Genomic DNA, 72,089 nt, shown 5'->3' on the forward strand with positions numbered 1-72,089 from the left:
TTATTCTTCTTTCAACATGTTGAGGTGATGGGTCAAAGGAAATGATTGTGACATATGGTGTCTCTGACTGCGCTTCCATCTTGTATGTCCGTGGGAGGGTCAGGATGTTCATGGTTTGGATCACTGCTGATGTTTGGTTCAGAAGGACAGTGTTCTCCTCTAATTATGGCAATGTTGTGAAGAATCACACATGCCACAATAATGTCACATGCCCTTTCTGGGGTGACCCTGAGTCTTTGCAGGCACTGGAACCGGGCCTTAAGCATTCCGATAGTCATTTCAATTCTGGCTCTTGTCCTGCAATTAGCCAGATTATATCGCTGCTGTGGGCCCGGTTCAGGGTCAGGGTAAGGGGTGAGCAAATAGGGTAAACATGGATACCCCCTATCACCAAGCAAGTAGCCAGTGAACTCTCCTAAGACAGAAGGATACACTTCAGTTCAAATGTCCCTGAAGCAATTGGTCTTTATATATTTTAAAGTATTCTCAACTCACCATGTCCAAATTTTGTGCTCAGTGTACATTCACGGAATATTTGTGAGTCATGGACAGAGCCTGGCCACTTGGCTTCCACATTTGTGATAATGTTGGCAGCATCACATATGATCATCACATATGATCTTCACAGTGCAGAGAACACGAATTAGCATCCATTACTATAATGAAATAATTTGTTAGTTTGAAATGCTACAGGGAACTATGTACCTGTACATTGATGCTGTGGAAAGACTTCCTGTTCACATAGTCTCCTTCATTTACTGAAGGAGCAATGATTGGAATGTGAGTGCCATCTATACACGCCTGGGAACCCTGAAAATAAATGTAAAATTTAAGTAGTAGTCCAAGTATCACCACATCATACATTACGTTTTGGTCACCCTGATACCTGCAATTTTGTGGAATCCCTCTTTGATAAATCTTGTGGGTCTGTGACCGGGGAACACCACAAACGAGTACAGGAGACGTTTCAGTGCAACTGTAACATTCCTGACTGCCCGACAGACGGTAGCCTTGGAAGCGTGCTCAGCGTCATCAATATTATACAGAAAGCTCCTGTTTGCAAAAAACCGAAGTGCAATACAAATAATATGTAATGAACTGAGAGCATGTCCGCGATGTGTCACATGCGTAATATATGGCCTGAGGATGTTATTAAAATAAATTATAGATTGTGCTGAAAAACGGTAACGTTCGCACAGAAAATCATCAGGAAATGATAAGATGTCCAAACGCGCTCTGATCACTCTCTCCCGGTGGAGAGCTCTGCGGAGAATTTGGGCTTCACGATCTACTGGCTCTTCAAGGAAGGAGCACGCCATGTCCGACACTTCCTACTGTCAGGTTTCCGACAAAGGGGCGGAGACAGTCAGGGTTAGTTGTAGTAAACCTGCTAGGGGGCAGGTTAGCTTCACGGCGTGTGTCGTCATAGTGACTCACTCAGGCTTCAGCTGAACTCGCTTTGTGAAACCGAAAACCCAGAGTTTTCGTTAACTCAGGGTATACTTACTCAGTTTTTCCACTAAACCGGCTTCCTGAAACAGGGCCCTGTATGGAGAAAAAAAAAAACAGAAGAGAAAGCAAACAACAAAGAGCAACATAATAAAAAAAAACAATAAACTAGCTAGCAGTAGATAACAGTAGATACTAAATATTAACACTAGCATCCCCCAGGCTTCTACCTTTCTACCTATAAAACCCGAGAGCAGCCAAATGGCTGGTAGGCTTTTAGCTAGGCTTTAGCTTCAGCCAAGTGGAAGCTAAATTGGCTAGTCATTCATATGTAAATTGGGTCGTTATCTGGGAATTCTGGAGGGAGGGGAGTGGGGGTGTGTGATTGAGGGCGTGGGGGAGCTGCTAAAAGCTGTGCACTTCCTTTTGTGTTTCATCTTGATGCATTCTCAATCATCCAGGGAAATAAATCTCCAAAAGTCACCAACTTGGAGTGTTTCAGTTTGCCATCTTAGGGAGAAATCAACACACATGGGTGTATGTCCTTTGTTGCTGAGATTTATTGATAAAAACAGTACAAAAAACCAACCATTTGTACACATATTTACAAATGGCCTGCTGAGTGGTGCATGGAGCATGTTCATTGGTTCATGGACCTCCCTGAACTAATGGCATTTATTGCAATTGTCATCTTGCGGGGGATTAACAGGGTTCCATCTCTAAATGACTGCTGGTGGGCAAACCTGGGAAACCCACAGATAATTGGAACTATGGCACGAATCATGTTATAAAACACGGCGACTGGCCAGCGCCGTGTTCCTCTGCGGACAGTGTACTCCCGAACCATCTGGTCCATCACATCCACGCCACACTTTGTTTTGTTGTAAAGGGAGACAGTGTTTGGCTTCCTTTTGGTGGTGTTATCAGTCTGAACCACGCTGTGCATGCTGCTAAGAATATAGACTGTCTTCTTCCGTTTGGCCGCATATGCCGTCAGCGGAAAGAAAATGCAGAGAAGACTCACCACTCAGCAGGCCTTGGAAATGATCCTGACGGAAGTCGACCCTTGTGACTCGGATGGAGAAGACCTAGAAGTTCAGCCGGATTCGGACTCAGAGCTGTCTGATCAGTCTTGCGGTTAGTTTCATTTCATGTTATTTCCTTTTTCATTTCAAACAAGTAAGTGGATGTAGTTAGTAAGTAAGATATTTCAGACATTATTCTGATACAGAGGAGGAGATACTGGAATTATAATTAGTATCTATGCATGCATTTGTGATTTTGTTTGACCTTCCCATTTTGCTCACAATTTGAATTTGTTCACACTGCAGATGAGGAGACTGCTTCTCCACCGAAAAAGAGAGCTTGTTTGGGGACTGAGACAGCGAAAGATAGCACAGTGTGGCGTGAAGAACATGTGGGGACCTGTCTCCCTTTCACCCCAATAGAAGCGTATGCTGCAGATGGAGAGCCAACGGCTAAGGCCAGGAGAAGTATCTCGAGTCGCCTTCAGAGCTTCCTGTGTTTCATCACTCTTGACATGCTTCGTAGCATTCAAGAATGGACTATTCAACATGCACAGCAAACGGAGCATGTTCATTGGTTCATGGACCTCCCTGAACTAATAGCATTTATTGCAATTGTGATCTTGTGGGGGGTTTACAGTGTTCCATCTGTAAATGACTGCTGGTCAGCAAACCTGGGAAACCCACAGATAATTGGAACTATGGCACGAAACCGCTTCCAAAACATCATGCAACACCTACGCTTTGATGACAAGTCCACCCGCTGTGATCGAGCAAAGACTGACAAGTTTGCTGCAATTTCCAGTGTGTGGGGATCATTTGTCACCAACTGCATCACGTGCTACAACCCTGGTCTACATATCACCGTTGATGAACAGCTTTTCCCATCAAAGACTCGGTGCTGTTTCCTGCAGTATATTGCAAGTAAACCTGACAAGTTTGGGATCAAGTTTTGGGTGGCTTGCGACCTAAAATCCAAGTACATTTGCAATGTCTTCCCATATCTTGGCAAGGACCCCAATCGTCCCACTGGGGAGAGACTTTCTGAAAATGTAGTAATGAGGCTGATGGAACCATTCCTAGACAAGGGCAGAAATGTTACCAAGGACAATTTTTTCACATCGCTTTCACTTGCACAAAAACTTCTTAGATGGAAAACCACCATCCTCGGCACAGTCAACAGGATTCGCAGGGAAATTCCTCAATCCACTAGACAGACAGATCGCAATGAATTCACCACTCAGGTATGTTACAGGTCTTTTGTGGTTCTATGTTTATGTGTTTCATTGTGTGTAAAAGGGCTATGGAAATAACAATTTATCTTATTTCTTAGGTGTTTTCAACCTCTGCTGCCACACTGACGGCGTATGCGGCCAAACGGAAGAAGACAGTCTATATTCTTAGCAGCATGCACAGCGTGGTTCAGACTGATAACACCACCAAAAGGAAGCCAAACACTGTCTCCCTTTACAACAAAACAAAGTGTGGCGTGGATGTGATGGACCAGATGGTTCGGGAGTACACTGTCCGCAGAGGAACACGGCGCTGGCCAGTCGCCGTGTTTTATAACATGATTCGTGCCATAGTTCCAATTATCTGTGGGTTTCCCAGGTTTGCCCACCAGCAGTCATTTAGAGATGGAACCCTGTTAATCCCCCGCAAGATGACAATTGCAATAAATGCCATTAGTTCAGGGAGGTCCATGAACCAATGAACATGCTCCATGCACCACTCAGCAGGCCATTTGTAAATATGTGTACAAATGGTTGGTTTTTTGTACTGTTTTTATCAATAAATCTCAGCAACAAAGGACATACACCCATGTGTGTTGATTTCTCCCTAAGATGGCAAACTGAAACACTCCAAGTTGGTGACTTTTGGAGATTTATTTCCCTGGATGATTGAGAATGCATCAAGATGAAACACAAAAGGAAGTGCACAGCTTTTAGCAGCTCCCCCACGCCCTCAATCACACACCCCCACTCCCCTCCCTCCAGAATTCCCAGATAACGACCCAATTTACATATGAATGACTAGCCAATTTAGCTTCCACTTGGCTGAAGCTAAAGCCTAGCTAAAAGCCATTTGGCTGCTCTCCGGGTTTTAAAGGTAGAAAAAGCCAAATGGCGATCCGTGGGGGTTTAAACGATATTGTGCAGCACGCAAGATCGACAGTGCACAATATGCTTTGAGGCAGCAACCAAGAAAGGTGTAGTCCGCGTCTGTGAACACCCGTGTGTACACCTGTGTGGATCAGCATGCTTGTATTCAAAAGTTTTCTCCATGTAACGATCTGCTAGGGAGTGTGGGGAGCCACAGCCCCGTCCCCCAGGGCATGAAGCAGGTATGGAGGAGATCCAGGCCCCAGATATCCAGAGGCCCCAGAGTACGAGGACCCGAGGAGGACCACCAAAAGGGGGGGAACCGTGCCACCCTCCTGGGAAGAGCTGAGTAGAACCCCAAACGAGAGGTCACCCAGCAGCTACGGAGCAGAGGCCAGAGGGGGTGCAGTGGCTCGCCCGCGGGCTCTGCCGGCAGCCAGCTGTGCCAGAGAGGACCGAGCTTCAGGCCCAGAGGCTAGAGGCCTGAGGGCACCCCAACCCCTGGAAGGGGCCCAGCCGGGCCACAGGCGCCAGGTCCCGCCAATCGGCCACCAGGAGTGAGCTGGTACATACATGAGCACCCAGCCCCAGTCGACAAGGACCATCAACACACCAACGTCTGAGGGCATCAGCCACCGGCAGGGAGTGTGGTAGATAGATATAGTTTTATTTCAAACATGCCAATATAATTGAAATAACAAAAGAAAAAAAGAGAACAAAAAAAAAAAAACTTAAAAATCAAGTTTTCATGTATATATCTTTGTCTACAGAATGCGTGTGCTCAAAAAGGAGGTGAGGGGAGATAGGCCTCCGTACTTTGGAGGGCCTGAGATGTACCCAGAGAGGTTGAGTCTAAGACCCAACCTGACATATAGACACAGACGAACAGGCGCACGTGGACACAAACGTGGATCCCCACCCCATATACACAACCAAATACTCGGCACTCACCCAACGTGTAGACAGACACAAATAGACACTGCACAGACAGTCACACTCCCCAAACATACTCCATATCCCAGGTCTAGGTACCCCCGCCCCCAGAGGGGCAAGCCGCGCCTAGACCCAGGAGATGTAACCCTTCTTCTTGGGGTGGTTGCAGCTAATAGCTAACGAATGTCAGTCTAACTAGTGAAAGAAACAGATAACTCAGAGGAAAGTAAAAATGTGTTTAATGGGATCACTTTTGTGCTGCCCTTAACTGCAAAAATGAGTTTTATGTTAAGAAACTAAAGATATACTGTCCACTTTCACTGTCTGTCTCTTTAGCAGTAGTGGCTCTATGTTGTTTGCCTATCTGCACTTAAATGGGAAAATGTTTGGGTTTGTAAAGCACTTCATGAATGAGGACTGTGTGACCCTGTTTGAGTCAGGTGACAGGTTGATCTGGAGTCAGAAACTCTGATCCAGCTGCACGGAGTGGCACTGACGTGATCAGCACTATTTTATTCATTAAAATCCAAACAGTTTACTACTTACACAACTACACCACAAACATAGCTGAGGCTCTTCCTGAACCACGACTGGGAATCGCATCAGCAGAGTGTCTGCAGCAAATAGATCAAAATGTGCTTTGGACAAAAGAAAAGAAAAGTGGAGGCTCTGAGGAAGACATGGCACAGTTTTTGGAGACCTTCTTTTTCCCCCTCACATCATCTCACTGACTGGAATACTTCATATTAAACGTGAGGAAAAGCAAAGCCCAAATGTAATTGAGGTAACTGTAACATGGAGATTTTTTTTTTCCTGCGGACACGTTGATGGATGTTAAGATTTCAAATAGTCTTTGGTAAAAAAACTGTTTTTGGTGTGATACACGTGTACTAACCTGTTATGTAGTAAACTGTTTGGTTGTGTTGGTAAAAAGAACACTTTATTCCATAGAAGAGTGCTGATTGCATCATGTGAACAGCTGCTTTGTTAGCTGATTGAACTGCTCGGCACATCGGCTTAGTGACGACAAGCTGGAGTCTAGCTTGTTGGTCCGGTGCATCAAACAGGCTGAAAAAAGGCACAAATATTGGAGAATACCAAGATAAAAACCTTTGCTAACCCCTAAGAACACAAAGGTTTGTTATTGTTATATAAAAAACATATTTAGTTTCCAGACTAAACCTGTTTTTAACAACAGGTTAACAGTAAGAAGTTAACTTGTCAACAAGCTTGGAAAAAGCAAGGTGGGATTAAATACTTTATTTTGATCCTCCTTTAGAGTTATTAGATCCACAACTATATGACCTGTTTTCACATCATAATGGCAGAATTGCTTTTCCCACAGATAAACAGACATCAGGCATAAATAATGTTCAATTAGACATCAGCTGGCAGTCTGTATGTAACAATACCTTTTCATGCACCACAAAAAATCAACAAAATTTACTTCAAGGTCTTGGACACAAAACAAATCCCACTTATAAACTGTAATGAGCTTTAGTAACATTAATACTTGTTTATTCTGTCCCAGCAAAATCGAAAGCTGCCTCTGGCTTTGGACCGGGTCCTGAAGGAGACCTGCCCAGCATCCTTAGCAGCCCCCCTCTGTACTTCAAGATTACTTATCCTGAATGACCATACCAAACGCCTCCAAAGGTTTAACTTAATAACTTTATTGATCTTTAAATAAACAAATAGATGAAACAGGGTCACTAGGTTGACTTGCCTTGTAAGTGTAAACCTCTACACCAGGGGTCGGCAACCTTTCTGTTGGCGAGTGCCATCTAAAATTTCCTCAGAAGTCAGTGTGCCATATGATTGCATTAGCAATAAATTTAAAAACACTATATATTAACAGTTACACAATATATAGAACCACTTTATAGAATCATATTTGTTCGCAGATGTTGGCAGCTATCAGCGAATAGTTATCAGCTATTTTGAAACCAAAAAAATACTTTTTATCCAGAACAGCAAATGAACTGTACAACAGAAAATGCAAATGCTATTTATGGTCTCCTCAAAACAATAAGAAAAATAAACTGAGCCAATATGGCATGTTTGTTAATACACATGTTAATCTGATCTCTGGTCCAGAATTCAGACGGCTACCTGAGGACACTCTTCATGTGAGTAAAAACCTGCTCACACAGACATGTAGAGCCAAGTACTGTCAATAAGGCCTCTGCAATGTTCTGAAGACAGTTAAACTTGTCAGGTAGTGATGTCCAGCAGGTGAAAATGCAGCTCCATGAACACGCACAGCTGTGGATTCCAGCTGCTTCGATGTTGCATTAACTGGTATGAACTCAGCCAGTTAATGTGAGACAAATCCAGCTGCTCATTAAAGCTTTCTGGTTTGATCAGAAAATAAACATTGGTCCATACGCCTGAAAGTCCTGAAAACACATTGTGAATTCTGTCTCGAGTCTACGGATGTATCCGTGTATTTCCACGGTGCTGATTGCTGTGCTGAGCGGAAAGCTCCTGAAGCATTTGAAGAGTCGGAAAGCTAACAACGTCCCTCTCACCAGTAGGTTAAATTATTTTTAGCCAATTACAAGTTGAATCTGGTAGTTGGGGTTGTTAGCTAAGATACCGTCATTAAGAAACTGCACAACTAATGTGTCTATGCGAGCTGATTTGCAATGTGCACTGCTGGTGTGGCCATGTTTATTTATTTATTTTTTAATGCACCTTCTCAGATTAATTCACTGCGTGTCGTGCCCAGGGCTGGACTGGGACAAAAAAATCTGCATTTTGACTGGAGACCGGCCCACCAGGTATTAAAGCCATAAAGCCTTTGAATGAAAACAAATGCTGTTGTGACAGTGATGTACAGTCTTGTTGGTATATGTATGATTTCTATACATTTTACATCAGATAAAAACTTTGGTTGTAAGCTTCAGATAATTATTTAATAACAGCCAGACATTTTAAATGAGAATAAGGAAGAAAAGTATATCTTTGTGCCCCCCTTTCCCTGTTAATGCCCTACCTGGCCCCCTGGCAAAACTTTGCTAGACCCGCCCCTACACAGTTACTCGCTGTCAGCTACGTAGAAAAAGGATCCTGGTGTTATTTGTCTGCCAGAAACAGTTCATAACTTCCCTTCAACTCATTCATGTCACCTAAAAGGTAAACCTGTTTCTCCATCACCTGTTCAGCTCTGATGATTCAGTAAGGACATCTCCTGGTTTCATCTTCATGTTTCCCTCTCACCACATATCCAAACCGACATCATGACCAGCAGTTTTACAGCTGTGGCTCCAGCAAACATCAGCTGATACTAGAAATTAATATTAAATCAATTCTAACAACAGCTGATCAAGCTTAAACGTGCTGCTGTTGTTTAGCGCAACATCTGCTGGTTTCCGCTTTCTGGCGCAAAGTGGGCGATAAACAAACAAGAGAGAACAGCCGATCAGCTGATCATTGATCAGTTTCATGATTGAAGTAGGAACAGGAGAGAGAGGGGAGAGAATGAGAGAAGAAGAGGCAGCTGTGCAGCGTAACTGTGATTTGCACAGAAGTCCAATAACAAAACACCACTCGGGTTCAGATCGGAGGGCCGTGACTGGGAGGAACGGCCAGTCACGGAGGAACCTTGTTGTGGTGTTGAGTGGATTGTTTCAGTAAGATTAAAATAACTTTGGATTTCTCTCTTTTCAGCAGTCCAACCATCTGAGCTTCTCACCTTGTGATTGAACAGAGAAAACATGAATCAGGTGCTGACAGTGTTTTTGTGAACATTAATTCCATTTTCATCCTTAGTAAATATCCTCCTTAGTCTTCTTTATAGACAAGGGTAAGTTTAAATGTACACTTTACTTTTTCCTCAGAGAATTGGGTGTAAATTTACTTCTATTTTTTTAATTTAAGGTAATTAACACTGAAGTAATAGTCCTTTGCGTAGGTCTGTTGTCTGCTGGCTTTAAAATTTCACGAAGAAATTGCCTTCATAAACCTAAACATGAGAAAACCAAGACTAGAGACACATTACATCCATGGACCATGAGGTGAGAATAACAGATGACCGGACAGAGGTTAAACTAGCCTAAAACGCAACTAAATCCTGACTAATATGAGCAACACAAGAACTTAACATATTTCCAATATAAGAAATCAAACATTCAGAATAAACTCAAAGTGCTGGGTCACATAGCTGGGCCCTGACAATAGTCTGCTGTGTGCCTTTCTCCTTCTTTCCTCAGTTTCCCTGTCTCCTGTTTGCCTCGTCCTCTCTGTTTCAGCTGATGTTTATCTTATTATTGCTTCGGGCCTCTGGGCTTGTGTGATCAACAGGTTATTTCTACTGCACTGCACTATCTACACTGAGCTATACTGTGGGGAAAAAAACCCAAAAACCCAAACTGCCCTACATATCTGCTTCATTTCTTTAAAGGAATGGCCATGTATGCTTTGCTGTCACCATAGTCTGTATCATTTTCCATAAGGTGCATTTACTAATATCAGCTTTTAGGCCTGAAAGGCCTGTGTACATAATTCAAGGGCTACATTTCAGAGCAGTAATCCCTACAGTTGTAGGGAAACATTTGTCCAACAATGTGGACTGTGCACAAAAGACTCACATAGCAACATGATTCAGCCATTGGTGTTTGACTCCACATTTTGAAACCCCAGCATTAGCATTTTGGCTGTAGCCATGTTGGTGTTTAGACAGTGATATCAGTCAGTGCTGGCAAGCTTGATGATCAATACGGTGGCCCTGAGAGGCCAAACGGACTGCAACTTCAGAAAACACTTGCAAAAAGAAAAATGCTGCAAAAAGAAAAACGCTGCAAAAGCACACAAAGCACAACGGAAATAGGAAAAAAGACAACGGAAATGTTTCTGGGGAGACAATAACCGGATGGACCAGTTGCACGAACCAAAACATGCTAACAAGAGCACTGGGACTGGGAGACACTTCAAAGAAGTGGAGCGGCCAAAGAGTAAACTTTCAAAAGTAAGTTCTAACAGTGGCGTGTCCAGCGGGGTGGCCTGGGGGTACACAGGCCACCCCCCCCAACCAGACTGGCCACCCCAGGTGCCACACCAAAGGCAAAACAATAAAATTCAATCAAATATCAAATGTCCGATTATGTTTTCACGGTGAAGCTCAGATATCCGAGTGTACGTGAATGCAGCATCTGCTTCTGCGCTATGCAGTGTTGCCAACTTAGCAACTTTGTCGCTATATTTAGCGAGTTTTCAGACCCCTTAGCGACTTTTTCTCTAAAAAAAGTCGCTAAAAAAAGACGTGAAAGCGCATATCGCTTTTACTCTCAACCAGCAGCGGGTGCTGTAACGCAGTCAGTTCTTCTTTTACTCTTTTACTCTTATACTGTTTTGTGGATCACAAGGTTTAAAACTACTTATAAACACACACGCACACAAAGTAACTCCACCAGAGCGCCTATTTCGGGTCACTTTTGCCGGTCCAAGCCCGGGTAAAGGAGCAGGGTTGGAATTGTGACATTAAAAAAAACAATAATTGCTAAAAGAAATTTAATTTGTAGTTCTAAATAAACTCTAAATGCATTTAGGACGTTTTTTACTCACTTTATGTCTCTTTCACGATGTTATTTCTCTCTCCAACAACAGAGGTTATAGTTACATTAGCATGACCAATTATGCAAATTAGGTGATGATGTCATTTAGCGACTTCTAGCGACTTTTAGGACAACCAATAGCGATTTTCCTTACTGAGGAGTTTGCAACACTGGCTATGTGCATCACGTTAGCAAAGGTAGGCGAGCCAAGCACGAAAGACGGCACTCAGGAAACAATTTTTCGGTGAAAGAAAATGAGGACAGAATAAATGTCCCGGTAAGTAATATTAAGTTTGTTGAGTTTAGTAAACTTCGGTGAAATTAGAATACCAAAGAAAAAATAACACTTAAAGAATTATTGCATCCGTTGAATATTTCAGACAGTATGCTACTGAGGGCAGCTAACATAAGAATTATGAGTTATAAGATATAATCTAAGTCGTAACATTGCTGTATGGAGATATAAACCAAGTTTAGGTGGAGTTTATTTTAGTTGTGCTGACTTTTTACCCTCAGTTGCAATAACTCGTACTGCGTTCTAGCCAGCTTGACGGAGTTTTTATACAGCTGGGTGGGTGCTATGATGTTACTGATAGTGAACTTTATTTTATTCATAAGGTTAGTTATTGAGCTGAGAAAGAACAAGTTTGTCCCGTACTTTCGCTATAATGAAAAAAAGACACAAAGCTGGAGTTATTCTGTCGTTACGCTGCACAGCTGCCTCTTCTTCTCTCATTCTCTCCCCTGCCTCTCCTGTTGCTACTTCAGTCATGAAACTGATCAATGATCAGCTGATCGGCTCTCTTGTTTGTTTATCGCCCACTTTGCGCCAGAAAGCGGAAACCAGCAGATGTTGTGCTAAACAACAGCAGCACGTTTAAGCTAGATCAGCTGTTGTTAGAATTGATTTACTATTACTTTCTAGTATCAGCTGTTGTTTGCTGGAGCCACAGCTGTAAAACTGCTGGTCATGATATCGGTTTGGATATGTGGTGAGAGGGAAACATGAAGATGAAACCAGGAGATGTCCTTACTGAATCATCAGAGCTGAACAGGTGATGGAGAAACAGGTTTACCTTTTAGGTGACATGAATGAGTTGAAGGGAAGTTATGAACTGTTTCTGGCAGACAAATAACACCAGGATCCTTTTTCTACGTAGCTGACAGCTGGTAACTGTGCAGGGGCGGATCTAGCAAAGTTTTGCCAGGGGGCCAGGTAGGGCATTAACAGGGAAAGGGGGGCACAAAGATATACTTTTCTTCCTTATTCTCATTTAAAATGTCTGGCTGTTATTAAATAATTATCTGAAGCTTACAACCAAAGTTTTTATCTGATGTAAAATGTATAGAAATCATACATATACCAACAAGACTGTACATCAATGTCACAACAGCATTTGTTTTCATTCAAAGGCTTTATGGCTTTAATACCTGGTGGGCCGGTCTCCAGTCAAAATGCCCGATTTTCTGTCCCAGTCCAGCCCTGCAGATTAATACTGGCAGTGTCACCATGCCAGCTGACTGTATTTCATCATCAGCCAGTGTTGTTCTTAAACAATATTACCAAAGTTTACCATAAGGCAGCATATACAGTGGGGCAAAAAAGTATTTAGTCAGCCACCGATTGTGCAAGTTCCCCCACTTAAAATGATGACAGAGGTCAGTAATTTGCACCAGAGGTACACTTCAACTGTGAGAGACAGAATGCGCTTTACTAACATCCTCCCCTCACCAACCACCTCCACAGACTCCAGAGGACATCCCAGCACGGAGCTAGACCTCCGCACCAGTTTGTCAATCCTGCTCCTGTCCCTGTCTGTGCATCCATGGTGTTCTTGGGATGCAACTCAGTATTCTTCTTCCTCCAAACACGACGAGTTGAGTTTATACCAAAAAGTTCTACTTTGGTTTCATCTGACCACATGACATTCTCCCAATCCTCTGCTGTATCATCCATGTGCTCTCTGGCAAACTTCAGACGGGCCTGGACATGCACTGGCTTCAGCAGCGGAACACGTCTGGCACTGCGGGATTTGATTCCCTGCCGTTGTAGTGTGTTACTGATGGTGACCTTTGTTACTTTGGTCCCAGCTCTCTGCAGGTCATTCACCAGGTCCCCCCGTGTGGTTCTGGGATCTTTGCTCACCGTTCTCATGATCATTTTGACCCCACGGGATGAGATCTTGCGTGGAGCCCCAGATCGAGGGAGATTATCAGTGGTCTTGTATGTCTTCCATTTTCTGATGATTGCTCCCACAGTTGATTTTTTCACACCAAGCTGCTTGCCTATTGTAGATTCACTCTTCCCAGTCTGGTGCAGGTCTACAATACTTTTCCTGGTGTCCTTCGAAAGCTCTTTGGTCTTGGCCATGGCGGAGTTTGGAGTCTGACTGTTTGAGGCTGTGGACAGGTGTCTTTTATACAGATGATGAGTTCAAACAGGTGCCATTCATACAGGTAACGAGTGGGGGACAGAAAAGCTTCTTACAGAAGACGTTACAGGTCTGTGAGAGCCAGAGATTTTCCTTGTTTGAGGTGACCAAATACTTATTTTCCACCCTGATTTACGAATAAATTCTTTACAAATCCTACCATGTGGATTCATGGATTTTTTTTTTCACATTCTGTCTCTCACAGTTGAAGTGTACCTCTGGTGCAAATTACTGACCTCTGTCATCATTTTAAGTGGGGGAACTTGCACAATCGGTGGCTGACTAAATACTTTTTTGCCCCATTGTAAAGTATTTACTTGCTTTCAGGTTTTATTCAAATGTTAGTCTTTTCAGTTGTTTCCCCACTTTTTTCCTGTTTCAAAATCAAACACCAGTTTGTGAGAAGATTATCTTTTTTTTTACATTGGAATTGGCTAATTTGTCTCTCTCAAATTATGAATTAAAATACATTAAACATCCCCACAAGCTCATAGTCTGTCATTTGTGCTCTTCAGGAGGTCATTCCATCTTGGGTGTTTGTTGAACTTTATTACTAAGACTAATCATCACAATATAAGAAACATGGTTATACATTGGTCATAAATTACTGGAAAAATTATACTCCATTTATACGTTTTAAACAAAAATGTTTGAAAACTGTAAACTTTGTGACAACTTAAATGTTTGGCTGATGTTGCTGCTGTAAACAAAAGACACTCATTACTTACACTAACACTTCTTTTGTTGATCTGTTCCAGTTTTACAGCTGTGGCTGCACTTGTAGGAAACACCCTCCTTCAAAACTGATAAAGATGGTTTGGTCCAAAAGGAAGATGTGTCTGGTCATCATTATACAAACAGCTGTCAAACGGTAAAGCTCTGCAAGTCAAAGAAGCTACATTTATGAGGCCCAATATTATGCAAAATAAGCCTCAAATGTTTCAGAACTTTCTATTTAACAGACTTCAAAGAAGTGAACACAATATCCAGAATGTATGCAACAAAACATAAAGCAAAAAAAACAAATGAAACTCATTTTAGCTCAACTTAGCAGTGACCAAGAATTTTATTTGGCTTAAATTCTCCTACAGTGAATACTTCTGACAATTTTTATCTCCTCCTGCTGTTTATTCCAGGATCCTTTTTCTTTTTCTGTGAATATGACAACAGATGTTTGTAAAATTATGAGAGTGAATGGCACTATAGTTTTTTATACATGTACAAAGAGAAATAACACAAGGAGGGTAATGGCTGTTGGGGAGATCGTGGCTCAAGAGTTGGCAGTTCGTCTTGTAATCGGAAGGTTGCTGGCTCTGACAGTCTTGGTTGTTGTGTCCTTGGGCAAGACGCTTCACCCGTTGCCTACTGGTGGTGGTCAGAGGGCCCGGTGGCGCCAGTGTCCGGCAGCCTCGCCTCTGTCAGTGCGCCCCAGGGTGGCTGTGGCTACCATGTAGCTGCCATCGTGAATGTGTGGATGACTGAATGTAGAGTAAAGCGCTATACAAATACAGGCCATTTACCATTTAATAACTGAATACATAAAATAGTGAAGTACACAGCCTCCACAGCAAATAAAGTATAAGGCATAGTTGGTATGCAGCGCTCAACTTTTATAGGCATTTGTCAGGTCCATTCATAAAGAGCACATCACATCATCGCAGTAAGTAAAGTGTTTCTTCGCTGGAGCTAGACTGAAATGATAAATTATGACCTGGTCATGGTCCCCTGTCCTCCTGCTATCTCTATTCTCCTCTTACCAGTCTAAGTCCGTGTATGTGTATGAGTGTATGGCTCAGTACGTACTCTGCTTATTTCCTCTCAGAGTGGGCGTGGCTTCCTGAGACTGGTGCACCTGTTTCACATTAACACTTTAACTCTAATGTGCACTCTTAGAAATAAATGCCAGCATATTTAACTGGAATGAAAATGTTTACCATTCTGTGCAATAAATCATGTTAATGACTAACAATCGTCTTTTGACCTTTTTACAACAGTCATGTGTTCTGTGTTCATGATAGATTTTAAATGACTGTTTTCTAATGTTTCTGCTGTAGTTCTCATAGGGATCGTTTTCCTGGGAAGACTATGGATAATGGAATGCCCAGTTTCGAGTTGATGACCACTCGTGTCATGTGGACACACAGGGTGAACCCTGCGTTAACTTAACAAGTCGATGCGACCAGTTATCCTGACTGCCACGTTAGGGTAAGCAAATCCAGATACCAGATACCCTTATACTACAAAGTAAGTCTGTGTTTGCAGCTGAGAAGATCTGGAGAAGTTTGCTTACCGTTTGACCTGTAGACAACTCAAGGCAAGTAACCCTAAGACAGTGAAGATAAAGAGAACAACTGAGCTAAACATTAAAGGTCAACATTTACATGTGTCTAAAAGGGTATTTCAGAATTTTTAGCCGAGACAGCACATTACATTTCTCTTTATCAGTCATGTGAACGTTGAACTCCAGCTGAGTTAAACTGGACTGAACTACATCAAACCCAAAACGGAGAAGTGTAACAGAGGAAGTATAATAGATAACTGTCATCTGCATAAAAACAACAAAGCATTTAATAAATTATAACAAAGATTATTTATAAATATGATGATGAGCAAGAGTCCTAAAAAAGCAACACAGTAATTTAGCAGTCCATTACCTTATGTAATTTAAATCTAATTTACTACTTGAACCAAGGCAGTTATTGAGTTGTGTTGTTTTTAAACCCTGAGTGGTGTTGGGGGAAAAATCTGTATTTTTGTCATCAATAAAAAATTTACAATACTTTCACTTTCTTACTGAATTCAGAAACAAAACAGAAGAGAACAGAAATACTGCGAACCAGAAGAAACCGAAAAAGAAAGAATAAGAAAGGAAGGAACAGGAAACATGGTAGAATACAATTACTAATAATAAACATAAACAAATAAAAAATAACAATAAACAAACAAACATATAAGCCACAAAATGTAAGCAATTACATTTAAATACAAATAAAATATTTATTGTGTACAGTAAGTATCTGAGGGGAGAAAGTATCCAGAACTTCATTGTTGTTTCTTCAAATGTAACAAATACATAATGCCACACTGTTAAACGTCTGTCATAAGAACAAAACACAAATATTTTAGAAATCTGTCAAAAACATCTTTGAAAGAACAAATTACTAAATTTACTGAACTGAAATTATATTTTTATTCACAAATTGAAGGCAACACACTGGCCTTTACTGAGAAGTCAGAAATTAATCATTCAACATTCAACAAGTAAAGCAATATTTTCTGGTCAGAAATGAAAGTAATCGAATGTAATTTAATATCTCAATCAAAAAATGATAATGTGCTAAAAATGTTTTTTGCCGATTATTACATTTGAAAATTCATAGATTGGTAAATGATAATAATAATAATAATTTTAAATTGTTCCAGGAAAAAAACTGAAAACTGAGGTGCGTTTCCGTTCTTTGTTTAAAGCATCTCCTGTCTACTCTGTTGCACTAAATCTGCAAACCTTAACAAAAGACGCTCACGTCTACCAATTAAAAGCACATTAGCCTAATCACCCAGTACAAAAAGAAAGAACCATCCATTATTGCTCACTTTGTAAATTTTATCGGTGCATTTCACCAGAGAGATGGCTCCGCTCCACTGCAAGGGCACCCGAAAGTCATTAACATTAATGGAGATGGTTGGAAATGTGTTGACAAATCAAATGAGGTGTGCAATTACCAGCAACCAATCCTTTTTTTTGATATGTGGTTTATAAAAAGTGTCTGCATGTATCAGGACATGAAATTACTGGATGCGAATTGCACTGTTTCTTCATCATTTAATCAGTGTGCTTGACACCTGTGATGCCTTAATATGCAGAGTGCCCACTGTATGTGTTGGTCATTCTGGCCACACACAGCTACACAATCGGGAGATCCTTTTAATATTTGTAATAAAACTTGATTGTCATCTCCCTCTTGGCAAGAAGTGTAGCATAATTTACTTTTTAATATGTCACGGTTTATGTCCAACTTGGCTCATCTTGGATTCCATTCAGGTCTTTTAATCTAATGTTATCTGATGTACGGTCGCAGTTTTTTAAACTGAAATTGTGTCGTGTATTAAATATACATGGATATAATCTAAATAAACAATTCTTTCTTCAGGAGAATGTTGTGACTTTGCTCTTTTATCAAAACAGAAAGGTTAACAGTATAACCACTGATTGCCACCCGATCAACACCTGTTAAGAGCAATGCAAATTTGTGAAACAAAAATGAGCAAACCCACTGTGAAAGTGGGAGGAGGTGAGTGTTTTGGACTTGTGAGGGAACTCCTCTTAAACTGTCGCAGACTACGTGTGATCCTCGACCTCTAGTGCCTAATATACTGAACATTATTTACCATCAAATTCTGAGCCTTCCATGGGTGAAGATATTCTTACTGTGCCACATGTGTAAATGTGCACATGTGAATTTATACTTTGCTTTGATGCAGGCTGTGAAAGTCTGACACACTAACAAAGTCACTGTAATAGTCATCAAACATGGTGTGCATGTCTCTGATATAGAGGTGAAATAAAGGAATGACATGGAAATCACACTGCTGAGAAAAGACCTGTAGAGATGTTTTACTTACATACTGATCTATGTTTTGAATTGTGATCACCATTTTTAGAAGTATCCAAATTCATGGGCTGCATCCTCAGTCAGGTTGACCGGAAGTAAACGGCTGTGAAATTGGACGGTCTAGCCTTCAGATTTGCGTCATCGCTTTCTCGGTGGAGTTAAATAAACTTGGCCGTCTGCTCCTTGCTATCTAAAATATAACAGGACACTGGAGTTATATCTCGACCACCTCACATTTCTGTTTAATCAGTTTTCTGTTTGACGTTTACTCAGCTGTGTAAAAACTAATCTCTTGCTAATCTTACTAAACTAATCTAATAACTTTGATCTCAGCCAAACTGATTTACTCAGGAACAAATAAAACACTGAAAAAGGACAAACAATAACATTTTTAGGTTGTCTAAGTGACTTATATATTACGTTTAACCTGAGTAGTAAAAGTTGGCGGAGATCTGAAAAGGATGTGCCAGGAGTTTGCCATTCTCAGCGGCTCTAGTCACCCTCGAGCTCCCGGCTAGCTATCGAGCTGGTGGGTAACAGACGTCTCCAATAACGTTGGACGTCTTGATAAACCGAGCAGATATTTGAAGTTTACACACCTACTTTCTTGCCTGAAAATATGTTAAAAGTTTATTTTGTGACCCAGAAAGATTAATAAGAGTAATATTAAAACTTAGTAGCGGCCGCCATTGTTGAAAACTGGAATTGGCTGGGCTGTGCTATGAATTCTGGGATATGGTGGGCCACGAAGGACACACCTGACCCATACTTCAAATTCGGGGAAAAGGAGGACACATTTGTCGGCTGCATTCAGCAGAGAGTCTTCAAATTTGGCCAGCCTTCGGCGCATCGCTATGACTTAATAGGCCTACAAATGCGTCCTCAGGAGGATGCAGCCCATGAATTTGGACACGACCATTATTCATGGTGTCTGACATCCAGTCTTGGGTGTAACGCGTTACTTAGTAATGCTGTAATTAAATTACTTTTCCACTGAAAAAGTAGAGTTACTGATTACTGTTCAGTTTTAGGTATTTTAATTACAGTTACTTACAATGTACTTGCGTTACATTGTAAAATAATTAAACTCGCTGAATATCATTATTTAATTTCAATAATTTATTTTCTAAAGGTAAAAGTAAACTCTGCCGCTTTAACATCGCTGTAGTGCAGCTGCACGTCATTTCGCGCCAGTTTGCTGCACAGTCATATTCTAAAGCGGAAGCTGTCGGACTCTGTTGAAGCGAGTGGCTGTTTTATGAAATGGACATATTCCCGTCTCTTCACTTTTCTGAAACAAGCAGACAAGAACATTACAGCAATATGTAAAAACTATCGGCTGCTGTTAATAGCACAAGTAATCTACTGAAGCGCCTGACACGAGAGCATAGACGAACACTTCTAAGTGATCCTTGTTCATCATCCATGGATAACACCACAGCAACTCCTGTTAAGTAGCAAAAACTGATTTTACTTCAGCAGCACAGAAAGTGTCTGAAGGTGAGCTTAAAAAATGATTGCAGACTACATTGTGGAAGAGATGCCACTACTGCGTACTGTAGAGTCTTCGTCTTTAAAAAAATATTTATTATTTAAAGAGTTTAATTTCTATTGTTTGTCCACTCAAGGTTTATAGGGATTTTAAGAAGTTATTGAGTAATTAAGTTACTTTTCAGACACAGTAATTAGATAAGTATTTTAAATACAATATTGATTAAGTAATTAGTAATTAATTACTTTTTTAAAGTAACTTACCCACCATTGCTGACATCTAATGGCTGTATGATTGATGCTTACACAAATAGCATTAAAGCTCTGATCTTATGTAAATACCTGTTGTATCTTATTTGCCTGTTGTTCCCATTAACTGTTTTTACACACACATATAACAGCTTACAAAAGCAAAGAACGACTGAGTCAGATGGAAGATGTATATGCACACAGTGTGTATCTGTGTCACTACAAAGTTAGACAATAACAATATCATCGGCAGACAGAGAAACACTTAGCCAAGCTGAAACCTGCACAAGAACGCTTACAGGAACTCGACCCTGTGAAGAAACTGAATACTCTCACCTCCCTGACAAGAACAACAAAGACTTACCTGAAATGTGACCTGAGGCTCAGTCAGTGCACACTCACCTGTCTAACTGGGCTTTGTCTTATGGAAGAATAAGTCTTGAAATCCTTTGCTTGATCAAGAGCAGAACACATTTCTTGAATAGTTACTGTAGCTGCAGGTGTAACTGCCCTGAAACTGGTCACCAAAGATCATTGGACTTTGGCTAAAGACAGGAGTCGCAGGGAAAACTGTGACACAAACATACAGATGATCCCAGCCACTAACCAGAACAGCACTGCTGTTGTAACACTGTTACAGTCTGATTAATATTCAACTCTACACTGGTCGAAGTAAGAACACAAATGTTTAGCTCAGCTGAGTCTTTTTCACTTTTCTTTGTTCCTTTGCTTTTATTAACTTGGGCCTTTATTCATCATTGGAAAGTCTTGTTCCTATAACCATGGTGACAATCTGGATAAACACGATAACAATACTTTTTAAATCACCTGGGATGTGTGTCTGCTTTACTTAAAAGTATTTGGTAATAAACAAGGCAGAGCGCTAACAAACCACTGGAAGAAATGCACAGAATATAGATGATATGAGCACTGTAAGGTAAATGTAAGGGCTCTGATCCAGGGTTCAAAGTGAAAAGAACATCTCTGAGCTTCTTTACTGAGCCAAGCACAGATTCTGACAGACTGACCCCCGCGGTCTTTCACTACTCAGGTTAAACATACTACTCGCTACTCAGATAACTTAAAAATGTAATTGTTTGACTTTTTTCAGTGTTTTATTTGTTTTTGAGTAAATTGGTTTGGCTGAGATCAAAGTTATTAGATTAGATTAAATAAAACTTTATTAATCCCTCGGGAGGGTTCCTCCGGGGTTTTCACAAAGCTGCATAAACGTCAAACAGAAAGTGATTAAACAGAAGTGTGAGACGGTTGAGAATTTACACCAGTGTCCTGTTATATTTTAGATAGCGAGGAGCAGAGTTTATTAGCTGAGTTTATTAAACTCCACCGAGACAGCAGTGACGCAAATCTGAAGACTAGACCGTCCCATTTTACAGCCTCACACTTCCGGCCTTCTCGGTCTTCCAAGGACCCGGCCCACGTAGACCGCGAAGGCCGGTTCAATTCAATTCAATTTTATTTATATAGCGCCAAATCACAACATAAGTCGCCTCAAGGCGCTTCATAGATACAGAGAAAAACCCAACAATCATATGACCCCCTATGAGCAAGCACTTTGGCAACAGTGGGAAGGAAAAACTCCCTTTTAACAGGAAGAAACCTCCAGCAGAACCAGGCTCAGGGAGGGGCGGCCATCTGCTGCGACCGGTTGGGGTGAGAGAAGGAAGACAGGATAAAAGACATGCTGTGGAAGAGAGACAGAGATTAATAACAGATATGATTCAATGCAGAGAGGTCTGTTAATACATAGTGAGTGAGAAAGGTGACTGGAAAGGAAAAACTCAATGCATCATGGGAATCCCCCGGCAGCCTATGTCTATTGCAGCATAACTAAGGGAGGATTCAGGGTCACCTGGTCCAGCCCTAACTATATGCTTTAGCAAAAAGGAAAGTTTTAAGCCCAATCTTAAAAGTAGAGATAGTGTCTGTCTCCCGAATCCAAACTGGAAGCTGGTTCCACAGAAGAGGGGCCTGAAAACTGAAGGCTCTCCCTCCCATTCTACTTTTAAATACTCTAGGAACAACAAGTAGGCCTGCAGAGCGAGAGCGAAGTGCTCTAATAGGGTGATATGGTACTACAAGGTCATTAAGATAAGATGGGGCCTGATTATTTAAGACCTTGTATGTGAGGAGCAGGATTTTGAATTCAATTCTGGATTTAACAGGAAGCCAATGAAGGGAAGCCAAAACAGGAGAAATATGCTCTCTCTTTCTAGTCCCTGTCAGTACTCTTGCTGCAGCATTTTGGATTAGCTGAAGGCTTTTCAGGGAGTTTTTTGGACATCCTGATAATAATGAATTACAGTAGTCCAGCCTGGAAGTAATAAATGCATGAACTAGTTTTTCAGCGTCACTCCTCCGAAGGATGCGGCCTAGACTTTGGGACAGAGCTTATGTGTTTTCCTCTGTCTGTTGTTGTGTTGTACATGCTCTCTGCTGTGTGTTTCTCTTGTGGTCCTGTCTAATTCCTAGCTCTCAGTTCCAGGTCTGTCTTCTTGTTGTCTAGGTTGAGTTTGCAGTTTCCCAGTGTTTCAGTTGTGAGTTTCCATGTTCATGGTTTTGGTTTGTTTTTTGTGAGTTGATTTTATGGAGAACTTTGCAGCAATGAAACTGCTGTTTTCAGTTATAGTCATGTGTTGTGAGTCCTGCGTTTGGGTCCTTACATCCTGCCTGCCACAGCGCAAACAGAGACACAGTGGTAGAAGTATCACTCTGAGAGGAAACACACAAAGATTGGAAACTGCATTTGTAGAGAAAATTGCCAAACATTTAAGAGAATTTTATAATTTCACTGAATATTTTGTACATGCAGTTTTTCTGTCCTGTTAAACATTAAAATGAAATTGAATTGTTAAGTACTTCCAAGTAAGTGCCCTGGTGTGTTATGTAACAGGACCGGTTTCTAGAAGAACTATGGAAGGGGACATCTGTTTGAATTTAAGTTGATGATGTTCTTTAGTAACCGTGGTCAAATTCCATTTTATAGGTATACTGACCACGAGTTGGAAAGCCGCCATGATGGCTCATGTAATGTACTCTACATACTACAGACTGTTGATGGTTGAATCCACAGAGCTGGTGTCCCATAAACCCCAGAATAGCGGCCGGTCCACAAAGAAAGCAAATCTCCTGGAGCTCACAACAGAAATTATGATTTGTAAAGTGAGTCATTTCTTCATGCTGCACTGCTACACCAGATCTTGGAGATCATCCACCTGCCCACTTTAACCCCTAAATGGGACAAAGGTTAACCTTGCACCTCTCCTTACATTTTCTGCAGTTCATATGTGAAAACTGCGTTTAGAATGAAAACAACACCTTTAAAGATTTAAAGTTTCTGAAAACAGTTCTATTAAAAAGTTTTATTGAAAAAAGTCATACTTCAAAAACCATGTTCTATAAAAATCTTATGCATTGTAACTTTTGATTCAGTTATATTCAAGTAATAGAAAATTTTTCATCTTTGTGTCTCTGTATTCTTCTTTTAGAGAAATCTGAAAATTTGTGATTGTAGCTTAGCAGGCAAGATATGAATGAGTATTCATGATGACAAATGTTTGGTCAACAGTAAGAAACATTTGCACTGTCCATTGTAAAAATGTATATATTCATAAACACCTGCTTCACACAGAGTGCCCTCTGCTGCTGAGAAGCTGAAGTGATACTGTGTGGTAAATTGTGACTGCTTGGGGAGTGAACTATTTGGGACAAGGGCCCTCCAGAAGTCCTGGCATGCTTTAACCTACCTCGGCGCTTTGCAACATGCTGATGATGCACTGCCCATCAGCAAATAAGCCCTAAAGAAGGCCACTCTAAAAAGTAATTCAGAGGCTTAGTAAATATCACTATAAATATAAGTTAGATGAGCCTGATAAAATCTATGAATATCCTTTTAGTAATTATTTGAGTTTGATAAATTGAAATAAATGTCTAAAATGTTAACGTATGTGTTTGTGTTAAATTAAGGTATTTATTTACATTTATCTCAGACAAGAAATTCAGTATGTGGTTCACAGAATACCTTCTTTGCATGTACTTAATATTTTTGTTTAAATTTGAATCAAAATATGTGAGAAATAGGTATCTATACTGATCAGTATCTCGTACTAAAATCATTAATTATTCAAATCAATATTATTTACTACAACTGAAAAGTGTAAGTAAAACACGATAACGTAAAGTAATTGAGTACCATGAGCCTTTTGCATTGTTTTGTTCATTTTGTTTTTCAAATACTCTGAACGTTTGTGTTTGCTCTCCTGGTTTGACATTTATCCTTCAAGTATGTGAGGCTTTGAGCTAAAAGGGAAAAGGCTCTTGTCTTTTTAGTGCTTCTTTATTGCGAGTTATTGCCATGTTTATGAAAATTAAATTTTCATTTGGAAAAATGTTAACATGTGGTCATTTTTCATACATGTTGTTAGGTTTTGTATTGTTGATTGTCATTTATGCTTAGAAATATTTAACCATATATGCTTAGAGGTGTATAATCAATTGTGTAGTGATAGGACTGTGATCTTTAGCAGGCTGCAAAGGCTTGGTGTGTATTCCACACTGGAATGCACACCTACATCCTAGGAGCATGGAGAGGTCGTACCATGTTTTATTGTTTTATGGTAGCATTAACGTAGCTACGTCTGTTCTAGTCTAAGTGCTTTTTGTTTAGATGAACTGTTGGATTTTCCAGACCAGCAGGTTAAGGAAGTCACACACACACACACACACACACACACAGGCAAGGTACTCTTTGTTTGTATGTAGACGTCATATGTTAATGAACCTATGCATATTCATGTAACCTCAATAAAAGAACAGTGTTACGGGAGAACGAACGAGAGCAACTGGGGTCAAGCGAAGGAACGGCGCCTGTCCGGTCTCTCCCGTGCACGAGAAACATGAAGAACTTTGCCTACTTGTGTCTTCTTTTGCAGTGTAATTATATTGTCTTCAACGTTCCAGCGGATGGGTTCAAGCTACAAACCTATCACATGTATTATGAAACACACAACTACATATTAGTTTGTTTGGTTTTGTAGACTTAAACTACCAGTGAAATACAATAACATTCATGTTTGAATGTTAGGGGGCGATCGTGGCTCAAGAGTTGGCAGTTTGTCTTGTAATCGGAAGGTTGCTGGTTCAAGCCCCGGCACCAACAGTCTTGGTTGCTACTGGTTGCCTACTGGTGGTGGTCAGAGAGCCAGTCAGTGCGCCCCAGGGTGGCTGTGACTGCAATGTAGCTGCCATCACCAGTGTGTGGATGACTGAATGTAGTGTAAAGTGCTTTGGGGTCCATAGGGACTAAGTAAAGCACTATACAAATACAGGCCATTTACCATATTTAATATTAAGTACAATTTTGATTATATTGCATTCAGTTTACAATATTAAGAAAATGGAACAAAATTTTGGATTAACTGACCATCTACAGGGTGGGCCATTTATATGGATACACCGTAATAAAATGGGAATGGTTGGTAATATTAAAGTCCTGTTTGTGGCACATTAGTATATGTGAGGGGGCAAACTCCTCAAGATGGGTGGTGACCATGGTGGCCATTTAGAAGTCGGCCATCCTGATTACAACTTTTGTTTTTTCAATAGGAAGAGGGCCATGTGACACATTAAACTTATTGGTAATGTCACAAGAAAAACAATGGTGTGCTTGGTTTCAAAGGTAACTTTATTCTTTCATGAGTTATTTACACATTTCTGACCACTTATAAAATGTGTTCAATGTGCTGCCCATTGTGTTGGATTGTCAATGCAACCCTCTTCTCCCACTCTTCACACACTGATAGCAACACCGCAGGAGAAATGCCAGCACAGGCATCCAGTATCTGTAGTTTCAGGTGCTGCACGTCTCATATCTTCACACCATAGACAATTGCCTTCTAAGGGGGTCAGATCGGGAGAACTTGGGGGCCATTCAACTGGCCCACGATGACCAATCCACTTTCCAGGAGACTGCTACCAATAAGTTTGATGTGTCACATGGCCCTCTTCCTATTGAAAAAACAAAGGTTGTATCCAAGATGGCCGACTTCTAAATGGCCACCATGGTCACCACCCATCTTGAGGAGTTTGCCCCCTCACATATACTAATGTGCCACAAACAGGACTTTAATATCACCAACCATTCCCACACTGTAATCCCTAACAGTTGTTCTAGCTCATAACTAATAAGCTCATAACACTCAAATGTCGTTTTGTAGTTGAGCAAACTATAAAGTATTGAGCTCTGTTGGCTTTTATGCAGCTTTAATTGAATAGGGCTCAATATTTTTTAGCTAAATTTTTTGGAACGCTCAAAAAGTTTAAGAAGCATATATTAGTGACGTTCTGGTGGGTGGAGTCTTGTCGCTCCCTCAGGAAAGCTTAGTCAGCCATCTTGAATTTACCTTGATACGGGGAAGTTTTGGCCAGCCCGTGTGGATTAAGAGTCCCCAACTTCAACCCACCACGACCACCACCTTATTTTTTTTCATCAACTGCCCTAAATTTGGTAAGTCTAACGTGTTTTTGTTTTGTTTAAATTTAATTTCGATAAACATTCTTTTTTATTTTTTACTGGAAATATATTCGTACTTTGTGCACAGTGAATGTTTGTTATAAATGAATTCGAATCCAAGTAATTGTAATTTTAGAAGTTTTCTAATGTGACAAATACGTAATGTTATTTCAAATTAGAATGATGTAACGTTTTGGCGGTTTTCCGTGGGGGACAACATTTCCCATAATGCATTGTATTCTTGCCCGGGAAGTTGACGGTGGCAGTTCTAGCTCCATGCATTTGAACTTTCTACTAAAACTTTCCACTGGTTGTCGTATTCGCCGGTAATGTACGTGCGTATTGTGAGTATACTTATTTCAATAAGTGTCCGTGTTACACAGTCAGTAGTTTACGCTGTTGAGCTGTGTGTGTGTGCTAGCATGAAGCGAACAATAATAAACAACATGAGTGTGTTATCATGATGGTAATTAGACACGTTTGTATTTTTTCGTAGTCTCAAATGTGTGGTTGTGAGATAATCTCGAAATCCTTTTAACAGTTTAGAGGGGTATTCCACTAAGCGAGCTCTACAAGTCAAGGCTTGCGGAAAAATGCATCGCCTGATTCAGCCTAACATTATACACTGGTCGAACTCGGTGCTACGAACGAAGTTCAGCTAAATTGTTCGCGCTAATTCGACAAGGCTCAACCAGCCAGACTGAGGCGCCTCCTTGACACCTTTAAGCCAGACCCTATCGAGCTTTGCTAGATAAATTGAAATGAAATGAAAATAAAGAGCCGCGTTCTGCTCCCAGGCTAAGAAAGAATCATTGATGCAGACTGTGCGGATCACAAATACTCCCTAACCTGTAAGGCTGGGGTGTCCAAACTTTTTTCACTGAGGGCTACTTACTAGAAATTAGGTAAATAACCTTAACTTTAGTGTATTAAAGTGTATTAAAGATCACAAAATCACTTAAAAGTGGTCGAATATGTTATATTGTTGAATATAATTAAAGACAAAACTGCTTTCATCACAGCTTTCCATAAATGGATCTTTATTGATTCATTCAGAAAAAGCTTTGGTAGCTTATTTTCAGAACAGCAGCCTCAGATTTCTTCTTAGACAGAAGATTTACAGCACAGAGAAAAAACAATAAAAGGGAAAATAGGACGGGTAAATTTCAAGTTTGTTATTTAAGTTATTAAGCTTAGCAACACACCTATCAACATTAGTTTGAAACGGTTAACATTAACAGACTGAACTGGACTTAATAACAGGAGTGCATATAATCTTAGTAAATTATTGTGGTGAGTATCAGCTGCGCTGGGTATGTAAATCGGGCCATCCAGCTGCGGTGCTGATTCGACGTCACTCGTGCCAAAAATCCGGACAAATGTCACTTGATCAAGGAGCAGATCTGCATCAGATGAGATCAGCTGACTACTTGTGTGTGTGTGCTTTGCAAGAAATGTTTTTGAACATTAATAAGTCGTCTTTGTGCACATATTGTTTACAGATATCAGACTGCAAAGAGCGCTACAGAGAGTCAACATTTCACCAGTTGTCAGTAGGTGAGTTTTATAATTTGTGTCCCAATTTAAATAAAAAATAAATACAAAGAAACTAGAGAATTTTGCCTTGAATTATTCAAAATTTTTAGATTTTTTTTGGGTTACCCTTCTAGATTGACAGGTTTAGCCCGTTACACAAAAAGTTTGGACACCCCTGATCTATAACAATGACAATCAGAACATGGCTATCCAACACTTTGTTTTTACTCTGCATTTGTGTAAATACTATTCTAATAGATATTGTGTGTTCATCTAGGAACAGCATGATGTAAATACAAGACGGGCCCTCGTCCTTCGTGCACTTCCTGTGTACCTGCGTGAAGATGCCTCCACGTTATTCAGGACTTGTGATGTAAGTGTACTGGCCTCAGCATCAACCATATGACATTGCTCAGAACTCAAGGAGAACCAGGGTGTACAGTGGGGCAAAAAAGTATTTAGTCAGCCACCGATTGTGCAAGTTCCCCCACTTAAAATGATGACAGAGGTCAGTAATTTGCACCAGAGGTACACTTCAACTGTGAGAGACAGAATGTGAAAAAAAATCCATGAATTCACATGGTAGGATTTGTAAAGAATTTATTCGTAAATTAGGGTGGAAAATAAGTATTTGGTCACCTCAAACAAGGAAAATCTCTGGCTCACACAGACCTGTAACGTCTTCTGTAAGAAGCTTTTCTGTCCCCCACTCGTTACCTGTATGAATGGCACCTGTTTGAACTCATCATCTGTATAAAAGAGACCTGTCCACAGCCTCAAACAGTCAGACTCCAAACTCCGCCATGGCCAAGACCAAAGAGCTTTCGAAGGACACCAGGAAAAGTATTGTAGACCTGCACCAGACTGGGAAGAGTGAATCTACAATAGGCAAGCAGCTTGGTGTGCAAAAATCAACTGTGGGAGCAATCATCAGAAAATGGAAGACATACAAGACCACTGATAATCTCCCTCGATCTGGGGCTCCACGCAAGATCTCATCCCGTGGGATCAAAATGATCATGAGAACGGGGAGCAAAGATCCCAGAACCACACAGGGGGACCTGGTGAATGACCTGCAGAGAGCTGGGACCAAAGTAACAAAGGTCACCATCAGTAACACACTACAACGGCAGGGAATCAAATCCCGCAGTGCCAGACGTGTTCCGCTGCTGAAGCCAGTGCATGTCCAGGCCCGTCTGAAGTTTGCCAGAGAGCACATGGATGATACAGCAGAGGATTGGGAGACTGTCATGTGGTCAGATGAAACCAAAGTAGAACTTTTGGGTATAAACTCAACTCGTCGTGTTTGGAGGAAGAAGAATACTGAGTTGCATCCCAAGAACACCATACCTACTGTGAAGCATGGGGGTGGAAACATCATGTTATGGGGCTGTTTTTCTGCCAAGGGGACAGGACGACTGATCCTTGTTAAGGACAGAATGAATGGGGCCATGTATCGTGAGATTTTGAGCCAAAACCTCCTTCCATCAGTGAGAACTTTGAAGATGAAACGAGGCTGGGTCTTCCAACATGACAATGATCCAAAACACACCGCCCGGGCAACAAAGGAGTGGCTCCGTAAGAAGCATTTGAAAGTCCTGGAGTGGCCTAGCCAGTCTCCAGACCTGAACCCCATAGAAAATCTGTGGCGGGAGTTGAAAGTCCGTGTTGCTCGGCGACAGCCCCAAAACATCACTGCTCTCGAGAAGATCTGCATGGAGGAATGGGCCAAAATACCAGCTACTGTGTGTGCAAACCTGGTAAAGACCTATAGTAAACGTTTGACCTCTGTTATTGCCAACAAAGGTTATGTTACAAAGTATTGAGTTGTATTTTTGTTATTGACCAAATACTTATTTTCCACCCTGATTTACGAATAAATTCTTTACAAATCCTACCATGTGGATTCATGGATTTTTTTTTCACATTCTGTCTCTCACAGTTAAAGTGTACCTCTGGTGCAAATTACTGACCTCTGTCATCATTTTAGGTGGGGGAACTTGCACAATCGGTGGCTGACTAAATACTTTTTTGCCCCACTGTATATCAGGAAGGATGTTCAACACAGTCCTCATCTGACTTGTTTTCTCCCATATAGCAACTATTGTTGAATAAGATTGCAAGAAGATTGTTACGCATAAACCAGAAAACATGAAAATAGTTGAAAGATTATTATACAAAAAAAATCTGCAGATAAAAACTATCTCCCTTTTTAAAATTCAAGTGTTCTATTTTTTTGGAGGTGCCATGTTGTGGTCAGAGAAATGTTTGGTAAATAACAAAAACAAATATCTTGGCATATATTTATTATTGAAAACATTTATTTACACATATGTTTTGAAACCAAACCCAAATTAAGATTATTGTAATGCATCATGATGTATCGCAATATCAAATTAAATCGTTGACATTATAATCCTAAAAGAAACGTGCGACTTATGAAGATTCACACCTCTAATCAATAGCATGATTTGTGTCCTTGTGGGGCTGAACTCATTCTTGTATTATTTTTGTTTTGCAGTCAGCAGATGGTCCAGACCTCACTGACACTCCTGTGGCTCTGCTGACAGTTGTCACGGATGACACTACTGATTCGGCCCTCTTCAGTCCCGAAAGCATCTGCATTGTCGTTGAGGATGAAATACTTGTGAATGGTTCCACAAATCTGGCTGAGTCATTTCTCCTGCTCTTTGGGTACATCTATGCATTAGACCTACAATACCCAAAGAAACTTGAGCTTACATTCACATTTATCCAAAAGGTTGTGATGTGCCTTGAGGACAACAAACCACTGAAAGGGTGTCTACTGATGCTGAAGAATGATTTGTTCAATGAGTGAATCACTCAGAATGGACTACTTGTTAAGCTGAGTATTGAGGAAGCTTTTTTGTTTGTTTTTTTCCTAATCATTTGCCTCTTCTACCTCACATTTAAGATGAATGACTGTTCAGTTCACTATTCATGTTTAATGTTCTGTTGCCTAATACGTAAATGCACTGCCTTGATGTTTGTTCCCTATAAGTACAGCAGTGGAAACCAGTACTGTTTTTTTTATGTATTTTTAAAAAAGAAAGTGAGCTGCAGCTGTCAAGGTACAGTAAGTGTTAAATGCATCAATGTTCTAATAGCTGCAATTGCTGTTAATACTGAAAATGTTATTGAATTTTAGAATTGAGATGGAGACCCTTGGAGTCTTTTTCTCTTGTTTTATTTATGAAGCACTTTTTTATGAGTGAGCTCTGTTGTTTGTGCCTTTTTAAAAGCACATTGTGTTTAATAAAAAGTTGTTAAATTGTTAGTGTTGTTACTTTCATGTTTTCTAACACTTTTAGCTGATTATAATTTACTGGGTAAACAGTTTAGAATTATTTGTAAGTGTATTTCCCACAGTATTTTAAAAAATATTGAAGATTTTAAGTGTTATTTCCCATATTATAAGTTAGAAAATATGAAAAAGTTTGAGTTTATTTCCCACATCGTATGAGTTGCAATATGTAAAATATTTTGAGTGTATTTCCCACCTTAATTAAGTTGAAAAAATTGAACATTTTGAGTTTATTACTCCCTAATTATAAGTTGAGGAATATCAACATTTATGAGTTAACATTGAGGTAATTTAAGGCAACTGCAACTATAATTTTTATTGTAGTTAAACTTAAAACTTTTAAAAACATCACTAAAAAATTGTTGTGTAATCTGTTACACAACAATTTTTGAGTTCTGTGAACTTATTAGGTTTTACAGTGCATGTTATTATGGTGTATCCATATAAATGGCCCACCCTGTATATTTCAGTTACACTGACCAAGCATGTCAGTGTTATTTACTCAATTTTTTCACGTTTGTGTAACAACTACAATTATTAATTTCAACTTAATATGTTTAAGCTTTAGTTATTCAATTGATCAAGTATATTGAACAGATTTGACTGGTTTCCAATCTACTAAATATTTTTAAGTGTAAAAGTGTTGCCTCAAAATTTTTAAGTAAACGTCAGTTTTAGTTTTTAGAACAGCTACTGGTTTTTATTCCACCACCTTATACGCCATGCACATCTTAACCCCAAGCAATTTTAACAATCCACAATAAAATAAAAAAAATGCTGTCATCAAATTCTGCCCCTGATTGGAAGAGTCACTCATGAAAGAGTTTTTATTTTATACTTTACTAAAAAAAAACTAAATATATCTCATGAGCAGAGGTAATTGGTTCCCAACCCAGAGGACATAATCTTCAGGGTTGTGAGATGATCAACAAGGAAGCAGAGAATCAATATCTTTGCTGCACAAAATCCTTTTTATGTTTCATTCCTCGAGGATTTGCTTTTTTTCACTGTGTTCTCCTTCAGTGCATTCTTTCCACCGAGGAGTGTCGAACATCTCCACATAATAAGCAGGTTGTCAATTTTTGCAACTTTAGCATCAAAATCGGAAAGCTCTTTTATTTGTTAGGTGTTATGTACCCCTGCATGAATATCAAAATGATATGATCAATAGTAGCTCAGTGTCCTGACATGTGCTGCAGGTCAATCATGCTGATTGAAGAAACGTTGTCATCTAAACAAAAGGCAAAGCCAAGAAAACCTGTTTGAGTCCCAGAGTTCAAACCTAAATACTGTATTTGCTGTCTTTCTACAAGACTCTTAGCTCAGTGTAATGCCCTGTCAGGAAGTAAAAGTCGATTTTATAGGTGTCATTGTGCTGGATTAGGCCCCAGTCACCCCCACCCTGCCTTTCCTTCTGCATTGCAGTAGCAGCTGTAGCAGCATGTCAGGCTGGTCCTCATAATGAATCCATTTAGGGCCGGAGTGATTAGGTCTGCCTTCTGCTCTGTTCTGCACTACTGTCAAACCAGCGTCAAAGTCATTTTCTCAATTAATAACTCCAATATTAGACCCTGTGTGTGTGTGTGTGTGTGTGTGTGCGCATCAGAAATGGTGTGCGCTCTGCCTGAAGCCTGCACAGCATAAGAGGAATGTAAGCTGCATTACTTTTTGGTTTCTTTCACTTTCACTACTGTTTGTAGCTTTGGGTGTTTCTCTGGATTTAAATTGAAGGTTTTTTGTTGGTGATATTTTTTCTGATTCGCTTCATTTTCACAATTTGTTCACAGTTACTGTGGACTGCAACAGTACTCTGCATTTATAAACGAAGAAGGTCGAAGGTTCCCAGGTTTGAAAAATATTTTATGTTTAATGGGATTTATTTCTGAAGGCTCAGTTCTTCAGTAAAGGCGAGTGTAATTAAATTTATGACCCTGTTCATTTAATCTCACATATTATTATTATTATTAGAGTAAGTAGTCAAATTAGTACATCCATCTAATTTTATTTGAGCAGACTTAATGCTTGGAGCGGCCTGAATCACAGTAGAAGGATAACAAATACAACTCTGACAGCTCATTGATGCTCATGTTGCATATTTTAGGGTTTAAGACTTTTTAGCAAGACTCGGGCGCCCAGGGAGGAAAAGCACTTCAATTACAATGCCTAAGAAATACAGCAAGCTGTCCATACCTGAGGCCTTGGAAACTGCCAAGCAAAGACTCACAGCCTTGGCCAGCCGCTTGAGGAGGTACACCAGAGAGATAGAAGGCAGGAGAATAAACCAGCTGTTCTCCACAGAACCAGCAAAGGTGTACTCTCAGTGGCAAGGGAACAATAAGAGAACAGCACCACCAAGGCTGGAGACGGAGCAATACTGGAAGAGCATATGGGAGAAGGACGCAACCCATAACGGCAATGCTCAGTGGCTAGAGGATCGGAGGGCAGACCACAGCGACCTCCCTGAACAGGGTCCAGTAACCATCACAGTGGCAGATATCCAAGAAAGGGTCTCCAGTATGAAGAGTTGGACAGCACCAGGGCCCGACATGGTTCACGCCTACTGGCTGAAGAAGCTGACTGCACTCCACGAGCGTCTGGCAGCACAAATGAACCAGCTGCTAGTTAACGAGAGACACCCGGAATGGCTAACCGAAGGTCGAACGGTCCTGATCCCCAAGGACCCCAAGAAGGGACCGGTCCCCTCCAACTACCGACCAATAACCTGCCTCAGTACTACATGGAAGCTCCTGTCAGGCATCATATCGGCTAAGATGAACAGGCACATGGGTCAATACATGAGCGGGACACAGAAAGGAATTGGCAAGAATACCAGAGGCGCAAAACACCAGCTACTGGTAGACAGAACAGTCAGTCGAGACTGCAAGACCAGACTGACCAACCTGTGCACTGCCTGGATTGATTACAAGAAGGCCTATGACCCAAAGGCCCAATGCCCCACAGCTGGATACTGGAATGCCTAGAATTGTACAAGATCAATGGGACCCTAAGAGCCTTCATCAGGAACTCAATGGGGATGTGGCGTACAACACTAGAGGCCAACTCCAAGCCCATAGCACAAGTCACCATCAAGTGCGGGATCTACCAAGGAGATGCTCTGTCCCCACTGCTGTTCTGCATAGGCCTGAACCCCCTCAGTGAGATCATTGACAAGACTGGCTACGGATACTGGCTATGGAACGGAGCAGTTGTCAGCCACCTCCTGTACATGGATGACATCAAGCTGTATGCCAAGAGTGAACGAGACATCGATTCACTGATCCACACTGCCAGGCTATACAGCAATGACATTGGAATGTCGTTCGGACTGGAGAAGTGTAGTCGGATGGTAACAAAGAGAGGGAAGGCAGTCAGAACTGAGGGGATTGAACTACCAGAAGGCAACATTGCAGACATAGAGGACAGTTACAAGTACCTGGGGATCCCGCAGGCGAATGGGAGGAACCATGAAGAGGCTGCTAGGAAAGCTGTAACCACCAAGTATCTGCAGAGGGTCAGGCAAGTCCTGAGGAGTCAGCTGAATGGTAAGAACAAGATCCGGGCCATCAACACCTACGCCCTGCCCGTGATCAGGTACCCTGCTGGGGTAATAGGCTGGCCAAAGGAGGAGATAGAAGCCACTGACATAAAGACAAGAAAACTCCTTACCATGCATGGAGGGTTTCACCCCAAGTCCAGCACCCTGAGGCTGTACGCTAAGCGGAAGGAAGGGGGCCGGGGACTGGTGAGTGTCAGCACCACAGTCCAGGATGAGACAACGAACATCCAAGAATACATTGGGAAGATGGCCCCAACTGACCGAGTGCTCAGTGAATACCTCAGGTAGCAGAAACCCAAGAAAGAGGAGGGAGACGAGGAACCATCATGGAAGGACAGGCCCCTGCACGGTATGTACCACTGGCAGATAGAGGAGGTGGCTGATATCCAGAAATCCTACCAGTGGCTGGACAAAGCTGGACTGAAAGACAGCACAGAGGCACTAATCATGGCAGCACAGGAACAAGCTCTGAGTACAAGATCCATAGAGGCTGGGGTCTATCACACCAGGCAAGACCCCAGGTGCAGGCTGTGTAAAGATGCCCCAGAGACAATCCAGCACATAACAGCAGGGTGCAAGATGCTAGCAGGCAAGGCATACATGGCACGCCATAACCAAGTGGCCGGCATAGTGTACAGGAACATCTGTGCCGAGTATAACCTGGAAGTCCCGAGGTCAAAATGGGAGATGCCCCCAAGGGTGGTGGAGAATGACCGAGCTAAGATCCTGTGGGACTTCCAGATACAGACGGACAAAATGATGGTGGCTAACCAACCGGACATAGTGGTGGTAGACAAACAGAAGAAGACGGCCGTAGTGAACGATGTAGCGGTTCCGAATGACAGCAATATCAGGAAGAAGGAACACGAGAAGCTGGAGAAATACCAAGGGCTCAGAGAAGAGCTCGAGAGGATGTGGAGGGTGAAGGTAACGGTGGTCCCCGTGGTAATCGGAGCACTAGGTGCGGTGACTCCCAAGCTAGGCGAGTGGCTCCAGCAGATCCCGGGAACAACATCGGAGATCTCTGTCCAGAAGAGCGCAGTCCTGGGAACAGCTAAGATACTGCGCAGGACCCTCAAGCTCCCAGGCCTCTAGTAGAGGACCCGAGCTTGAAGGATAAACCGCCCGCAGGGGCGTGCTGGGTGTTGTTGTTGTTGTTGTTGTGTATATATATATGTGTATATGTGTGTATGTGTATGTGTATATGTGTATATGTATATGTGTATGTGTAGAGAGAGAGAGAGATTCAGCTACTCTTAAAAAAAAAGATACATTAAAGTACCTGAGTTATTAAGTTCTTTATTTTAATATGTTCTCCTCTATAAATAACTTATTTAAATTTAATGATTATTTATTAATAATAATGATAATAACTGAGCAGGATCCTCTTTCATTATTATTATTATTCTGTTTAAAGATTTGTATTTCAGTGTTCATTTGTCTTCCTTATTACCAGATTGTGCATTTGAATGAGGTCCAATGAGAATTGTTCTCCGCAGAGAGAAGCCTTTGTATTTAGAGCATGACATGCATATGTATCCATCAGTGTACTGACTGTAATGCTAGCATCTCCCAAGGTCATTATGCTCTGTTGTTTGACTGTTCTTTGCTTCTCAGGTTTCCCTAAAATATGTCATATGTGGAATGATATGTGGGAAACATGCTATTAAAGAACACAAGTTATCTGGACAGCATAACAAAACAGGGCAAGGATGTTGTATCCAACAAATCTGAAGCTTCACAAAAAGTTTCAAAATATCTTCTCAGTCCAGTCCTAAGAATACTTCTTATAGATAAGATAAGATAAGATAAGATAACTCTTTATTGTCATTGCACAGTCATACATAGTACAGTAGTACAATGAAATTGGAAAAACTGTCCTACGTCGGCACTACATATAACACAACACGACACGATATGACACATCACAACGTAACAAACAACACAACACAGTATATTAACTTAGTATAAAAAAGAAGAATAAGTGTATGTGTATTGCACACTGTTATTATTGCATATTAATTATTATTGCACCTTGTTATAAATATAAATATTATTGTTATCGTTTTAAACATTGTTACCTCCCCCTAAAAAGTCCAGGGAGGTATCCAGTCAGGTCAGCTATTTACATTGATCAGGGCTATTGCCCTGTTGTAAAAGCTGTCCTTGAGTCTATTTGTTCGGGACCTCAGCAGCCTGAACCTCCTGCCAGACGGCAGCAGCTTAAACACCCGGTGTCCTGGGTGTGTGCAGTCCCGTAGGATGCTGCGTGCCCTCTTGAGACAGCGAGTGCTGTACAGGTCCTTCAGGGAGGGAAGAGGATGTCCAATGATTTTTTGGGCCATGTTGATGACCCTCTGGAGTGCCTTTCTGTGTGCTGTGGTGCAGCTGGAGAACCACACACCGATGCAATATGTCAGCACACTTTCAATGGAGCAGCGGTAGAAGACGGTCAGCAGCTCCTTCTTCAGGTCCATTTTTCTGAGGATTCTCAGAAAGTGGAGACGCTGTTGGGCCTTCTTTAAGACCGCAGAGGTGTTAGAGCTCCATTGGAGGTCTGTGTCTATGTGCACACCCAGAAACTTGAAACTGGAGACCCTTTCCACGCACTCCCCGTTGATGCTGACAGGCTGCAGCTCGGACTTCCTCCTTCTGAAGTCAACTACCAGTTCTTTTGTTTTGGTGGTATTGAGGTCCAGGTTGTTGTCTGCACACCAATCTGACAGCCTCTGAACTTCAGCTCTGTATGCAGTCTCATCTCCCCCTGAGATGAGCCCCACCACAGTGGTATCATCTGCAAACTTGATGACTGTGTTGTCTGGGTGGGAACTAACACAGTCATGTGTGTACAGAGTGTACAGTAGGGGACTCAGTACACAGCCTTGTGGAGAGCCGGTGTTGAGGCTGAGGGCTGAGGAAAGATGAGGCCCCACTCTAACTCTCTGTACACGGTCTGAGAGGAAGTCTCTGATCCAGCGGCAGGTGGTGGAAGGAAGTCCAATTTCCAGCAGTTTATCTATTAGTCTGTCCGGGAGTATCGTATTGAAAGCAGAGCTAAAGTCAACAAAGAGCAGCCTGGCGTAACGGCCCTGCACTTCCAGGTGAGAGATGGTGGTGTGGAGCGTTGTAGCAATGGCATCTTCAGTTGATCTGTTAGCTCTGTATGCAAACTGGAGCGGGTCGAATGTGGGTGGCAGGCAGGACATGATGTGACGTCGGACCAGTTTCTCAAAGCACTTCATTATAACAGGTGTTAGAGCAACTGGTCGGTAGTCGTTGATGCTGCTAATGTTAGTACGCTTTGGCAGTGGGACAATTGTGGCTGACTTTAGGCACGGCGGGATGCAGGACTGGGACAGTGAAGTGTTGAAGATCTTAGTGAAGACCCCAGCCAGGTGGTCTGCACACTCTTTTAGGACCTTTGCGGTTACCCCATCTGGTCCGGTGGCCTTCCTGGGGTTCACTGCCCTCAGTGTGCGCCTCACCTCATATTCCTGCACTATGAGGCTTGGGCTGCTGCTGTCCGATGTTTTTGCTGCTGCTGCCTCTGGTCCCTTCACCTCAAAGCGTGCGAAGAAGTGGTTCAGCTCCTCTGCAAGCTCCGCGTTACCCTCAGTCAACGTGGTATTGCCAGGTTTGTAGTTGGTTAAGTGCTGAACTCCCTGCCATACCTGTCGTGAGTTGTTGGTGGTGAAGTGGTCTTCGATCCTTCTCTTGTACGCTGCCTTGGCCTCTCTGATGCCTCTTTTCAACTGAGATCTGGCTGCACTGTACTGCATACCATCACCGGATCTAAAAGCGGCGTCACGTTGCTTCAGCAGGACCTGGACCTCTTTAGTCATCCAGGGTTTCTGGTTGGAATACACCCGGAGACGTTTGTCCACAGTGACACTGTTGACACAGAAGTTAATATATGAGAGCACTGATGTTGTGTGCTCTTCAAGGTCCTGATGTTCGAACACGCTCCAGTCCGTGTTTTCAAAACAGTCCTGCAGCTGATGTGATGCACCTTCTGGCCAGGTTTTCACAGTTTTTGTGACTGGGGGGGCTCTTCTCCTAATGGGAGTGTATGCAGGGATCAACAGCATGGACATGTGGTCTGACAAACCTAGATGTGGTAGAGGGGTTGCTCTGTAGCCTTTTTGGATGTTGCTGTAGGCTTTATCCAATGTGTTTTTCCCCCTCGTTGCACATTTAATATGCTGTTCAAATCTGGGGAATACTGACCTTAAATCAGCATGGTTGAAGTCCCCAGCTATAATGTGCACTGCGTTTGGATGGGAGTTCTGCTGGTTGCTTATTGTCTTGTGCAGCTCCTCCATGGCAGAGTTAGCATTAGCATCGGGTGGTACATACACGGCCGTTACCATGACAACAGTAAACTCGCGAGGTATGTAGACGGGTCTGCACTTCACAGTCAAGTATTCCAAATCCGGGGAACAGTGGCTGTCTACAGTCTTTGTGTTTTTGCACCAGCTGTCATTGGTGTAGATGCATAAACCCCCTCCTTTGATCTTACCGGAGTGGCCGTTCCTGTCGTGACGGTGAACCGTGCGGCCTGCTAGCTCAATAGCCGAGTCCGGAATTGATGGCTGCAGCCAAGTCTCTGTGAGTAATATTATGCTGCTGTCCCGTACACACTTATTGACTGCAATTTGTAATCTCAGTTCGTCGATTTTGTTGGTTATGGACCTGACGTTGGAGAGGAAAATACTCGGAAGCGGTGGCTTAAATGGCTGTTTCTTTAGCCGAGCTAGTGGACCCGCCCTGCAGCCACGCTTTTGCCTCCTTTGTTTACGTTTCCTCTTTGTCTTGCCGCTGGGAAGAACCAACCACGGAGACCCTGGAGCTCTTATTATGTCCTCCGGAATGCTGTGAAAGTGGTGGTAGTCCGATGTAATGCTCCTTGCACAGCGTAATCCCAAACTCAAAAGGTCCTGACGACTGTAGGTGGACTCTACTCGATGTATAATGATAAAAAGCACACACATCCACACAGATACACGTAGAGAAAGTAAAAAACAAAACACCGAACGTGAGGAGCAGTGAGCCGCTGCGTCTGTGCGCGCCGCCATCTTGGAAATCCAGACAGAATAAACTTTCTGTGCATTCCACTGGTTATATTATTGAGCGAGACAAGGAGACCAGTGTAAAATAAAAACTGACTCATTCCCCGTGCTTCCTATGTGCTGATTTCGAGGTGACCTCTCGGTTTTTATGCTGAAATCACAATAAAACTTTAAACGGATTCCCAGCATTTCTCAGGTCTGTAACTGTGAATTTTAAATCATCAGTCCTTTTTTATTTTCTCAGGTTCACAGAGCTCGGGTTCAGGTTGGGACTAGGTCATCACTGACGATGAATTTGATCTACCGGAGTTAACCAGAACCCTTCAAGACATGAGGTTAGTTCCAGATTCTTTGCTTTCTAATGTATTCATGAGTAAAAACTGCTACTCGGGGCTCTTGGTCACTTGTCATTTGATCTTCGATGCCTCAGACAGTCATGTGTTTGATCCTTTGCTGAGCAGATAACGTTCTTTCCCTCACATTATCCAGCTTAATGAATGTGGGACTGTGGCCGGGCGTGAGTTAATAAAGGATGCTGAAAAGCACGAACGTGTGGTCGGGTGTGCCGTGGGTTCTTTACAAGGACATTTGAGAGAAGCACATGCTAGGACATCACAACGTAATTTATAGTGATCAGCAACTCTACAGGAAGGTATCCGCTATAATGCTGTACCTTTCAAACATCCTCAGTAAATTCATTCATTTGCTTGCTGATGTGAGGGTCACACAGTGCAAGCCAGTTACAAACACTTTGGGATTTTGGATATCCTCACCCTGCTGAGAACAAGCCAACACCTGTGCTGCAGAAGACCAGCAGTGTTAACGCTATGCAAAAGAATGTCAGATATCTGAGACCAAAACTTAATGTGAGGGGTGTAATCAGCATTTGGCATCTTTAAGGCTTTTCTGTGTCCTTGGATGATCTGTGATTATGACACTGCATCTGAACTTCAAGAATAAAGGACTCATGTCAAAGTCATCACAAAGCTTTTCAGCATCCAAAGCACCATAAAAATGTCCACGATTCATTTGAATGGACCAACCGAGTTCATCCTCGTGGGACTTCAGGTGGGCACTTATTTTGGATTCGTGCCCACTGGGTTCCTTGACATCTCCAGTGGTACCCACCATGTGGGGAAATGAGTCTGTAATTAACCAACATAATTCTTTGTATTATATAATATTCCACAGCTTCTATTGTGTATTTGCCTTATTTACAAAAGCCCTACTCCAATGGCACACACATGTAATAGACTTAATGGATTTATTCCCATTTATGTGTCAACAGCAAAACTTAATACTTTGCATAAACACATGTAAACTGTTACTGGGGCAACGAGCTGTGGAGCAAAAAATAAGGTTAAAAACTAAATGGAGAAGCAGCCTTTAGCAGAGTGTCATGGGACGTATGTTCCAATTAAGGATATCTCTAAGGTGTGTGGAAACGGATCCTGTCATGACTGGCAGAGCCTCCTCATGTCTGCTTCAATCCTCAGGAGAAATAACAGTTATGCAAAACCATGTGACTTCATCCTACGGAAAAAAAAAACGTGTGCAGAGTGAAGCATGTTACTGAGCAGCATGTGAGATTTGTACCTCGTGGCTTCAGCGTAAGACGGCACTCAGGATTTAAAACCGCTCTTGCATGTGTTCCTCAACAGGCCCCATGTTAACAGCATTTCAGTTGTAAATCCCTCCTCTCCGTGTGCTTTTCCATGCATGTGTATCTGTTTTCCAGCCATGTTTAGAACGGCTGTGTTATAAATCTCCGTTCTCCAGGGTGTGTGTGCAACAGGGCGAAGCTTTGTCGCCTGACAGGCAACATACGGACTGAGGATGCTACTCCAAGATGCCTGTCATGTCCTCCCAGCCAGTGCGCTCTCCTGGGACTTTACTGCTTCCACTTTCTTTCTTTCCCTCTTTTTACTGTACCTTATAATGCTCTCTGCAGACTTCGGTGCTGGCGCAGTCTGTTCACATACAGAAATGAAAAGAAATATTACCACAGCAAAATAGTTAGAGAGAGGGCACACACACATAACCAAGAAATTATCAGGAATAGGAACAATGAACCTCATTTTCGTCATATTGTTTCTTCAGGGGGCTGTGTTTGATTTACAATGGAAACAAAGTGGCTGATCACAGCACACACTCATCCTGACAGGCTGAGACGTAGAGATCCTTCATGATCAGCATTGATCTGCTCTCATGACAGACCAACCTGAGCACCACCTGGATTGACTACACTAAAGACTGTGAGTCCTCACACATTGATTGTTGGACGCGTGGTGTGTTTGGCACTGTACAAGGCTAAGAGCAACCGACTCTAAGCACCAGATCCACAGAGGCAGGCATGTACCACATCCAATAGGAGCCAAGCTGCAGACTGTTCAAAGGTGACCTGGATGTACAGTAGAATCAGAATCAGAAAGACTTTATTTATCCCCAAGGGGCAATTAACATACAACAGAGCAGCATGGCGTTGAAGATGAGGACAGGTCATAAACAGGCAATAGGAGTGAGATAATAAATACACAGAATATACAGTATATACACAGAATTAAAATTACACAGATTTAAAATTAAAGTGACTGAAAGGTGAATAAATAGCTGTAGTGTGAAAGTGTTTGCCCTCCTCCTGATTTCCAATTTTTTTTTTAAATATTTGTGACACTTTAAATTTTTCAGATCATCAAACAAATATAAATATTAGACAAAGATAACATAAGTAAGCACAAAATGCAGTATCTAAATTAAGGTGCTTATTTATTTATTATTTATCATTTCATTAAGAGAAAAAAAACCCTACATGGCTCTCTGTAAAAGTAAAAACAGATTGCCTCCTAAACCCAGACACTTTCTGATTATTCATGAACTCTGACCTTAGCGGAGACACGTGAAGCCTTGGTTCTTCAACGTTGTTCTGGGTTCCTCCGAGATGAGTCATCGCTGCGCTCTTGGAGTAATTTTGGTAGGCCGGTCACTCCTGGGAAGGTTCACCATTGTTTTTTCCATTTGTGTATAATGGCTCTCAACTTGGTTCACTGGAGTCCCAAAGGCTTAGAAATGGCTTTGTAAGCTTGTCCAGACTGAGAGATGTCAGTGACTCTCAGGTGATTCTTTAAATCGTGGCGTGATGTGTTGAGATCTTTTAGCCTGCTTCACTTTGTTAGACAGGTTGCATTTAACTGATTTCTTGGTTCAACAGATTTGCCAGTAATCAAGCCTGAGAATGTTCAGTTAAACTGAATCTAAGGAGCTTGAAAAGAAAAGTGTCTTGAAGACGTATCACCTCTCATCCGAGAAGCTTCTTCAGTTCCAGGGTCACATGGTGGAGAGTCCCAGAGAGTCAGTGAAACTGAACTTACCTTTCCAAAAAATGTGGTTAATTCATGATTTAACAGGAGGGGCAATTATTTTTTCACACAGGAACAGATAGGTTTGGATAACTTTTCTCCCCACTCTCTTTAATCAATGAAATCATCATTTGAAGTTTTATTAGACAAAGATAATCAAAGTAAATACAAAATACAAATTTGTTTCATCATCTGAAACATGTAAATGTGACAAATATGCAAAACAACAGGGAATCAGCTGGTGCAAACACTTTTTCACTGTAAGATGCAAGCTGGACCTTCATACACAACCGAGCGGACGGATCGAAACATCTGTGTGTGTTATCCCACAGATTATGTGAAACCATATGTGATTAAGAATGGATTATAACACACACACACACACACACACACACACACACACACACACACAGAGAACTGATTCCTGCCTTTTTTGCCACTTTGGGAATTATCTTCGGTTTCAGTATTTGCTATCATAAAACAATGAATAAAGAAATCTTGCAGCGCTTTGAACAGTTCACGACTTTACGATGATGACACAAATGACCTCAGCCAAAGATTTTTTTAACGTTTCCTTCTAAATGCTGCACAGTGGGAATAACAAACAACATAACAAGGCATGCTGGAGTGCTATGGGGCACATTCATGCATATGCCTGGGAATCCACTCGCATGTTTAGAAAATCCAGAGTAATTGTGAAATTCGCCTTTGATCATATTTTCTCTTTCTGCAATTTCATGCTTTCTGACCTCTTTCCCGCTGCTGTTGCATGATCTTACAAGACTACATGTGAATTTTTCTGAGGCAATGATAATTAGCTGTGCCTGGGAATATGGTGTCTTGTGTAAGCGAGCCAAGTCATTTGATGTTAAAAAAAGGTTGAAAATCCATCCCCATGGGGCTGGCAGTCACATGCTCCAGAGTCATCTACTGACTCTGTTTCCCTGGTGTCATCAGCGATGCAGGTTTGTACTCTTTCCCCCTTAAAGTTTGTCAGGTTTGGAAGCATTTCAACTCCAGCTGAACTCCTCATTAGACCTGATGTAAATATTTCATATGTTAGTCTTATTTTGCTCCTCACACACTGCTAAAAAAATCAACTTGCCTCCTTTATCCTGAGGTAACATAAATCAGCAGTGTTATGTATGAACCTGTAAAGTTTACATACTAAGTACCAGAAACATCAACAAGAATTTCTTCACTCATGTCAAAGCTCTTCTGTAAGTAGCTGTGGTTCCAACCAACTCACTCTGCTGACATGGCAGTTTGAATTAAAAATGGATGAAGATGTGATGGATGGAACAAAAACTTTAGCTCAGCAATGGGACTTAAACAAGTCACACACAGGTCAAACGTGTTAAACTGACTGAGACAAATGGTCTCTGTGTGACGACACAGCATGACAGAGCGGGTCAGACACTTTAATTAGTTGAATTTTTAAATCTTTAATAGTTTAAATGCCAGTAGTAGTGCACATGATTGAAATAAATCCGGCAGCTTGGGTTGAACATGTCTCTCATGGAGTCCTTTGGTTGTACAGACAGTGGAGGGCTATGATAACATTTCTACAATGGTGTTAGATTGGGGTGGTTACAGTGGAGTCTATTGTTCCACCATGCCCACGCCTACACCTTCTCCTCCACCTCTGGATTTTTATTAATGTGTCAGGTCTCTAGTCACAAATGTAAAAGCTGAGCACAAATTGAACAATTGTCCCTCCATTATGCACAAAATGTTTTCTGAGAGGACACTGCAGTTTTAGCAACCTACATTTACTTTTATTCCAAAAGTTTTGTTTTAGCATACTTTTGACTTTTGTTTCACTTGTAGTTTACCCAGGTACTCTGGATAAACCCAACATTCTTGTGTCCTGTACATTTTGCAACCAGCTGCCACCAGATGGAGCTGCAACCCAGAGATGGTTGTAGAGAAATGTTAGAATTCAGTTTTTCTTAGGCCTATTATTTGTTTTTGTTTTTTCAAGGCTGCAAAAACTCTTTTTCACAAGCGATGAAAATGAGATTTCCTCAAAGGGTAGCTGGTTTGTCGCCTCTGTCAGTGCGCCCCAGGGTGGCTGTGGCTACAATGTAGCTGCCATCACCAGTGTGTGAATGTGTGTGTGAATGGGTGAATGACTGGTTGTGTAAAGCGCTTTGGAGTCCTTAGGGACTAGAAAAGTGCTATACAAATACAGGTCATTTACCATTTGTCAGCACCAAACTTTTCAGTCACAATTTATTATTGAACAGTGTGATCAATGGTTCCAGATGCCTTTGTTTAGACAGTTTTTGACATTTGCAATTAACGGTCCTCAAACTTAACTTGATATCTGAGTTTTTCTTAGTTTTAGTCGGTTACTCTAAATGTTTTTCTTCATTTATTTGACTAAGAAATATTGAACATCCCTATTCAGTAACACAGCAACGGGTGCATGAAAGCCAGTTTGGTGTTCGTTATCTTGCCCTCCTTGCCATCTTTGTCCTCCTCGTTGGTCAGCTGCTCTGTGGCTGTATGATTCACGAGGCTGTTATCACACAGCTCATAAGCAAAGAATAACATAATAAAGGAACATAATCACTGTTACACTGTCTTAAATGTTACAGTTAATTAAGAATTATGAGGTGGTTGGATATCACTGTTTCATCCATTTTTTAACTGATTATCCAACTCAGAGTCTCAGAGCGCTCTACCCTATCCCTACTGACAGTGGCCAGAGATGGGGTACACTTTGGATAAACCACCATCCCATCACATGGCCAACAAAGGTCGAATCACCAGTTAATCTAACAAGAATGCGTTAGACCTGTGAAAGGAAATCCATGTAGTCAAAGAGGAAACAAGCAATTTTTTGTGATGAGAGGACAATGATTGCATGGCCAGGTCACTCATACGGACATGGCTGCTATAGTTCTTATGATAACTTAGACTTATTTAAATTACAAGCAACATGTTGACCTTCGTAGCACTGTAGGTCTCCTTTGAAAGTGTCCTGATGTAATAACTTCAGTAGTGATCTTTGATTAGATCCTTCAACATCAGTTCTGAAACAATGAGCTCAATCTCTTGTTGTTCTCTTTCTCTGTGTCCTTCTTCATTTCTGTCTCTCTAGCTTTAAACCATCATGACCCCAAAGCAATTCTCACAGGCTGGTTGTCATGTAAGATGGATAAAGGCATCAGCAGAGAGCCTGTGGTGGGGAGGAGGTTGTAGATATGATGGAGATACAGGACCTAGAGCTTTAATCCAAAAATAGGATGTGAAGTTTCTTTTCCATTTCATTCATCCTGTGTTGACTTTTCATCTGCATCTGAGTTTCCTCATTTCTGTGTCCCACCTCCCTCTTTCAGCACAAATGTGCAGGGGTCAGCTGCCAAATTAGACGGATGGAGCTATCACAAAGCCTGCTGCAACTCCTCACTGGAGATGAGATGAACGAGAGGTATTAGGACACGTCGTCAACTTAATGAAATGTAAACACAAAGCGGAAACAGAAAAAGCTGTCCTCATGAAACAGCACAAACTTAGGGGAATAACGTCAGAAAGAAACAAAAATAAATCAACGCTCTGTTCTGCATTCTTGCATTGAACGTCTGTTCTTGTTGTAAATCCCAGTCTCATCCACAGTGACCCTGAACCCACTCTCGCAGGTCAGCTGCCATTTTAGATGGATGAAGCCATCAGCTGTGCTGACCTTTTTAGCCCACATTACCCACTACTGGCTGTCTGGTTGACTGTACACTCTTTGTCTGTCTCTGTTTAGCAACAAAACACTGAAACACTGGCTTTCTGATATATATATATATATATATATATATATATATATATATATATATATATATATACATATATATATGTATATATATATATATATATATATGTATATATATATATATATATATATATGTATATATATATATGCTAAAGCAGCAACCGACCGCTGCCCTTTGTTATAGGGAAGAGTGATACCACAAAGAGATGCAGTATATAGGAAATCATTTGCACAAAGCAGAGAGAGAAGAGACAAAAGAGCAGAGTTAAATACAACGTGTGAAAACGAGCAAGAAGCAGGATGGTTGCAGTCTGTTTCCCACATCATTTTCTCAGCGAATGTAACTTTGCCCATCCATCTAGGGTCACAGATCAGGGTCACATCAAAGTGTGCAATAGACACTCCGGTGCACAACTTTGCAAGATGTTGAAAAATGCATCTACTGCCTGATTTATGTCAAAACGAAATCAACAAAGTATTCCTTGAAGAAACTTTGCTGATTTGCACTATTTCATAGAAACCATCACATGTCAGATTAGACGCATAATCTCATCAGTATCAGAGCATGGCTCTGATGTCAGAGTCATCAGACACTTCATTCCAAGTGTCAAAGTCAGTTATAACATATGCTAGCTTCCAAAGAAGTTAAAAGAAGTGAGATAGCTGTCATTTTGTCAGACTGCTATCCAGAAGGTGCAGTACTGGAAAGGATCTGTTGACGCTGCCCTTCTAATAAAGAAATTGCAGCTTACAGCGTGTGTTTAGTTAAAGATCAAAACAGAAATGTAAAGAATTGAAACTTGAAAAAAAGTAGGTGAATTCTGAATGAACACCACGTGAGAACCAGTGCAGCTGCACTTTAAGCTGCACTACATGGAGCTTAAGATTTCAGCTGTATTATAAAGTGTTCTTGATCTGGTTAGGTGCTATAAAGCAGTAATTTGCAATCCTCCACTTGGACAATCTTCCAGACTTTTTGCTGTTGCAGCACTGGCCCTCTGTTAGTTAGTTTTATTTATTCGAGTGAAGAGCTCCTATAATTGTAACCACATCTCTTTGGAACTCATATTGAACGTTCGGATCAGCAGCTTCCAAATACAAGTTCAACACTTCAACTGCAAATATTCTACATGAGTAATTTGCATTGCAACAGGACTTGCTATGAAAACAGAAGAGTGTATCCAAATCTGTCTTCTGGGATTTTGATTCTTCCACTATTGCTCTGCTCTTTGAAGGGTTTTGACAATTTCTTGCGAAGAGTTCAATAACTAGTGCTCAGCTGTTCCTTTAATGAGTAACTGTTGTGACAGCCTGTTAAACATGCCTGGAAACGCCCACATACCCTCCCAAAACTCACCGATTGTTCCTGGTTGGTGCAAGCATTAGACACACACCCATGAGAACAGCAGGAGATGCCAGCTGAGGTGGGGACAGCAGTGGCTCGAGGTCAGAATATGCACAGATCGTATATTACGAGCAAAGCTGGCAAAGAAGTTGATTAATCCCTTTAACAGGAAGGTGCTGGAGGCATGTGTCCGCTGGAAGACTCCATCTATATTTCCTGTAACCTTCTGAAATGTGCAGACTTTCACCTGGATGCTACAGAAGCACTGAAATCCTGGACTGGATTGCACGTTTGAGATTAGACTGAAGATCTAGTGAAGAAAAGAAATAAGAACTAGAAGGAGTGTTTTGTTTAGACTGCAAAAAAAGGAGCTGTTTTGTTTCTTAGTGTAAATAAGACTGTTGGTACTTGAATATATTTTCTATGGTCCGAGTGCTACGTATCTTCATCTGTTTGCACCCCTTATGTGAGGTAATAATGTGAAGAGTTGTTTATAAAGGAATAAATCCAAACGGTCACTGTATAAATATTAAGGTAATAAGGACTCTCTACACATGGCCTTCCTTTGAGACAAGCTTCCAGTTATAAATTTTTTGTGTTACTTTCTGGTACTGACAGCAAAAGTAACATTAAAATTCTAAGTGCATCAAATATTTTTATGGCTTACATAGATAAATTCCTTTGGTTGAAACGTTAATCTGAACACTGGCCACCAGGGGGAGTGCCAATCATGTTCTGGAGGCTCCCTGAACTTTGTGTGTTCTCACTTTTTGACAAGCAGTGGTCATTTTGTTTCCTGAAACATTTCAACAGAATCTGTCATTTCACAAACAAACAAACAAACAAACAAACAAACAAACAAACAAACAAACAAACAAACAAACAAACAAACAAACAAACAAACAAACAAACAATCTTTCTCACAGAGAATACAGTTTAATGTTTGCCAATCATTTTGTTATAGTTTTTTTTTCAAGGTACAGTTTTATGCTTGTAGCCTCACAGGTATTAGTCTCTCTCGCTCCTTGGCAACATTTCAGTGAACAGATCCTAATTAGGTTTTTCATTGCAGTGGGAATATGGTTTATTGTAAATGGTGAAAGGCCTATTAGCACACGCAACACGAGGCACTGTGTGGCTAACAGTTACAAAACTCAACATTTAATCTGAAATATTTTTTCCTGTTAAACTTTTTTTGCTGTACTCTAAAGTTTTTCAGATTTTTCCAGGAGGCACTTTCACACATTTATGGGCATATTTCTTTTGGTGGCAGTCAGGACTGGACTGGGACAAAAAATTGGCCCGGGCATTTTGACTAGAGACCGGCCCACCAAAAATGTGATGTCATTCAGGGGTAAAACTGCAAAGGATTCTGGGAACTTGTGGCAAGAGGTACTAGCGCATGCAGGCGTTCAATTGAACTCAGTTACACAGCGATAAAAAGAAACACAAAAAATGGCAAGAAGCTGTTGTATTATTAACTGCAATAGCCGGTGTTGTGCCAAAAAGTGATTGTCTGCCAAAAACTGATTGCTCGTATTTAAATTGCTATAAGTAACTTGTTGGGCTATAATATGTGAAACATATGTCAAATGCATCCCTCATGGATGACATAAAGTCATCTCTCCATCTTCATCTCTCTCTCCAGCTCTTTTATTTCTCTCTCTTGCTCCATCTCTCTCTGCTGCTCTTCTGTCTCCTCTGTCACAGACTTCTCCACTTTTGATGATAAATCAGCCTGGTGCAACATGTAAGGATTGGCACAATTTGTTAAGATTTTGAGGAGTTTGAGAAACTACCTTAAGCATAAAATAAAATTTACTATCAGTAACTTCATAGCACCCGCCCAGCAGTATATAAACTCCGTCATGCTAGCTAGTACGCAGTACCAGTTATTCTAAGCGACTGTAAAAAGTCAGCACAACGAAAACAAACTACAACTAAACTTGGTTTATATCTGACACAGATAGACAGCAGGTCATAACTTCTTACCTGAAGTTCAGTTCCTCTGCCACTATGACCGGCGGCCGCCTCGGGTCTCTCCTCCTCTTGCCTCCCCTTTCCCTCATCCACCCTTCTGGCCTCCACCACTTGCTGATGTTGCTAAATCTGTGGAAGCTATGCCATAGCTACCGCCAAACAATTCAGTTATTTTTACACATTTGGCAGCGTCTGCCTGAAGGGCTTGTTTCTTTTTGGCCCTAATTTTTTCTGCACCTCCTTTCCTTTTTTTGTTCTCCATTTTCTTTAGTTTGTCTATAAGATTACTAAACAAGGGGGAGGGTGCATCCGACCTCCTCGGCTGTAATTGGTCCAGCCCAGAGTCGATCATGACCAATTGGCCAATCCAACACCTTTCATTATTTATACCCTTCCAAAAAAAAAATAAAAAAATTGATCGGCCCATAAAAACAAAAAATCGCCAGCGGCCCACCGGGCAAATGCCCGGTATGCCCGATGGCCAGTCCAGCTGTGGTGGCTGTAGAAAAAAACTGACCATGCTTTAATCAGCTACACTCAAAAAAGTGAAATTTGGTGGTTATTGCATTTACAAGACTCTAACATGTAATTTGAACACAATGAATTTATGTTTCTAAGGTGAACGTAATAAAATCATATAAGATCTACATGAAATTTACCAACTTAGCGCCTTTTAAATTTATTCTTGTTGATATGACATGATAAAATCTAACAAGAGTGGTTAGCTGCCTTAAAGACTCGCGATATCACAAGATCACGTGAGATTCTAAACAACAAGAGGCAGGAAAGCACATGGTTTGCTTCGCGGTCATCTTGGAAAGGTAAGAGTGAATCTATCTTCATCCATCTTGATGAAAATACTTTTTGCACAAAGGTATCATTAGTTTGTCGATTCTTTTCAGTTCTATTTATTCACATTTGTTTTTTTGTTTTGTTTTTTAAAAAATATCTGTTTGTTTATGCCATTCTAGCTAGCTAACATGTTAGTGCAAGAATATAGCACAATGTCATGCTAGCATGATAGCCTAATATGAAAGACTTAGCTACTCCAAATATAGATATTGTTTATAACTTAACCTCTGCACATAAGCTAGTTTGGCTCTACCACAGAGACTGTTGTGATAAATTTACATTTTACGTGTGGGTTGTTGAAATTTGTAAGTTTGTAAGTTGCAACTGATGGACAGTGGTTTATTTAACAATTTATGTGTTTTTAGTACACTGAGGAGGAAAGACAAAACATGAACAGATAAGTTTTCCTGTTTTTTAATTTTTTTGAAATTAAATATTTTTCTACTTAACAAACTTGGAGACATGCAGTTCCCTCCTGTAAAGATAATACATGTTTAATCTTATCAGGTGGTGAAAGGTCTGGAGAGCTGGTAGGCCAGTTCATCAAATTCATGGTGAGCTAATATTTTTCTTAAAAATGATCACATTCCCATGTTAAAAATGTAATATATTCATTTGTAAGTGACATATAGTTTTGAGACCAAGAAAACATTGCATTCTGATTTTATGTACACATCATCTAAACTTTCTTGAATTGGGGGTATGGCATGATTAAATTAATACACAAATTACAAAACAATATTAAAATGACAGACTTGTCTAAAATGCATAAATACTATTTGAAAAGATTAAGACTGTAAAACAATAGCCTCTGTATTTCTCACAAATTCCTGGTAATTCAACTAAAAGTTCTTTAATCCCACTGCTAGGTCGTTGAGATGGATTTCCGTATATATTTGTTTTTTTCCCCCTCTGTGTATAAAGACTGATGCTGTTGAAATCAGAAGAGAATACATCGCCAAAGGTCTTTGCGTGTACCTGAATGAAGATCCTGAGAAGCTGGTGAAGGATTACCTGGTATGTTAACTTGCCTGTATCCTTAACTAAGGAGATGATCAAAGATAAGCTTGAACTACATACAAAAAGTTTCAGGGGATGGGGTTTTCCTATAAATTACCGGTGGCTGTAAAAAATACCTTTTAAAATAGGAAAAGTAAGAGCTTTAAGTTTCTCACTGGATACTACACACACCATTCTTGAGTGTTTTATACTATCATTATTATAATATCATTATAATAACCTCATTCATACAAGATTTTTATGTAACATTTACACTTCAATGGATGTATCAGGAGCAACTTGGGGTTCAGTATGTTACCCATTGATAGTTTTAGTATCAGATTAGAGAAGCCAGGGATTAAACCAGTAGACAACTTGCTCTACCTCCTGTGCCACAGTCACCCCTATCACAACTCAAGATTTTGAAAGACAGGACATTGTTGAGGTATTGAATGAACTTCTCTTGAGTCAGGAAAAATATCGGGCAGTCATTTTTGATTACATTTACATTATTATAAGGCTTGAATGAATAAAGCTTTTAGGTATTTTACATTAATGTAAAACAGATATTTACTTTTAAAACTGTTTGCAATGGACATTAGTGAGAAATCATTATCTTTTTTTTGTTTGTTTTATTGTCACAGGAAGTTGATAACAAGCATCGCCACTGCCATAGCAGAGACAGTCTTTGGAATCTGTGTCATTCGGTCAGAGGGTGTGGAGCCTGGCGATGACCCTCAGGATGTTGTGATTGTTCTAGAGGGGGTGGAAGTGATGGGTGAGTTGGGCAATGTAGTTTTGCAGTGACAATGTTGCTTGGTCTGGTCTATTCACTGAACCTGAGCTACCCTCTGGAACTCAGGTACACCTTTGAGGTCCTGCAGAAGATTCTTATGGAATTAGATGCACACGAACAATTCAACAGCACACAAAGTACAGGTTCTCAAAACACTATTTTCTCGTTGAGAAATGTTTCCATTACAACAGCTACACCATGTATCTGGATCATGAACCTAAAATAATTGCAGATATTTTCTTTTTTGAAAGTGCATCTGTTGACCTTCAAAGTAGTTGTATTGGTCATCGGAAAATCACCTGATTCAGCCATTCATTGTTGTTAAAAATTGTTTTAACAGGTTAACTTTCCACTTTGTCCACTACTTTTTTTTCTGTTATGTAACTTGTACTTGCATTTCATGTATTCTTTATACATTATGTGAAATTTGCTATAAATTCAATAAATTGGAGAAAACAAAAAGATGTGTATGACAAATTTTTATTTACCTTTTAGATGTAATAGTGAAATGTATGTTAACCAGACTCTAGACTTTGTTAAATGCTCCAAAAAATTACTCTTTAAATTAACTTAAAATAATCATGGAAAGAATTTCCACGTGATTAAATTGCTTTCTATTAGCATTAAAGACTTGTGTTGGAATAACTTAATTTGTATGAGTTGGTTCAACTCAATTAACTTAAGCTGGGACCAAATTTAGTAAATTAGTTGGAGAAAACCTACTGAATTGAGTTGGAACAAAACTCTTTAAGTTGGATCAACACTATTAAAATATATTGGATCAAAATGCAGTAAATACGTTGATTCATCAATCTTTAATTAAGTTGGTCCAACTTGAGTGCATTAAGTTGGAGTAACAGAATTTCATAATGCTAAAATAAAGCAATTTAATCGCGTGGAAATTCTTTCCATGATTTTTTTATGTTCATTTAAAGAGTTATTTTTTTGAGTGTACAGTTACATTCAGTAAGTTCTTTTTGTAGTACAGTTTATTACACCTGTCTTCATCTGACCATCATCTAGCAATGTTTCAAAGTGTTTTGGGTGATAAGTCTGACATTAGTGTGACACTAATGTCACATACCTTATATCTTGTATCAGGTAACCAATTAAGGGTAAAAAACAAAAATCTGCACTCGCCCCTGCAGGCGGTCTTTATCCTTCAAGCTCGGGTCCTCTCATTAAGTGAATAAGTGATCTGCTGTCGTATACTATAAAACTAGAGGATTTTGGAATGTAAACCAGAGCAAAAAACCGAGAAAAGTTGATAGTCGGAGCGGAGCGGTCAGGAAGGTGTCTGGACGTGGCCGCGCCATCTTCGGCATTCTTGTTGTTTCTAGTATATATAGTTCTTGTTGTGATAGTATAAGAACTCTAGATCTTATATACAACAAAAACATGCAACCTTTTTGCAAACTCTGTAAAAGAATGAACAGGATATTTGGAATAAATATTGTTAATGTTATCATTTTTCATGGCATGTTGTTTCTATACTTTCTTCCACCCTTTCCCCCTTGTTTGTGTTCATGTCTTAGCCAATAAGTTAACACTTTGTTTTCTCTGTTCCTCTAATTGACACTGAACATTTCATGAAAAGCAACTGAACGAGTTCAGTCGAGCAGCACCTTTTATTACAGGGCCAGTGATGGAATAACATTGACTCAGTGCTTTTGTTCTCTCATCTTTCCTGTTTTTTTTTTTTTTTTATCTTAAAGAAACAGTGAGTTGTTGAGTAATCACACAGAGAGAGAATGCTTTGAGCTACAAAATGATACTCGTGAGTATTATTCTACAACAAATGTGGATACAAAAACAACAAATGTGTTTGATACACAAAGAAACCTGCAAACAGTCACCTAAACACAAAGTACAGTACAAATAGTCTTTGTATTGTTCATTTTTCCTAAAAAAAAAAAGATTTAAAAATGTTATTTAATGTTATTCCTCTGATGGACTGGAAACATATCAACACTGTAAAAAACATGTAACAGAAGTTATCTTATAAATTTCTCCTGTTATTCTTGTTTATAATAATGCAGTTTATTTTCACCTGAAAACGCAGTAAAAATACACGCCTCAGTTTAGCATAATTTCACTGACATGAAATGTTTATTTAATAAATAAAAGATATAAAACCAGTTAAAGTTTAGATCTCAAATTTTATATGATTAGTAAAAAGGATGTTAAAATTACATTTCAGTTAATTCGTTAGCAGATTGTCCATTGATTTGTTTGTTACACATGTTAATTATTTATAGATATTATATTTACTAACTACATGTATTTGTTCAGGCGTTCCCTACACTTCTTCATGCATTATATGACTTCTACAGTACAGATGTCAGAGGGTGTATTTCCACTGTAAACATAAAACATGTTAAATAATTATGCTCGTCGTAGCTGCGGCTTTTCTGTGAAAACCCTATAAGATCATCAAGGACTGCACAAAAATGAGGCACATTACCAGTGTGCATGTTGTATTGGGGGTTGCAAGTCTTCTTTTGGGTTCAAACTTTTATTTATTAACCATCACATTAACTTTCATCTTCTGTTTCACTCCAGGAGGCTTTGCATGGACCCTTTATGGAGCCCTTTATGGTGCTCACTCCCATGGACTCCATTTCTGAGTCTGTTTGGTCAGGAATGTGCATGAGATCGTTTTCTGGGACTGACAGTGTCTGTTCTGTTCCACCTTACACAAAGAAACAGACACTGGTCCTGTTTGATGCTTTTCTGCAGCCCTATCCTCCTCATGTAACACCAAACCTTTGTGCAGCTATACCTATGCATGTGCCATCGTGGTGGAAAACTACCTGTGCAACCTGAAAGCACTGCTTGTACTGTCTCATACTTACAGTAGTGATTGGAACAATAGTAAAAACTGTTTGTGTTTTTACAGTAAAGCTGAACTATACTGACTGAGACAAACTTAGCTACATGTGTCCAAACATCTCCAGGTGTCTGTATCACCAGAACAAATTTCCATAGTCACTGGGGCTCTGAGTTCAGGTCATTATGGGGGATTTTCCCAGTGCCCTAGGTGCTGGAATATTACTATTTAATATGGATATTTTATAGTTATTTTTTTGTACCCTGCACTTTTATCCACTGCCAGCTTACATAGGCTTGGCCCACCTGTGCGACCCAGTATCACAGCACAATGTGTAATAGACACGCCGGTCCACTGTGTCCGTCTGGCGCTTCTCCAAACTGAAATGGACTCACAACCTCTGCATGCATTTCCAGCAGAGGGAGATAATATATTTAAAGCCAAGTTGGTAATTAGCAAAAACACATATACAGTAGATTCTGGCGTCATCCTTCATCACCTGAGATGATTTTGCTAGACAGCTAAAATTTATATACATATAAATATGTTAAAAATGTCTGTTTAAACACTTTCCCATGGTTATTTTCATGTTTGAAATCAAATAAATCCCTCTTCTGCTACTGCAAATTACTGCAAATTACTGCAACTTACTGTAACGTCTGCATGGTTGTCTATTTCATGTTTTGGAGAGGCAAAGGGTGACATGGAAGCGGTGCACCGGAGTGTCTATTGCACACTTTGATGTGATCCTGACCTGTGACCCTAGATGGATGGGTCATTTAAACATTTTACACTATTTTGCATTTGTCTAATTTCATGCTAAACGTCATATAAGCTGAGCTTAAAAATCTGAGTGAAAGGCTGCAAAACTGATAGCCAATGATATATCAGCATGATCTGGCGCTGGCTTCTTGTGATATCAGGTATGCCGTCAAGTGCCCCATAAATGTCCACTGGAGGTGAGGTCCAGTGACTGGAGAAAAGCCAGTTAAGGTTAGAAGTCCACGGACTTGTTTCAAGCATGTTCTGCTGAAGTGTGAGTCCTTCTTCACAAAGCTGTGCTGCATGTTGTCAAATGTAATGATATTTTCTGTGAGAGTTTCTATTACAGAGAAACTTTCATTATTTGATGTAGAAAAGGTATTTCCATCTGTAGACTACCAATGTTCTCCTCAACCCATGACAGATGTAACTCAGTGTGGAGTCACACCTCCAACTGCTGAATGAGTCTTTTTTAATTAAGCTGTCAGATAGAAATACACTGGCAAGCTTTGGGCATGTTTGTGAAACAGGAACTTATTTATTAATAGCGATTCATACTGATATTATCTGATATTTTGCTCTTGTCCATCACCTGCTGGAAAATCAATTTGATCCAAGAATTCATAACAAGATTTCTAAAATACTTCCTCTTATCTTTTTAGTTCTGTGTGTTCATTTTGTTTTAACATTTTTAACAACAAAAATCAAGATAATTAATTATAAAAGACTTGTAAAGTCATGTAAAAATCCATAATAGACTCAAAGAAAGTGCTCTGCTTTAATGTACTGATTCACTGCATCATTGGAGTAACAGTTTGCAACAGCAGCCACACAAATGTGCAAACAATGTGAGAGTGTCAGGAGTCAGATTTGGACCCAAGCCTCAGTCTATGGTCTGATCTTTCTAAGTACTGACCAGTGTTCTGCAGAGCACTTAAACAGATGAGTGATTTCTGCTCTCTGATATTTGCTCATATCCACAAGAACTTCTGATCTCAGCTTTACATGAAGGATGCAGGTCGAGAAATGAGGAGTTAACATGGTGAACTTTTCCCACAACAGTTATTTAATGGCAGCCTTTGTATATTGGGACAACTTTTAAAGCTGAATATATTAAATATGTGAGAATTATACTTGTGATGTGTAACTGTATGGAGCTTATACATAAAATATTTCCCCTTCTATTGTTTATCATCTTTAAATGTGACTATAACCACACTTGCATATATGCATGTTTACTGATGCCTGTCAAACACCTCATGCTTGGCTGTATTGCATCAGTTTTCTTTGGGTGTTTTTTTTTGAGGCTGTGTGTTTTTCTGAAGACTGTGTGTGTGTGTGTGTGTGTGTGTGTGTGTGTGTGTGTGTCCACTGTGAACAGGTCCATGTGTGATATATCAGCATGAGCCACCTGTTCTTGAAGCATTGCAGGGAGCGCAAGGTCTGGATCTGCATGAATCCTGGAGAGCTGACACCTGTCAGCCTGTCAGCTCGTCTGCTTAGCCGTCCTGTCCTGCACTGGAAAGCAGCTTCCAGCACTGATAACCCACAGACCATGTCTAACACTGACAGCTCCAGTGCCTTACATGGGGACATCGGGGAAAGACACTGACAACAGAAGAGCTCAAAAGATGCTTCAATTCAGATATCTTGTTGTGTTTGGGTCAAATACACTGTGAGAGAAAACTTGGTGAAAAGCTATTGTCCTCTGTCTGTGGGGAGGGTTATCTCCCAGGAGATATAAACCAGTCACAAGTATAGAGTCAAAGCTGAATGTGGGATTGAAATTAGATTTCACTCTAATAAAGACATCTGCCGTATAATGTGACGGTAATAGCATCCCAGCCTACACGTGAGGTCCATGGCCCCCTGGTGGCTGGTTGGAGTATAACGTAGGTCAACCATGCCTTGTAACCCAAACTCAAAAAGTACCTGGTGCAACATACATATATGTTTGCAAAATATTTGTATATAAATCAAACTCTGTTATTTTGAGGCTTTTGACACAAAATCGTTTACATATTGCTCAACCACTGGTTGCCAGGGAAACATGTATTCGCTGACTGGTGGCCTTGGGGTTGCTGGATTGTACTAACAGGAACCTCCTACTGGTTGATGTTGTTGCTTTATTTTTTCATGTTTGATAGTCTAACTTGATCACAGGCACTCACCCTCAAAGTAAAAATGTGTCGCAGTGCTGCAGGAGGCGTGTTTCATGCATGTCTCCTTTTCTGCTTTGTGTCGTACTTTCACAGTTTCACTTCAGCTTGGAGAGTAGCTGCCCTGTGTTTGTAGACAAGGCCAACGCTTCCACTCAAACTATGACCGCTGCAATATGTCAGTGACCAAAGCAGTCACAAAGAGGTTTTGATAACAGAGTGGCGATTGCACATTTTTCCATAGCAACAGGTGGTTGCCACTGACGGGTCTGTAGGCCTGTGTGACTTTAGCATATTATTCTCCAGGCAACTACCATTAACCTCCAACAACCTGTCAGGAGAGATTTTTCACTCATTACCAGTTGTTGCTAAACTGGCCTTTGTGACTGGGGCCATAGTCATGTGATCCGATGTTACCAACATGATTGTCACACATCCAAACTGGTTATCTATCTATCTATCTATCTATCTATCTATCTATCTATCTATCTATCTATCTATCTATCTATCTATCTATCTATCTATCTATCTATCTATCTATCTATCTATCTATCTATCTATCTATCTATCTATCTATCTATCTATCTATCTATCTATCTATCTATCTATCTATCGACCTGAGAACAGCTGAATGCATTTTCCCCTCTCAGGCTGGCTTTTTGGGTATGCTTTAGGTATTATACGCTTTACTTTTATTACTCTGTGTAAGTTATAATTTTATTGTATTTCATTACTTTGGCGGATTCAATCTTTTAGGTTTTATCTAGTATTCAATGTTTTGTTTTCTGACTCAAACTTATTGTTCATAAGGTCTTGTGCATTGGTTTTGCTTTGTTTTTCAATGTGTTTGAATTCAAATGTACAGCAGCTATAGCCCAGCCGAGGAAGTTTAACCATCTTAAAGTCTGAGCCATCATCAGTGTCTACATAAGTCTAATTGCAATCTAAGGCAATCTAAATATGTAATTTTTCCAAGTCTTGGAAAACAGGAAATAATAACAATTATTGTTTGACACACAAGAAAAACTATTTACAAGCTTTCCAACAGATACAATTTTGTTTTTCACCAAATACAGGATGAGGAATGTACCTCAGTTTGAAAACAATGCGTCTTATAACGCAATAAGAAAAAACAAGACAAGGCTTGAATGCACTGTTCATTTTTGCAAAGCCTTCATTTTTCAGAGTTTATATGAATGCTACATAAAAGTCTGTCTGCTTTTAAACTTGTTCGGCTTTCCACGTTAGTTAAATCAAAACCAAACATTTGACAAATCTTTCCTGCGACTTCAGAGAGGGTGAGCCAGTTTGGCTCAAACGCATGTCATGACAGTGTGAGTGATGTGCCTCTGGTGATGTCGTGCATCATCCACAGACAGCAAGATTTCACTGATTTACTGTGTGTATGTGTTCAAAGTCCACACCTGCTCACAGATTAGCTGTCATGACCGCACACACTTGTCTGCACTGCATAGCCCTGCTTTTTCAGTGTATACACACACACACACACACACACACACACACACACACACACACACACACACACACACACACACACACACTCAAAGGGGCTACTGAGCCATGGCCCTGTGTCAAAAGTTTGTTAGCAGTGGGCAAAGATTCATATCACAAACACCAACACAAACATGCAAACACGGACCATCCGAGGCCATCACATCACATATTTAATTTGCATCTAAAAAGAGAATAACACTGAACACACTGAGTAGTTATATTAGCATGAACAAAATATTATTTAAGAAGATTTATATGATTACGCCCTGAGATGTTAACACTCTGACGTTTGATTTCAAAAGCAAAGCCCGTACATGTCTGTCATGTCCTCTCTGTGCCACGGCTTTCCTGTCCTTTCTTCACTCTGTCTGTCAAATAAAGCTGAAAAGGGCTAACACAGGGCTATTTAGGTTCTACTATTATTGTAATATTTCAAATGAAATAGTCACTAAAATGTTTGTTTGTGAAAATGAGCGCAAAGTGCTCTGCACTCCTCAGGCTGCTTTTCACAGAACAGAGAGAAGCTTGAAGAGTTTCCTTCTCAGTTACATTACAGAGTAGAAATAGGAGAAAAAGCTAACCTTGCTGTCTCCACAGCTAGGATGAAAAAGGACACATCATTACTAACGTGTAAGTGTCTGTAAAACCACAAGTTTGCTTGCTTCTTCCTGTCTCTGTGCTATGTTAAGCTAGTCTGAAGTTTGCTTCCCAATCAAATAAAACTGTCCTCCTTCCCTGACTGTATTACACAGGATCACAGGCTTATACTTACACATCTGTCTGTTTTCTGTCAAAGCAAAAGGGCACATTATAATGATTAATTGAACTTTAGTGCAATGTTAGTACCCTCTTAGTGGCTTAAAATAATGTGCCCTGGCTTAATGTTAAAGCAAATAGCTGGCCTCACAGTTCATCATTCTGTGCTGGCTGCTTTTGGCTCTGCAACCCGTCTCAGCTGCAGCCTGGCAACACACTGAACAAACATGATTGGTGTGTGAAGCTCTGATTTGTGCCAGCCATCTCTAACGTGGTAGTCAGGAATTGTCTTGCAGGAGATGAAATGCCCCCCCTGGACCAGTTCCAGGAATATGAGCCTAATTTACAGCGATGAGCGAGCCAAGGTAAAAAGAAATTTGCTTTTTGGCACTTTTTCACCTGTATGTTCGTCTCAACTTTGCCCTTCAGTCTGGGTGTTTTCAAGGACAAGGAGGAAAGACAAAGATTCATCTGTGTCAAAATGATCATTATCATTATATATGCACACTGAAAAATATTCTATTTTATCTCTATATTTGTAATAACAGTCTCTTTTTCCACTTGCTGTTTTTTATTTTACAGGGATTTACAGAGTAAGCAGCACAGAGCTACTTTTCAACTCATCCCAAAATCCTCCCCCTGCTCGGTCAAACAGCTCTTACAAAGTCTGAGGTAAGTTTTCACCAGAGGATGGTGTGTCTGTTACGGAGTATAGCATGGTGGGAAAGGACGGAGAGAACCCCCCCCCCCCCTAAGTTTTGTTGGTTTTGTTTTTGAGTTTGTTTTGGATTAATTGCATGTTTTTGTGTTTATTTACGGTTGTTGCACCTGTGTGGGAGGGGAGATTTTACTCTAGCCCAGCTGAATACAGGGAGCGGCTGATTGGAGTTCCTCTTTATAAAGGGGAGAGGAAGCAGGAAGTGTGGTTGTTGTTTTTAGTAGGACCTCGGTGAAGCAGGAGAGCCCCGGAGATCCAGGACAAAGTGTGCGCATTTTTAATAGAAAGGATTTTTTTTTAGCCTGGCCTGGTTTTTGCTTTTAACGAAACGGAGGACGTGGAAAGGAGGACGTATTCCTATGGAGCTGTGAGAGGACGTGCTGGAAAAGAGAGGACGTGCTGGAAAAAAAGGGACGTGTTGGAAAAGAGGAAAACGAGCACTAGACTGGAGACCTCCTGCGCCCCGATAAGAAGAACTGGACCAGCTCGGGGAAGTTTAACTGCCGGGAGGTAATGTGGAGACCCAGCCTCGAACAAAGTTAAAGCCTGAAACGGTGGGTGGCAAACCTGTTTTAGGGAGCTGCAGGATTGATACGTGTTGGTTGCGTGTTCGTGCAGTGACCCTCTCTCCCCTGTTTGTAACTAGGCGAAGAACTTGGACCGCGGTGGTCTTTGGGCTTTGGATCCCTGGCCGGGGTTGTCTTCAGCCGGTAGTTTGCCTAGAGGAAGAACAAATAAATTTTGTGTAACCCATTGCAGTGTGTGCGTGGTGGTTTGTTGCTGGTCCCTACTAGAATTCCTATTCTTTTTGCACGGAGGCTCTCTTAACAGACCTCCCGTAACATTTGGCGTTTGTCGACAGGATTTGTGACCAGTATACAAACCTACCTGCCTTAGACTGATTAATATGGCGGATGAGTTATCTGAAACCAGGAATATGGCGTCACCATTTTTTATCGGTGCGCCCTGGGTACCAAAATTTTGTGGGCTTAATACGAATTATGAAGATTGGGAGAGTCAAATTAGCGCAATGCTCCGTGCTCAAAAGTGGTCGATAGAACAGCAATGTGATTTTGTATTGAGTGCATTAGGAGGAGAATCACGACGTGAAATTCTTATTCTGGAACAAGCGGAGCGGGATACGCCAGATAAAATCTTTCTTCAGCTTAAAGAACTGTATGGTTAATAGGCCTCTTAACTCGCTGCTAGTGGGAGTACCGAAGAATAAAAAACAGAATATCCCCATAAATTGGGATGAGGATTGTCAGCAGTCCTTTGATCTTCTGAAGCAGAAATTGCTCGAGGCTCCTATTTTAGCTTTTGCTGATTTCAGATTACCCTTCCGGCTTTATACGGATGCCAGTAAAGTGGGCCTTGGTGCAGTACTGTCTCAAGTACAAGATGGGAAGGAATGTGTGATAGCCTATGCTAGCAGAAGCTTAGCACCCGCCGAAAGGGATGATGCAAACTATAGCTCCTTTAAACTGGAGCTGCTCGCTTTGAAGTGGGCGGTGACTGAGAAATTTAAAGATTATCTATGGGGGTCTCTGTTCACAGTTTATACTGATAATAATCCATTGGTCCATTTATCGACTGCAAAAGTGGGCGCAGTGGAACAACGGTGGGTAGCCCAGCTCGCAAATTATCAATTTGATATTAAGTATCGGCCTGGCCAGGAAAATGTGAATGCTGATGTTCTGTCTAGAATGCCATTGCAGGTGCAACCCCAGGATTTGGTGCCTCCACAGAGGGTGGACGAAAAAGCATGGGTTCAGGCTGTGAACATCGATTGGGATCCAGGATGCTGGCAAGGCTTACAAGAGCAGGACCCCACGCTGCATAGAGTGAGATACTACATGGCCCGAGGAAAGATGCCATCTGGGGAGGAAAGACGCCAGGAGCCTACTGCAGTCTTAAACTACATGAAACAATGGTCACGGCTGGAGTTGTTGGAGGGTGTTCTGGTCTGCAGGGGGGTGGATTCCAACACCTGTGAGGCGTACTACCAAATCCTTGTTCCTTTGGAGGAACAGCAACCAACATGGAAGGCTTTCCATGAAAGGAATGGTCATTTGGGGGTGTCAAAGACACTTTCGATGCTGCTAGTTTTTATTGGCTTCAAATGGAGAAGAGAGTGCGGGACTGGACAACATCCTGTGAACGGTGTGTACGTCATAAAGGTCGTGGTGACGGTCAGGCCCCACTTAGTCCTGTTCTTACACACGCACCTCTCCAAACCGTGGCAGTTGATTTCCTGACATTAGGTAGACCGGCAGACTCATACCAGTACATTTTGGTCGCCACTGATTTGTTTACAAAGTATGCTTGGGCAATACCTACCAGGGACCAGACCGCTGCAACTACAGCGAAGATGTTGTTGAAACATATTATTCAGCCAATTGGATGCCCAGAACAACTGCACTCGGATCAAGGTGCTAATTTTGAGTCCGCCCTCATAAAGGAGCTCTGTCAGTATTATAATTGTCGGAAAAGTCGAACTACTGCCTATCATCCTCAGGGAAATGGGGCCTGTGAACGTTTCAATCAGACATTAATAAATATGCTGTCCACCCTAGAGGAAGAGAGGCGGACTCGGTGGGTACAATGTTTGCCCGAACTGCTCCAGGCTTATAATAACTCTGTCCATGCGTCTACAGGTTACACCCCCCATTACCTGATGTTTGGATGGAATGCTCGTCTGCCAGGCGAGCTGTTTATGGGGACGAAGAGACCCATGGAGTCAACCACGACGCAGGAGTGGGTGAGGAGACATCATGAGCGCTTGAGGCTGGCATACCAGATGGTGGAAAAGAGCAGCCAGAAGGCTGCAGGCCGGATGAAGGACAGGTATGATGTTGGGGCTAGGGCAGCACCATTGCTCCCGGGGGAAAGGGTTCTAGTCCATACGACAAGAAGGGACGGACAGGGTAAACTGGCAGCACACTGGGAGGAAGAGATCCAAATTGTAGTTGGCCAGCCAAACCCTATGAACCCAGTCTACAGGGTTCGGCCAGAAGGTAAAGATGGGCCTGTTAGAGTGGTCCATCGTAATCGCCTGCGCATATGTACTTTCTTGCCTTCCGTCAATGATAAAACAGGAGGTGGCGCCTTAGAACCAGGAACGGCAGCTGCGCATGATATAGCGACAGCCTCAGACCAGTGGTTACTTCTATGGAGTATGGCACAGCAGATGCCAGGGCCAGGTCACTATCCGTCCTCCAACAAGTCCGCCCCTGCAACTCAGGAGGGTTTAAGGAGATCTGCCCGTGAAAATCTCGGGAAGCCCCCACCTCGATATACTTAGTAGAGTGCCCGAGGACGGGCTAGGAAAAAGTTGGGGTGGGTGTTACGGAGTATAGCATGGTGGGAAAGGACGGAGAGAAGTTTTGTTGGTTTTGTTTTTGAGTTTGTTTTGGATTAATTGCATGTTTTTGTGTTTATTTACGGTTGTTGCACCTGTGTGGGAGGGGAGATTTTACTCTAGCCCAGCTGAATACAGGGAGCGGCTGATTGGAGTTCCTCTTTATAAAGGGGAGAGGAAGCAGGAAGTGTGGTTGTTGTTTTTAGTAGGACCTCGGTGAAGCAGGAGAGCCCCGGAGATCCAGGACAAAGTGTGCGCATTTTTAATAGAAAGGATTTTTTTTTAGCCTGGCCTGGTTTTTGCTTTTAACGAAACGGAGGACGTGGAAAGGAGGACGTATTCCTATGGAGCTGTGAGAGGACGTGCTGGAAAAGAGAGGACGTGCTGGAAAAAAAGGGACGTGTTGGAAAAGAGGAAAACGAGCACTAGACTGGAGACCTCCTGCGCCCCGATAAGAAGAACTGGACCAGCTCGGGGAAGTTTAACTGCCGGGAGGTAATGTGGAGACCCAGCCTCGAACAAAGTTAAAGCCTGAAAAGGTGGGTGGCAAACCTGTTTTAGGGAGCTGCAGGATTGATACGTGTTGGTTGCGTGTTCGTGCAGTGACCCTCTCTCCCCTGTTTGTAACTAGGCGAAGAACTCGGACCGCGGTGGTCTTTGGGCTTTGGATCCCTGGCCGGGGTTGTCTTCAGCCGGTAGTTTGCCTAGAGGAAGAACAAATAAATTTTGTGTAACCCATTGCAGTGTGTGCGTGGTGGTTTGTTGCTGGTCCCTACTAGAATTCCTATTCTTTTTGCACGGAGGCTCTCTTAACAGACCTCCCGTAACATGTCAGGTGGTTAACATCAGTTTACTCCAAAGTCCTTCTCCTTCACAACTATCTTAACCTCATGGAAAACTAACAAAATCATTCAAACTATTCTGTGAACCACATTTTGACTGGTGTGATGTTACTGGTTTGTAATTCCTGTCTTCTCTTATATGTGTCTGCTGCAGATCATTGCAGCTGTTCCACCATGGATGTCTGACTCACAGTCTCCTCTCAGAAGGTGATGTTGACATGTGTGTGATATGAAGCCAGGTGAGCATGGCGGGCTCTAACCTGAGCACAGGTAACTTTGATTTATGCACCTGGAGCAGAGCTGATTGCAGATAACAAATTAGACACATAACAAAAGACCCGATACATACAAACAATTTAATTTCTACAGAAGCAGAATATTATGGAGAAGCTAACATTTATTTTTGGCTAATGTTTCTTATTTACACAAAAATAAAGAAATCTATGAAAAAGATTGATGAAACCCGCCTATCAGTCATATCTCGCCCGCTCCAGCTCATAATGTAGCATTCATATCAAAATGTGTTCAAAGAAGCAGCTCAGCACCATTGTTGTTTAACGTTAACGTCAAAGTGATATCCAAAGTGTTTCTGGTGGTGTATGAATGTATCGGTGGTCCCAAACGGCACATTCACTAAATTATCATCATTTTACAGAGATGAGATGGTTTATTTTGACAGTTACACGTCTTAATAAATCGTTGCACCCATAGAGCCCCCATAGAGGTAATGCTTCCTCACCCATTTGCTCAAGAATGAGCAAATATACATTATTTTAAAGGTCGGACAGTTTGAACAAATTTTTCTGCCATTCAGGTCTCAAAGTGTTCATTATGGGCATGAAACAGGGACTTTGTGCACTTTCAGTAGAACCCAATTAACAGTCCCCCCAGCACATCAAGGCAGGTTAAAGCGAGCGCCCTGGAGAATCAGAAAGTGTTTAACTAACAATGTGACCCTGGTCTGTTGGCCATAAGGTTTTCAAAGCAGTTAGAGTTGTCACCTGTCAGGGGACGGAGCACCCGCTACGCCAGCATCTGTCCCTCTGACACACACCACCACACACAAAGAGAATGACTGTTCCTGGACAGAAATACAGATGCTCGCGCCCTCAGTCTCTACCACGGAGCATCTGTCCTTTCTTGTCCGTGGTGTTAGAGTCCACGGCCTCTAAAGTGCTGCAGCAGATGGGAGCTGATTCCCCAGCTCACCTTCTGACACTCCTCCTGTGTACTCGTTTACCCTCCAGGCACCTTTGCCTACATTAGCATGCAATTACTGCAAATTATTTCAACCTTTGAGGCAGACGCATTAAAAAGGGAAAACAGCTCTTCCTGTTGTATCAAGGTTAGCTGGCAGGTTCTGTTTTTCTGTCATTGTAAAAAAACACTAACTTTACCATTTCCTTGCTAATCTGAAGGATCTGTTTGCTGAACTGTCACCAAGTTTTGGAATGAATAATGCAAGGACTAACTTTGACCTGTTCGGCTGTCAGTTTACTGGTTTGATATCCATGTTAGTTTAAAACCAGTAAAACCAGCCATTGTTACGTTAACAAAAGAGACAAAAATATAAATCTTTCAATAGAATAACACATTCAAGAAATATATCAGTAACAGCTAAACTAATTCAAAAATCACTTTTAAATCACCCTTAAATAACTTTTAAAATAATGCAATTTTATGCAACATTAGTTGAGATATTTGCATCCTGGCTGAAACTGCGGCATGATGACCACTGCTGCTGTCTTTCAAATGAAACGGCAAATTTAGTAAGACATCAACTAACGAACTCAATAACAACCTCTGACGGGAGGCTGACTCTAAAAGTAAGTTTTTACAGCTGAAATAAACCAAAATGCAAGGCTGCTGTCGAGAAACATGCACGTAAAGTACAGAACTGCTCCTGACATTACCATCTATGGACAAAACAATGAAACTATTGTGGTAGACAACTGGAGGGCATCACCACTTTTAAAATGGTATTAAAATCCCGTCGTCTTCGACCTTTTCTAAAATAAAGATATTGATCAAATCCTGAATTTTGGGGTGTGTGGAATCGATAGAAAGAAATTATGATCACTTTTACCCAGAATGTCATTTTGACCCCAGACAAATGAATGTAAAGCCACCCCGGGTTGCCTAGCAACACAGTTGTTTAAACACGTGTTTACATGACGGCTGCTTTAACATGAAGCGCACCGTGCTACAGTGATCGATACCTAGGGGAATGTAAGGTCATTAGTTATGTTCTTATTTTTATATCCTTTATGAGTTTATTCTGATGTGTAGTTTAACTAAGCAATCTCTAACAAAATCATCTAAAGAATTTATAAAAATTCATAAAACCCTTTAAAATGAATCTTGGATACTTGTTTTAATAATACACATACAAATACATGAAAGTTTACAGCTGAACTACTTGAAGAACTTTACTGCGCTTTGTAATTCTTGGTTACATCCTACAAACAAAACTGCTTTCAAACATTAAATAGATTCAGTGCATGTTTTTCAGTGTTAACCATCAAAAAATGTGACTCTTTTTTTACAACTTTACACTAGAGAAGGACGCAGCGATGCTCTGATAAATACTCTTTTCCTCTTGTACTGCGTGTCCCTCTCGAAGTTCCTGTGAAAAATATGGTTTCATCAAAGTTTTCTCCTAAAACACAAAACTTCCACTGCATGAAGGAGGGGCAGGAGGCAGGGCAGGGTTATCCTGCTCTGACTCAGGAGTCACTTTCAAAGTTTTCTGCCAGCCTTAAAAAACTCCTGCTTTGCTTTTTTCCTTTATACAATCTACATGGGAGGCGTGGCTAATTATCTGTCATAATAGCATTTAAATCACTTGCTTAAAGTTAGTTGCTGAGTCACACTATTAATATGCAGACATTAATTCTGGGATTTTATTAACATAATGTTTATCTTCTGCTGTCTAGTGGTGGCTTATTTTCTTTGTTTTTTATTTTTATGAGCATTTGACATTTACTATCACTTTGGTATTTAAAGCACTTTGCAGACTTTTCATAGGTGGTGACATGCAGGTGGCGGCCAAAGAGCAAATCTACTCACGCACAAAAAGTACAGAGTATTGTGTTTAAAAAAGCCACTTCACAGTAAGACACTGTTAGACACTAATAAGAACTGATATTATTTCTGCTTTGCATCAAACCAAGCAGGACACAGCTGCTGACAAATCATAACAACTCTCTGATTCAGCAGCTAAGGATTTACGACCCTATCTCCCCAAACTGGTGGAAAAAAACATGTTTGATTAGAGCTTAGGCTGTGGCGAGTATAACTACAAACACTCTTTACAAAATATCTACTAAGTGCTGTTTGTTTGTTACTGTTTCATTGTTTTCAACTTCGTTAGTTTGAGAAAATAAGAAGTTTTTGTAGTTTTTGGATTTTACACAATCGAAAGACTTAAAAAAAGACTTACTTGTACCACTGAGTCACACGAGCCTGTGACGTACTGCTGAAGATCCAAAGACAGATTGCATACCTGTGTCCAGTTTTCAGTCACCTTGTTTGTGCTGTACGTGCTATAGGAGCTGCCCTATAATAGCGTTAGCTAGGTGTAGCATATGTGTTAAATGCTTATGAATTTCACCAAAACAACCTTTTTTAATTAAATATTTCATTTTGCATTTTTGCATTTATGTGTTCTGAGTCTGTGTGTGTTCGTGTGGTTGTGACGCAGGTGTGTGCATGTGCTCCCTGGTCAGTAAGTCACTGTTACGTTGCTCTTAGCTAATGACAGTTTCTAAAGGCCACAAGCTGTAATTTACATATGACTGAACTGCCACGTTTTTGGCCTGTTTGATATCGGACTCGTTCGGTGTAAGTCTTCTACAGGGCTGAGTACACTAATCAAAGTTTTTAATGAGTTTTAGCCCGAGGATCCAGGTGTTATACTATCATGCTAACTTAGCCTGGCCTTTAAGGCCTTTAAGGTGTGGCAGATAAATACAACAAAGTAAAATAATACGACTAAGACACAAACTGTGGTATTTTGTACATATAATAATAAACATGAATTCACTGTGTAATTGTGTAACTTTATTAGCAGCAACCTCCTGAAATGCACCAACAACATTGAGAGTAACGTCCTCCTCTCTGCCCCTTAATGCTCTCTGGTCGCTATGGTAACATGTAAATATTTCTTTCACAATAAGACACACAACTACAACACAGGGAAAGACCCAGGGAAACCGAGTTAACAATAAAAACCCCGAAAACCATAAATTTCACACCCGAGCCTCAACTCTCACGGCCCGGTACCAAACGACTCACGGACTGGTCTGTGGGCCAGGGGTTGGGGACTGCTGTATTAGCAAGCACACAACACACACAGATCACAGCTCTGTACTTCTGTATGTTGCAGTTATGGAGATATTTCATGAATTGCTTTTGTGGTACAGTCCTGTATTACCTGTTAAATGGCATTTATTAAGATAATTGGATTTGAGTTTAAGGTTTAAGGTATGACGTTTTAAAGCATCATCTAAATGTTGTTATTGAGTTGTATTCTTTGTCTGATTGTTTAACTGTTTTTGTATTATTTTGTGTATTATTCTTATAAGTTGTTTTTGATTATTTTCCAGTGATACATTACTTTATATTATTTATTTTTTTGAGGGCTTAAGTTGATATTTTAAAAACAATTGATTGTATTTGATGTATTATATTATTGTGGAGTTAACACAGCTGCAAGGCACAGCTCCTTTCAGCATGGCAGGAGCAGAGGTGTCCTAGCAGGTGCGACACGCACGGATCACACTTCTGTATTTCTTCATGTTGCAGCTCGCAGATGTTGCTGCGACTTAGTAAACAGCCCAGAGATCCAGTGTTGTCTCCTGCCTTTTATTTATACACCAGAACACACCGCATCGACAGGCGTAGCACACAGACGGGTTACATAGGTACAGGTGTGGTGATGTTTCAGCTCGTGCTTCAGCTTTGGAGAGTTAAACGAGATTATTTTGTTCATCTGTTACGTAGCTGTGTCAGTGAAATTCATCCACACAGTTTATGGATACAGTGTCGCTGCCAGGCTTGCTAGCATGAGCGGATATTTACTACCGTGTGGTCACTCTTCAAAGAAACCCTCAACAAGCAGCAGCCAAAATATTAATACTGACACTCAAAACATCATAAATGAATGAGAGTGATGTCACAGCGACTGTCTCGATCTTAATATGCAGTCCAATGATGATCAAGCCTTTGATTAATAAATGCGGCGCACCTCAGAGGTCGGCCCTGCCAAGGCTTGGTCAGTAACATGATGCAGATTATTTCCCACTCATGACAAAAGCCACAAATTACAGGAAATCACATCATTTTCACTGAGCTTCTATGATTGCTGGGTTAAATTTAGCTGTTTTTTCTGAGCAGGCGTAAAAATATCACTAATTTGAAGTATTAGTGAAAATTCAATTCAATTCAATTCAATTCAATTTTATTTATATAGCGCCAAATCACAACAAAAGTCGCCTCAAGGCGCTTCATAGATACAGAGAAAAACCCAACAATCATATGACCCCCTATGAGCAAGCACTTTGGCGACAGTGGGAAGGAAAAACTCCCTTTTAACAGGAAGAAACCTCCGGCTGAACCAGGCTCAGGGAGGGGCGGCCATCTGCTGCGACCGGTTGGGGTGAGAGAAGGAAGACAGGATAAAAGACATGCTGTGGAAGAGAGACAGAGGTTAATAACAGATATGATTCAATGCAGAGAGGTCTATTAATACATAGTGAGTGAGAAAGGTGACTGGAAAGGAAAAACTCAATGCATCATGGGAATCCCCCGGCAGCCTAAGTCTATTGCAGCATAACTAAGGGAGGATTCAGGATCACCTGGTCCAGACCTAACTATATGCTTTAGCAAAAAGGAAAGTTTTAAGCCTAATCTTGAAAGTAGAGATAGTGTCTGTCTCCTGAATCCAAACTGGAAGCTGGTTCCACAGAAGAGGGGCCTGAAAACTGAAGGCTCTCCCTCCCATTCTACTTTTAAATACTCTAGGAACAACAAGTAGGCCTGCAGAGCGAGAGCGAAGTGCTCTAATAGGGTGATATGGTACTACAAGGTCATTAAGATAAGATGGGGCCTGATTATTTAAGACCTTGTATGTGAGGAGCAGGATTTTGAATTCAATTCTGGATTTAACAGGAAGCCAATGA

The 72,089-nt window shown here is 41.0% G+C and overlaps 1 protein-coding gene and 2 long non-coding RNA genes across 4 annotated transcripts; all 3 read left to right on the plus strand.

The window, feature by feature from the left end:
* The first annotated feature begins 2,456 nt into the window (after positions 1-2,456).
* Positions 2,457-4,188, plus strand: LOC147337496 (uncharacterized). Its single transcript, XM_086308785.1, has 4 exons — positions 2,457-2,586; positions 2,781-2,848; positions 3,692-3,718; positions 3,808-4,188. The coding sequence occupies exons 1-4, from the start codon at positions 2,457-2,459 to the stop codon at positions 4,186-4,188; spliced, it is 606 nt and encodes a 201-aa protein (XP_086164911.1).
* A 21,831-nt stretch (positions 4,189-26,019) lies between these two features.
* LOC147337497 (uncharacterized) lies at positions 26,020-31,213 on the plus strand. Its single transcript, XR_015124804.1, has 4 exons — positions 26,020-26,725; positions 27,884-27,938; positions 28,195-28,290; positions 30,439-31,213. It is a non-coding gene; the product is annotated as an uncharacterized LOC147337497 (long non-coding RNA).
* A 20,460-nt stretch (positions 31,214-51,673) lies between these two features.
* LOC147337498 (uncharacterized) lies at positions 51,674-53,818 on the plus strand. 2 transcript variants are annotated; one of them, XR_015124807.1, is made up of 4 exons: positions 51,674-51,723; positions 52,094-52,186; positions 52,813-52,946; positions 53,031-53,818. It is a non-coding gene; the product is annotated as an uncharacterized LOC147337498 (long non-coding RNA). The 2 variants fall into 2 exon arrangements; XR_015124806.1 differs by having other exon boundaries at positions 52,813-53,818.
* The last annotated feature ends 18,271 nt before the right edge of the window (positions 53,819-72,089 follow it).

Source organism: Aulonocara sp. 'chitande type north' Nkhata Bay, linkage group LG2, assembly GCF_057382095.1.
Source record: "Aulonocara sp. 'chitande type north' Nkhata Bay isolate Kocher_YH1m ecotype deep benthic linkage group LG2, A_spYH_male_GT1.1, whole genome shotgun sequence".
Taxonomy (NCBI): Eukaryota; Metazoa; Chordata; class Actinopteri; order Cichliformes; family Cichlidae; genus Aulonocara; species Aulonocara sp. 'chitande type north' Nkhata Bay.

Bases quoted from the DNA above. Each gene is read 5' to 3' on its own strand.
- LOC147337496 (XM_086308785.1), top strand. From the start codon at position 2,457: ATGCAGAGAAGACTCACCACTCAGCAGGCCTTGGAAATGATCCTGACG. The intron at 2,849-3,691 runs GTGTGGCGTGAA...TCCACTAGACAG, and splicing joins AGACAGCGAAAGATAGCACA to ACAGATCGCAATGAATTCAC. The intron at 3,719-3,807 runs GTATGTTACAGG...CTTATTTCTTAG, and splicing joins GCAATGAATTCACCACTCAG to GTGTTTTCAACCTCTGCTGC.